Source organism: Myripristis murdjan, chromosome 6, assembly GCF_902150065.1.
Source record: "Myripristis murdjan chromosome 6, fMyrMur1.1, whole genome shotgun sequence".
Classification (NCBI taxonomy): Eukaryota; Metazoa; Chordata; class Actinopteri; order Holocentriformes; family Holocentridae; genus Myripristis; species Myripristis murdjan.
The window spans coordinates 23,985,111-24,046,058 of NC_043985.1; the positions used below are offsets into that span (position 1 = coordinate 23,985,111).

General features: G+C 40.9%; 1 protein-coding gene across 2 annotated transcripts; it reads right to left on the reverse strand.

The window, feature by feature from the left end:
• Positions 1-15,971: 15,971 nt before the first annotated feature.
• banp (BTG3 associated nuclear protein) lies at positions 15,972-60,488 on the reverse strand. 2 transcript variants are annotated; one of them, XR_003928342.1, is made up of 14 exons: positions 60,355-60,488; positions 58,386-58,464; positions 57,849-57,964; positions 56,914-57,113; positions 56,526-56,615; positions 54,521-54,687; positions 52,453-52,692; positions 48,319-48,477; positions 44,726-44,847; positions 41,770-41,841; positions 39,077-39,121; positions 21,097-21,237; positions 16,249-17,041; positions 15,972-16,125 (listed from the first exon to the last, which is right to left on the reverse strand). XR_003928342.1 is itself a non-coding variant. In XM_030053321.1 (13 exons), the coding sequence occupies exons 2-13, from the start codon at positions 58,456-58,458 to the stop codon at positions 16,925-16,927; spliced, it is 1,542 nt and encodes a 513-aa protein (XP_029909181.1). In that variant the 5' UTR covers positions 58,459-58,464; positions 60,355-60,488; the 3' UTR covers positions 15,972-16,924. The 2 variants fall into 2 exon arrangements, 1 of the variants encoding a protein (XP_029909181.1); XM_030053321.1 differs by having other exon boundaries at positions 15,972-17,041.
• Between the last annotated feature and the right edge of the window lie 460 nt (positions 60,489-60,948).

Below are 60,948 nucleotides of genomic sequence, written 5' to 3' on the forward strand. Positions count from 1 at the left end.
GGTATATACAGTAATCTGTTTGCACTTTCTCCACAGCGTCTGAGTGATTAGCTTTCTGGGGGAGGGACTGCATCTGTGCACATTACCAATTCTGAAATAACAAAAAAACAAAAACAAAGACATTGCCCAGTCAACAGGGGGGCTGCAAGAGCATCTCTGTTTTTGGAGCACCAAGGCAATCATGAGGGGAGAGCTACAATGGCAGAACAGCTACATATGGTAGGCATTGTGGGCAATTACAGTACAGTAGTTGACTTACTTATACAAGCTATGCAATATGTACACAGGAAAAGCCACACATTGCCTCTAGCTTGAAAACAAAGAGAGAGAGAGAGAGAGAGAGAGAGAGAGAGAGAGAGAGAGAGAGAGAGAGAGAGAGAGAGAGGACAGTGGATGTGGGTGAGGGATTGTTATAGGGTGAAAAAAGCATCTGTGCGCCAATAGTCAGCTCTGATTAGCTCTGAGCACACATGATTTGGATCACTACCAGGTGGCAAGACAGCACAAAGAGAGAGGGAGATTAAGGTGATGTTCGCAGTCTTTCTTGACTGTTTTTAAAGGCCCATTACTGAGGATCGATGATCATTAAAGAGCCGACTGACACAACAGTCTCGTGTGTGGTAGACTGAATCTGAGTGCAGCTCACACATAAATAGTTAAATGTTTATAAAATGAAGTGTGCAGGCCCACAGTCATCAATGATCCATATCCGATTTCTTGCAACATGTTTGCGAATTGAAACAGGCGCACACTGTTTGTTTATAACCATTGTGGTCTTGCCTTCTAAATATTCAGGGAGGCAAATTGGTCCCACTCCACAAAATGAGAGCTTTCCACCCAGACCCTCGAGCTTCACAATTGGTATCTAAATTCATGGTGACAGGACAACTGCACATCCCACAGTGCAAACACTATTATTCTTTATGGCCTTTATTCTGGAAAAGAAGGGAAAAAAAGCACCCACCAAAAAAATATTATCTTGTTTCATTCACATGGTTTGAATCAAGGTGGATTGGCAGTGCTTAGACGTTATAATTGGAAAGCTGTTATTTTCAAAGGCCCACTGGCCTCCTTCATCGGGGTCAACGTGCTGCACACTGTAACTTTCCCTGACCAAAGCCAGGGATATTTCTCTGGAATAGACAACTGTGATTGGGTTTACCAGAAACACTGAATGCACATGAGGATGCTCTGCTGCTCTTTAGCAGTGCACCAAGACATAGTAGTGACACATAAGCCAAAGAACCACAGCCAAACCCTTGATAACCCTCAATCCAAACACTTGGTTCTCATGAAGCGCTTATTAATATTATGTTTGGTTACCCTGTAGTTTAACACCCGCTGACTGTCCATGGAAGGACAAATACACAGCTCTCCAGAAATGTGGGGGGCTTTTTTTACACCAAAGAAACCAAATGCCTTCAATCTCCCTCATTCAGCTCGGGTGATGGTGTTCACACACTTGTCTTGGCCGGCTGGGTAATTGCAGAGCATTGTTATCTGAGAACAGAGCTCTGACAGGAAACTTTCAGCAATTTATTCAGCGTTGCAATCAAAAATATATGTGATATTCCCAAGGTTAAGTATGTAACCTAACAAAATAGCAACAGGCAAAAAACAAAAAGCAGTGCCAACAAATGTTCTGAATTACCAGAGAAAAACTGTATATACCAAAGAAAAGCAATGAGTGCAGATTTTAGTTTACAATCTGTCTTTGGATTTTTACTGTTAGCACCAACGTCACATTATGAAAAAAAGATAATACAAAGTGAAAATATGCATGCTTGATGATAAACTATTAGTCATTCATACAGTCTTCTATTTGATCAGTAACTAAATATAAAGATTGGACCTATTCAATTCTGGCTTGAGATTTTCCCCACATGTCATGATGTAGAATTTATCCAGTTGTCTCAAGGCCTCGACTCCAAACAGTCAGCAAAATATTTGGAAAAAAATATATTTTTCTATCCAAAAAAGATGCCACAAGTCAAAATATGGCGATTCAAATCAATCTCCCTCTTCTTCTCTCTCTCCTCTAAAGACTGGGGTGTCCTTCACCACTGACGCCTCTGGCTTTCCACCACCAACACAGCTAGCCAGAAAAGAAGAGTCAAATAATTGCCAAACAGTCCATCTGTCATTTGATCATAACGCAAGTCATTTTCAGTGGAAAATGGTGGTGAGACTGTTTTTGTGTTCCGTGGAAGCCCACAGCTGTTTTCTCCATTTCTGCAGTGCTTTCCCCTGCACAGATCATTTGGGTACATGTACACTCCACCTGGCGAAGAGCTGATAACCATACCTCCCCTGTGCTTATTATGGACATATCCAACATATCCTGTCTTTAAGAACTTTCACGTGGAGGGCTTTGCTGGGTTCGCCTCAGCGCTATCATACCATCAAATGCATTCTCTACACATACTAACACTTGGGCTTTTAAGCTGGCTCACACATAAACAATTACACAAGCGCTACGTCTGCAAAATGGCAAAAACATTTGCCTTTCCCAGAAGCTACACACATGTATATACACTGTTAATTGGAAACACTGTACCTACAGTATAGCGTGTCTGTGCACTATATGTTTACATATGCACGTGGTGCTTTAGCTAGAAGCATCTGACATATGCATCCGCATACAGGTCATCGTATGGATGGATCCAATATTCCTTCATCAGTACCATGCGAGCCCAGTCCCACTCTATTTTCACCAATCTGGCCTGTATGCCCGTCTACCCTCCCACTGCTCCTCTTACAGCGCTCACATTATACCCCCTCTTAATCAGCAGGCCGCTGTCTTCCCTCCACTGGTGCGTCCAGGGAGACTCCATGACTGTCTAAGCCCATTAGGGGCTCCCAGTCCCCCACACCCACACATACTGGAGCCTTGTGTGGGCCTGTGCAACCTGCACCCCTCACATGTGGAAACAATCACTGCAGAGAGGAATGAAATTATACATACATATCTAATATAGAGATGGATCAGTAATGACCAAGATCTGATGTCTAATCAAAATACATCCACACAGCACAAGCTGACTTGTACTGCTTGTATGTGTCTGAGTGGAGGCCCAGATCAGTAATGACCTGGATCAAATATCTTATCATAATACATGGACTTGAGTGTCTTCATAACAAATATTAGCCAAAACTACTGTTCACACAGAAACTCTCAACACTTCTCTAATGTAATATTACACCACTACTGTGCTACTGCCGCTACGGTTTAAGGATAAATAGATCTCATTTTGATTGCTATAAAAAAAAAAAGACTGGTGAGTCATTCCCTTTATCATGAAAAAGATCCAAATGTTTGTGTGTCGGCACAGATTTGGAATAAGCTTACAGATGATATTAGACAAACCAAGACTTTGGCTCCTTTTAAATCTAAATTTTTATGTTCCACACTGTCTATTGTCATGCAATGAAACCTGAAATAATGCCTCTTTTAATTCCATTTTTACTTCAAATCTTACAATTTTACTGTGTTTTTACTATTCTGGAAAACACTTTGAAATGCAGTTTTACTTTTGCACTTGGTAAAGTCTATATCTTTCATTTAATGTATATTTATGTTTATATTTTATTATTATTTTGTATCTATTCTATTATTATTCTGTAAAGCACTTTGAACTGCGCCTGTGTATGAAATGTGCTATATAAATAAAGCTACCTGCCTTGAAAATATATTGGTGTATCAAAACAATACAGCAATTTTTAACAAGGGGATAAAAATGAGTTTATGAAACAGCTAACTGGCCAATTTTTTGCCATTACACCATGTCTAATTCCTATGATACTCTGTTGTGTTATGTCACAGTATCTGAACCAGGTTCAGCCAATAGGCTGAGACGATGGATAATGTGGCATCATTTCTTCAACAGATCCAGTCTTATCCGGTGTCTAACGCAGCCTCAGGCCTGATTTTAACTACAAGCTCCAGTTAAGTCAAATGCTTTAAGTAAACATCATTACATTGAGGTACACAATGTAAAACTGTCTCTCAAGCTTTGAGGCCAATAGAGATTTGTTATAGTTGCTTCCACTGTGACCAATCTGACAACATATACAGTAGTTCCAGTAATCCATTCAGTCAGTTTCCAATGCCAACCCAAGCTCAGCGCACCGTGCCAAGACATATACCTCAATGAAATTTCTTCGCTCTGCCACATGCACTTTAAAACCATGCTGCAACTTGGAATAATAAACCATAAAATCTCTATGGAAATCAGAAATCCATAAGAGGCAGCCCACAGCGTTACAGCTACAGCGTGGATGTTTTTCAGAGGAGACTCAAGTTGGGCCATGCTTTAAATGATGCACTGTATTTCATTTTATTTTTCAATGTCATTGCATGTAAGCATCAAGGAACACCCCTGAATCTGAGCCATTGTTTACACATCTTCAAAAAAACCAAGCATAATCTGAAAGGAAAGCTCCACCCTCGGAGACTTTTATTTTGTTATATATCATCACTCTGTGAGGAGGCAATCCAAGAATTATGGTGAGAGGAAGTGTTGTAATTTCCTGTGTAGGTGTGCGCAGCCGCCCCTCCTCAGTCTAATTCATATATTTTGGTTAGCAGCCCCTTTCACACAACTTTTGGCACATTACTGGGTCAGCTTCTCTGGGCAGGGTGGTGTTTCTCCCCATTCACATGCACAATCAATTCCTGGAGCATCTTCATGTGCACTCATTCACACAGGACATGACAAATTTGGAGACGGGGAGAAGGCCCAAAAGAAAGCTCTTTTCAGTATCTTTTTGATTAGAAAGATGCACTGCACACATGAAAAGAGCACGTAACATCACAGTTTGTTTGCGTGTCAACTGAGACACTGTGGTTTGTCCTCATGGATGCACAAGTCGTCACATAGCTGAGTGTGTTTTACAGTGTAATCTTACAGCTCGCGTTCAATAGCTGCCATCCCTGAACATTCCTGCAAACTTTATTAGGTCCTGAGCCGGATGATCACTGTAGAATAATACCGCACAATAGCGATACTGCTCCTGTTCATACATAACCGCACGCTGCACCGCTGCACGAATATTTCCGGGACAAAGCGCTCGTGTCAAAGGGGCTAATGATTTTCTCCATGTCCAAGAATGCCTTTTGACAACCACCAAAGAATGTGCCTGAAGTTGTTACATTTCGTACACATGGCAGGAGAGAGCAATGACAATAGCTATAGTATAGTAACGGCGAGTTTTTCCCCGTCAAGAAATACCACATGTTTTCAGCTCTGGTGCATTCTGGTCTGCTGTAAGCGGAGAAATTGGTATGGTCTGCTTCCTCTGCTTATGATTGCTGCATTGTATATCCATTGTGCACATGTGCCGTATGCTTCACTGAGTGTGGTTTTATAGATCACATGCATGCCTTGTTCAGGTCTCATTCTGAGGGACTGCCACCACAATCTGTTGATGTTCTAGATAAGCTCCATTGTAGATGCACCTGAAATATCTTAATGCAGCATTGTGTCATGCCAGGAAAAAGAAAGTGACATCACCAAACAACACAATGGGTGCAGAAATGCAATGTGCATGGGGTGTAAAAGGATTAAATTTACTGCACTACATCCGTCAACCAATTACATGCCTGGTTGGGGTGAAAGGTGAATTCGGATCACATTCCATGTTGCTAATTTGGGGAAATCGTTCAAATGTTTTGCTTTTACAAAAACATTCCACTGTCAGGCAGAACATTTTCTTATCACAGCTCTCAAATGTTCACTCAACCCCTGCTGAGGCCTCATGCACACAGGCCCTCATATCTCTCTCTCTCAATTCTCTCTCTCCCCCAATATATTTTCCCTTAATGCAAAATTCTCAAAAAAACAGCTTTAAAATGACACAGATAAATGCATTTTAATACAGACTCGCAATACATGCAGCCCTGCTCAAATACACGAACACACACGCCGAGTACAGTGCACATACCACAGAGCACACATTCTCAGGAATCCACTGTCATGTTTCTGTCAATATATCTTCAGGTTGCACTCTTTGCATCGTAAACTAGGAATGTTTCTGAGCCAAAGCGATGAAGAGAAAGCCAGCTCAGTACTCCGCTCCCCTCATTCATGTCGCAGACACATTTACCATCATCTCCTCGGCAGCAAATGATCCATACACAAAAGCAGAATCGGCTCCATGACCCATTATTTATAAGTGCACTCAACAATTACTCCCTGGACAAATTATTTTACCACCCTAGGACTTTATGTGTATATATCTATCATAACTTTCATGGCAGGCTGTTAATCTTTTAAGTTTTTGTGCTCTGTTGGGAAGAAGAGAGGAAGCAGAGAGGAGGAGTGAGTGAGGACACATATACTGTGGTCTCTGGGGCACAGCAGTCTGCGATACACGGGTTAATATAGATACTGGTCTAATACCATATGAGGTTCAATTGAGGGGATCATGTTGAGAAATTCAGCATGAGAAATGCCCCTGTGTGGGTTAGCACGAATATTAATATCTTTAGGCATAGGAAAGTGACATAATTCAGAATACACATGCTGTGGCTGCTTCCCATTGTTAAAAGATTTTGTTTGTGTGCATTCCCAGCCAGTTTGCAGTCTCACAACCGCACATTATGTGAACACAAGAATGGTAATGAAAAATGTATGCAGGAGATATTTTAGAGCTGTGTCAAGAAAAGGGAAAGTACTTCCCCAAAATGTGTCTGGAAAAAAAAAAATGACAAACAACTAAATATGTCTGGCTAGGTCTCAAGTCTGACCAGAAAACAACACTCACACAAAAACAGTAAATCGTCAGTGTGACCTTTCAGAATGTGTCTTTTGTCTTTTGTATGTGTGTATGTGTGTGTGTGTGTGTGTGTGTGTGTGTGTGAGCACTGCAACAAAACTCCTCTACCCACTGATCAAGTGAGCAGAGTTGAACCAGATGTGAGTGAGGTTGTCCAAAAGCTGAGAGCTTTTCACATACACACAAACACACACACACACACACACACGTTCACACAAACAAACACCTATAATGTCACCTGTGTCATTGCTGAGGAACTTAAATAAGACTGGGATGCTCATCCCGTCACTAATATTTCATAACTCAGCCTATGACTCTCTTTTTACCTCACGAATTCCCCACAATACTGAGCTATTACGCTCACAGAAGCAGAAACAAGCCCCACTATGGCCATAATCCTCTCTTCAATTGGACTTTATGAAACTCTCTCACCAATGCTGCATCGCCCTTTGGCCACGTAACAAACCTCTCAGTCCAATGTTGTGTTAGTTTTGTGAGTTCACTAAGTCCAGTCTCTTCAAGTTTTGTTAATCCTTCAAGTTTACATCTGATTTCTCCCTGGGCCTTCTGAGCTCCACTGCCAGCCACACTCACTTCATCATATTACTCAGCGGTGACAACACAGCCCAAGGGTGTTTCCTGATCTTGTCTCTCACTCCCTAATTGCACTAAACTATTACCGAGCCAAAGCACAGCTGGGTACAACACTAGTCACCTCATTTTCCTGGTCTGAGCAGGGCTGAGCAGAGTGGGGCAGGCAGGGCTCATCCTTGAAATGAAAAGGTTTTTGTTCAGCACTGATTGCAGAGATAATTGTCAGGAGGCCAAGAAGGCCTCTTCCTTTTCTCCTCTCTCTCTCCACTCCTCTTTCCTCACTTGTATGGCACAAGCCAGACCTTTGTCTATCTCAGAGCACCAGATCCTGATTGGACAAGAGTGCAGGTTGTGACAAGTCAGCAAAAAGGCAGCATGAGCTGAAAGTCTAAAATCAGATCTTCCCAGTGTGTTTTAAAGCTAAAGCAGTACATGTGATTTATTTCACTCTGAGAGATTTAATGAGGATCTGCTTCTAGTTTTCTCTTCTCTCGGTTTTGCCGCACACTCTCTGGAGGTCATTAAAGAAGATGAAGAAAACAACAGCACGTGATGGGCTGCAGAGGCAGCATGGAGGTGCTGAGAAAGGGACAGTATGTGCTGGGCATTGCCTTTGCCTTTGAGCCACAGAAACACTCTCGTGAGTCAGTGACTGACTGGAAATAACCATCTGTGACATTTTTATGTAAAAAAAAAAAAAAAAAAAAAAGTTACATTTTTTTCTCTCAATTTCCAACTGATACATTGAATCAGCCCTTACTCAGAAGGCTTTCTCAACAATGTACAATATGTGGAAAAATATGACCAGGCATCCTGTTGGCTTCAATGCATCCCATGGGCTTGTGGTATTACTGGGTCGAATGCATTGCATAGTCTTTGTTAAATGTCAGCCCTAGTCTCTCCCTCCACTCTCAACTACCTATTGTAGTGGGATACAAATGCTATATAAATAAATAAATACATTTGAAGAAAATACTTGCAGGGGTCTTGTCCAAAGATGTGGTAATTGTATGATTTACAAAAACTGACTTTAACACCAATTAATCAAATGCTGTTGCAAAATCTCAAAACTGTTTATCAAAAACCAAGCGTAATGAAATCCTCTATTATTTTAAATGTTAAAGCTGGTTGACAGAGGTTGCTTACAATTCAATTTAGTAAGAGAACTTTTGAGAGTCCGCTGTTATTGTAAGTGCCTAAGAGCTAAATCATGTTGCAGCACCTGTCGATGGTTAAACAAACAGCTGCCGTTGCTAAAGCAGGTCTTTAAATGGTCCCTCGGCCTCAGAGTGCTCTAAAGCCCAGGTGAAACCGGAGCTCATGCTTTGGTTCCTTGAACTATCCTTTTTCTCCTCTTTATCTTATCATGCTGTTAGTATCACTCCATTAAAATCTGCCTCAATCCCCTTTTCTTCTTCCATTCCATGAACTCTCCATATTTGTCTACCGCTCCGCTACAGTGTCAGACACAGATATTTAACCCCTCATGTTTCGCTTGAGGCATACCTGCTGATTCAGTTCAGCCCTACTGACCTCCACATATTGCACAGTTTTCATGAATGAACAAACTCATTATCTCTCAATGCTGCTTTCATTCATCCAGTCTGCTCGGCCTGGGACTTGTTTGAAGAATTGTTTTAAGGCTAATGATCTCTTGTTCTTCAGTCATTCTGGACACGGGCTGGCTCATGTAGACTGGGGTTAAGTGAGCCAGTAAATGGTTTGGCCGGTGAATGTGTGCTTACTGTAAAGGGCACAACCCCAAAGTCAGTTTGGAGGTCTGCCTAGAATACCACCGAAAACCCATAGGAGGCACGTTGCTCTCAGTCATTTTAAGCTCTATAAACACTCACTTACGCTTACCAAAAAAACAAAACAAAACAAAACAAAACTAGAAATACTGCCTCACAGTTGTGTGGCTCCGCCGACCAGTAAAGTTGCAGTTGCAGTTAAGTCTGTCCAGACTCTGTATTTGTAGTGAAGACTTTGAAGGAATTGAATAAAAGGCATTATCACTATATTGACATGTATGATTCCAGTGAATAATTTACAGAGGTAAACATGCTGTCTTCACTTAGAGACTGTTTTTACAGAGGAGTACAGAGGACTGATGGAGCGTTTCATCACACGGTGCAAAGATAATCACCTGAAGCAGAATATGTTAATAAAGTGTTTTTGCACAACGTTATGATGTCAGAAATTAAGTTGACCTTTGACCTTTTGAATATAAAAGTGTGAAACTTATAATTAGCATATCTGTTTTTGAATTATGGTCAAAATGTGTTTTGTTAGGTCACAGTGACCTTGACCTTTGACCACCAAATTCTGATAATATCCATGAGTCCAAGTGGACATAAGTGCCAAATCTGAAGAAATTCCCAAGGCATTCCTGTGCTATCGTGTTCACAAGAATGGGACATACAGACGGATGGACAGACAATCTGAAACTATAATGCCTTGGTCACAGCTGCTGCTGGCACGGAGGGATAAAGGAGAGAGAGAAACCCAACATATTTCCTTATGAAGAGCTGTTCCCAGTCTCTTCACATCTCACCCATACAGAAAATTAAGCATCTAAGCTATCTACAAAAGTACTAACACCATCATTGCAAAAATGCATTAGCAATGAAATATTATTGAACTTTCAAAAGTTTTCATTTTGTATGTAATCAAAATGGTGCTGTGTCTAACTAACTATTTACTAATACTGTTGAGTTTCATGAGCTTAAATGTTTTGTATGTAGTTCGCTAGTAACTACAGCCCTCAGATAATGTAAAGACGTAAACAGTGTAAAAGAAGTAAAAAGTACAAGAGTAGTGGAGTAAAAGTTAAAGTCTTACAGAAAGGAAATACTTAAAGTGCAAGTTCTTAATTAACTGAATAGATGTACTCTGTTACCTTCCACCTCTGCTCACAGCTACATCAATCTGAGCAAGACAGTCTCACTCTCTCTCTCTCTCTCTCTCTCTCTCTCTCTCACACACACACACACACACACACACACACACACTTATACACACACAGAGTGATGCAGGGAGAATTTTGATAGGTTAATGTCTGAACATAACCAGAAATGGTGGGATGCAGTGTCAGACACTGGTCATTAACAGCTCCAGAAACCTCTGAATCCCTGTTTTCCTGGGCTGACCTCCTGGTACGGCTGAACCGTAGGAAAACATACTCCGAGTTATCAACCATTCTTGGCTCCACGCAAGCCCTTGCACTGCATGCCACATCTGGCATAATCATATTTGTAACCATAACAAAGATAGGAGGAGGTAAATCAAACACAGCTCCTCTCAGAGCACTTACACTTTTGCTCAATGAAAAGCAAATTGGAGTTTCCTTTCATCACGTGAGAGCTTTCTGGCGTTAACAAACAAGCATTCGTTCTCCCATGGAATCAGAGCCGGGCTTGTTCCAAACTGGATGACCTCTCCAAGTCCCTCTTCTCAGAAAACAAAGGACCATTCTATATTAGGCATGTTAAAACTCACAACATGTGTATAAAAATACACTGCAAGATGCGGCTATTCCGGTCCCTGACCTGCACTGCAGGAACAATACTTATCCTCTGCAGTGAAGTGATCATTACCATGAGGCAGCTTTACACATTTACTACAGTTTTCAGTCTGAATCCTTGAGTCACCATCTTTACCAAGAGCAAGGATGCAAGATATATACAATCATATCAGTGTAATATACAGTACACAGCCTACTGATCATTCAGCAAAACTCCTGTATAAGTCCTGTGAGAGGTCTTCCTACAGACAATGTAGAGACAGGCTGAGTGCCAGTGTTGAACTTATTGAGTTTCCTGTAGTTTACAGTAAACAGTAGGGTCTCAATAAAACTAGTAATTAATTTGCTCACAACGTCATAAGATCCTAATAAAACATATTATAGTTACTTGTTCAAACAGACCACAGAGCTCATTCAGTAAACGCCTCTGGTTCCAACACTTCATATCTTGGAGTACAGCAACATTGTTTACCAGTTGTTGACTACAACAATGTGGCTCATAATATAGGAACAAGCTGACAGTCTTCCAAGACATAATTTCTTGTGCAGCGCTCCCTCCCCTCTCCCCCTTCCAAGCCACAAACACTGATAACATTCCATTCCTATTGTGCTCATCTAACCTATACAGTTTGGAAGTAATTATAAATCAAGCAGCGGTGCCCGGACTGGGGCAGGAACCCCCCAGGGGTTCATGGTGAAAGTTACATGGGGTGGCAAACCAAAGCAGGAGATTTGCTGCACATGGATTTCATTCAGCAGAAGTTAACACTACAAGATACAATTATAATGGTAAGATAACAATAACAGTTATTGTTACCATAACCATAAAGTAACACTAAGATACAATGCATAAGGCTGCCTGTTAAGAGCTCACTTTTCCTGCATTACCTCCACATTAGAGACTGTGAACAACTACTTTTTTTTTTTAAAGCTTCTTAAAATAGACCAAATGCTTGGTGTAATGCAAGTCTTTTCCTTCTTGACATTATAAAGTTTGAAAATAGGTTCGGTACATTCCATCATGCCCAAACTAATAGTGACTGTATGAGTCTGGGCACATGGCTGAGTGAGCATGCAGCTGGACGCAGGCACAGGCTGTACGGAGAAAGGCAGCAGACGAGCTGGTCTTAACGCGTCCTGTCAAAAGTAGTTACAGCCTCACGTCATCACGTCTGAGGTTCACCTCCAGGACATCGGCGCAATTAACGATCCTGTGACACTGTGAGGATGAGGATGAAGATGAAGAAGCAACTTACCTCGACGCGGAAAAGCGAAAACAGTCAAACGAAGATCCGCGCCGTCATCTCACAGAACCTTTTTAATTTTTGCATTAGCGGTGACCAGGAAGCATTTTGCAGCCGTTTTCTGGAAGGGGATGTATTGTTGTATCTCTCCTCACTCCCATCTGTATCGTCCCTAAACGGCAGGAGTACCTCCCATCAACGCAACATAAGCTGTTGTATTTACGTACAGTGCCCACATTTTATGTAGTTTTTGTGCATTTATTCCGTGCTGCTCCTGATTGACACCTCCTCCCAATTTATTCTTTTGATGCTTAAGTTGCACTAAATGCCACCACTGCTCTTTCAAAAGCCCAGTTTCTGCAGAAAAGCACATGTATTGGTTTATGCAATCACCAATATTTATTTATCCTGTTCATGGCACTTAATGAAGCGCTTTGTATCGCCCTCATTAGTGAGCCTCATACTTTATCAGTGTCTGGGCTGCAATTAAAATGACAGGGTTAGCCACTGGCCAGTATGCTCACTGATCAAATTTAGAGTAAAGATCATGGAGCATTTCCAAAAAAACTAGTCTGGATAATATTAGATTAGACTAGATTAGACTTTGGTGAATCTAGAAAGGGAACTGAGGCATTGCAGCAGCAGCATTAGGAGTAAAATAAATAAATAACAATACAGGGTGTATAAGATAATACAAGAAATTACAGCAGGTGCAGAGTATATAGATGGCAGCTAAATATGGTGTTTTTGCTGACAGATTTACAAGTTTAAAGCCAGTGTGCAGTGTGGGTTCTTCATGCTGTGATGTAAAAACGCAGTGGGAAAACAGCCTCCATCCAGAAATGCACTCAAGTCATGATGATATATGTGCAGTCATCAGATGTTGGCCATCACCAGCAGTGCCACTGGCAATGCTTTGACCCCAAACTACTTTACAGTCAAGTTTAAGTGGATTTAGTATTGAAGAATAGATTAAGAGCTAAATAATACTTTGCTAACCATAGGAGCTCAACATGGTTTGTGCATGGAAAAAAAAAAAAAAAAAAACTAGCAATAACCTAATTAAGGAGCAAATCAAGAGCTAGCATTTATAAGTTCCTGAACTCTTGATTAAAATGTGCTGTGTAGCTGGATGACAAACAAATGTTGAAATAGTCAACAGATCAGCAAATACATGAAAAAGAAAAAAGCACTGCAACTAATTTGCATGTATTATTCTTGCTGTCAGCTGTGCTTGAACATGGAACGTGATTTCAGGCCTCTTGCTCACAACTCTTAGCACTGCTAGAGTCAAACAAATGTATGACTTCACAAAATTAGACACCCATGTATTGTTTATGAGGCTCCAGGAAGTGTCTTAAAGGCAGACAAGATAAGATTATAGTCTTACTTGCCTCCTTTTTGAGGGAGAAATTATCTCTGCCGTCTGTTTTATGTCTGCAGTTTTCAGATAAATAGATTGTTCTTCTTCCATCCATCAACAAATACTTGAATGTTTCGATTCCTTGAGGACTTTGTGCCTGGACCATCCTCTTTCACTGTCCATCATAAACAGATGCATCTGTCCTGCTGCACTAACAAGCTTTATATCCCTGAAGCGAAACATTTTTATTACAGCTTTGGGTATGCAGACATTAAGGGTAATATGATGAAACAAAAGCAAAGCAAAACTGCAAAAACAACTGTCTAGCAGTTTGTGATGGTGGATGAAGAGAGATGATGTGATAAGCCTCAGGAAACTCATTCTAACAGCTTGTCCTGTTTTATTGAGCAGCTGAAGGGCAGTTAAATCAATGTTTAAAACAAGGATTTTTTGGAGCTTCAACATCCCAAAAACCAAGATCCAGCAGCCCTCACCATTTAATGATGCATGTAACAACCAGCCATGCTGCTCAGCTCCCCAACTCCGGTTCAAGACTTGCTGCTATCCTTATTTGACCCAGGAAAGCAGCAACGCATACGTTCGGGTTCACCACGATGCAATATGATACAAAACACGCTTACATACAAGTGGAAACACAATCAATGGCTGAAGATGTTTCTGTTGACAGAGGTGACGTGCTTTGCTTGTGACCTCTGGTGTATTCGGCACCTGAGAAATATAAAACAAATATTGAGGAAACATGTATACACTAAACTGATCATCCAGCTCTGTGTGATCTGCCTGCTGGCTAGAGATAGATACTTCCTATCTCTTGGGAGCTTTGTTTCCCCAAGATAAACAAGTACTGATTTACAATCCTGGAGGCACAATGTGTTTGGACATTTTTGGTCCAAAAGATTTGTTCACTCATCTTTACACATCCCAAGGTAACTCTTGCAGCATTGAAAAATTCAAGGGAGAGGATCCCCTGCAAGCCATCCATCGCATGTGAACCGCAGTCGATGTAAAAGACAGGCAAGCAGAGCACAGTAGAGGTTGGTAGTGCCTCTTGTAGTGAGTGCCAGCAGACCTGCCGTCACTGCAGAACACAGGGCTGCTGAAAGACGGAAGGGAAAGATTTTCTCTCTGGGCTTTGTCCATCACTCCGCTCCTCCCCACACATGCTTTCTCCTTCCAAACAATCTCATCTCTCCATCTATCATTCATTTCTGTTTTCAGCAGGTTATCTCAAAGGTGGCCTGAGAGAGGGCCCATTGCTATGGTAACCGCTCCAGTTCCTGGACAGTACCCAGGGTTGTAAAACTGAAGAACCGGCGACCCTTGTCTAAGTCCAAGATTTAATCAAAGGGTCAGAGGAGGACAGGCAAGTTGTTCAAGCCACCAATTGTTCTCAGCTACAGAGCCAAAAGTGTTTGGGAAAAGAACACAAATACAAATAACTAATTTTTAAACAAGGGTAGCGTGAAATTGGAAAGGTGTGGCGGTTACTTGATTTTGAGATGGCTTCCAATTCAATCAATGCACCAGTTTCGTGCCTGAAATCTTTCCATTTCTAGCATGGTATAGGGAGAGGAGAGAGAAGGAGAGGAAGTGTGCGAGACAAATGAAAGGGTCAGTAGAGACGGGGAAATGAGCAGAAAAAGCAATATAAAGTCAAAGAGAGCAACAGACTGAGAAGAAACATGAACACAGCCAAGATCAGGGATGTTGTTTTATCAAGTTCAATTCGTCGACTGGTTGTTTCCTCCAAAATACACTATTGCATCACACTGTGCGTGGGAAACAACCTCAAACTAACACAGAGCTCAAAAGAGTCTCACTTATCTCTTACTCTGTGCCTCGAAAGATATTCATCACAAGTGCAGCATCATTCCTTCATCACTGAATACACACAGCAGCACATTCTCTCTGGCTTATTACTGGATGAAATGCAAACATGCAATGGGTAGTGCACCGCTGTGTGGAAGGCAGTGCAAGGGCCCTGAACAAGAATTAAAGAATTTTTCAAGAAAATATGAAAATGGGCCTACGGTCCTTTCGTCTATCATACACAATACTTAGAAAGGATAAATCCTCTTAATAAACAAACTATTTTAACCAGCTAAGCTTCCTAAATTGTTTTAATTGGACCAAAATACTGATTGCTGTCTTTTGACAGGTGACAAACTTCAAATAAAAGTATGTTGTCCTGGGATAATACATTGGCTTGATCCTAAGATTAGTGAGAAACAGGTAATTTATGTTTTTTTTCTACAAGTGGAAATCATCAGCTCAACATGAAAAAAGACCTAAAAAGCAATCTGTCTCATTTCAAGTTATTTAGAAAATAATTCCTCAAGTGTATTTTTCTAGTGAGTGAAAGCAATACTAGTCTTGAAGCCTTTGAAGACATTTTGCTAACCACTGTTTATGACAAGAAAATACAGTAACAAACCAAAATAAAAGCACATTTTATGGCAACCACAAAATATTTTATTCACATGAATGTATCTTTCACAGAGAAACAACGGGGGAGAAAAACCAACATAAAGGTTTTCTTGGTATTCTGCCTGATCCACTGTCTAATACTGGCATCGTCCTCTTGATGTCATGGTCTTCTACCTCTAAAATTAAAGCCCCCCACAAAAATGTCAGCATGTTACAATTAGGTAAATCAAACAAGCTAAGTTATCTGGCCAAACCAATATGAAAACAAGTTGAAAACTGAAGGAAGGTGGTGTTCATACCTCGGAGATACAGGACGGAGAGCAAATGAAGGAATGAGACACAAAACCAAATTAATCACAACCAAGAGTAGCTGTCATCAGCTAAATCTACTTTCCACTGCAGTTCAACATGACAAAAAATGACAAGAAACAGTACAGTACAGCACAGTACTGGTTGTCTGAGGTGGGATTCAGGGAGTGGGGAGGGGGGGCATTCAGAGTTAGCCAAGCAGCGTAACTCCAAATAGCTTAGCTATTTTCCAAAGTTGATGTAAACAAGCATGTGTGCTGATGAAGTGGCGGGGTGATGGTCTGCCTAAGTAGCATCCTCTATGGATGGAGTGTAATTCCTCTGTGTATTCTGTGGTGGGCCAGGTCCTTCTGGCGATGAAAACACCAGAAGAACCACAGTTGATTTTGGAGCATCATGGTCTTTTCAAGTTCTCTGTGAACATTTCCACATTGCGACATTTGGTTGGCAATAAGTTAAGTAGTTGCGGGAAAACACAATAGAAAGAAATGCTTCTCCACTCTATTTGATCAGTGACTTTGTGTTTATTTAAAAAAGGTTTTTTGATTTGATTGCAAGTGTAACTTCATAGACCGTATTTATTTGTTGACCTCTGATGTTCCATTCTCACTTGTTTAGCCATGCTGTAGGGCCAAGTTCTGGGTTGAGGTGTACCAGGCAGGGTTCTCAGGTAGCAACAGATGTGACAATCTGGACCACCTCTCCATTCTCGCCCTGGATGGTACCCTGGATGGCCTCTTTCACCTCAATGTCTCCCTGCAGGGCTGGGGCCAGCTCAGCAGCCTGGGATGCATATGACAGAGGCAGAGAGAGGAGAAAAACAGTGAGATGAAAGGGAAGGGAGTTAAGTAAATCAAGGCAATAGTAAACATGCTGACCACAAATGATGCAGCCTTTCCTCAGGCTGGTGGGTAACTAACACAGTTTGTCACCCTGTGTTGACCCAAACTGTGAAAGTACAGTCACCTCACTGACACTCTAAGGCCAAACAGGGTGGAAATTTACTGTTTGAGACACCAGAACACAGATTTTGTCAGAACCTGAGCTGAGCCTGAGATATTCTACATCATGGACGGATGAAAGGAGTAACCCACAGTCACTGCCCCAATTTCATCATGGGGGACAACAAACACAAATCCAACAAAAACGGGCGGAGCAGTGAAAAGATGGGTGACAATGGAGAAGAAATAATAGAGAATACATCAGAGAGAAGAAGAGAGGTGAAGATGGTAGGGAAACGGGGATGAGAAAAAGCAGACTGAGAAGTGGAGAGAGACATATCAAGAGATAAGCAACTTGTGTTGTAGCACACTCACAGTATGTCTGTGCTAGACGTCAGACAGAGGGAGGCATTGTATGGGTAAAACCCCTTAAAAGATGAGCGGTTCATGACTCAGTCCTCAGTCCTGGAGGATGACCATGAAGCGTGACTCACTCCTTCCTCAAATACAAGCCAAAGGTTCCCTCCAACACACCTGCAGCTTTTAATCCTCCCTCCAGCCCAGCATGCTGTCACTAGACAACAGCATCGACTGGAGCACAGCTGCACCACAGCAGCACACACAATGCAACAACACAAAGTTAGACTAACATACTGTAACCATTGGTTTAAAAAAACAAAAAAAAGGCCATTTAAAGGTCATATACCTGATGTTTTTAAGTGGGCATTTGAACCGTATGATCAAAGCGCGACCTCTGCATTGAGGAATATTGATGGATAATGGATTACTTGTCTTGACTGTATTGTACTGTACATGGTTCAAGATCTTCAAAGACTGTTTTGTCATTTTGTAAGGGCTGTGCCTACAACCTGGGTACCATTGCACTATCATCACAACTTTCAACCTGACCTAAGGGTGGACCATCTCAAGTCAAACCTCAGTCATAAGTTACAGCCAGCTTGAACGCAGCAACTCTCACTGTACAGAAATATCATTGTGTCAGTTGCGCACAATTTGAACTAGCTTGTGTAATGGAAACTATTAAATAAAGGAAAAATGCACAAATAAATAAATAGAAAAGCCTAAGTAATTTTTCAAGAACTTGTATAAATGCTACCATATGTTTGGAAACAGATGAGAGTAATTCTCAATACAACACTTTTCAGCGAGGGGGGAGAAAAAAACAGCCATAAACTTCATATGACCTTTGAACTAAAATTCATAGCAACATTTACACACTGAGAGCAGGTGATAAAACAAAGTGATAACAACATACTCCACCCACACAGCCCAAGTCATGTTTGAAAGCTCCCACACGGCCCACTTTGATTTACTGTTTGTTTGCTATAGTATTGATGGTATAGTATTTCAGTACCTTGCCAACCTGTTTCATGGCGTATAAAAGCCAAAAACCATTTGGTACTGAAGCCTAACAAAATTCTGCGGCTTAAAGTTTATGTATGGTTTGAGGAGTACTGCTGAAGTCATTCAAAAGCAGCTTTATTCTATCCCTGTGCATGTCCACATTGCCCTCAGCTGAACCGAAGCACAAATCAACAGCAAACTGATGACTGATCAGACCTGGTCAGCTTTGTTGATTTCTGTCAAGCTCTGTGTACAATCAAACAGAAAAAATTAACCGTTCTTCACAGATCTTAAACCCATTCAAACAAATGAGTCAAGTAAACAGAGTTTGATTGGTTGCTGCGCCAAGCAAGATGGAGCACAGACCTTGGAATGCTTTGCAAGGGGTGACAATCATTGTAAATGCTTTTGAATTCACAAATAAATATCTTATCAGGTGTCTGGGTGTGTGACCTGCACCACGTTAATTGATATAGGATGCTTTAACAATGTCCAGGCTTTCAGGTATTCTTCACCTAGACAACAAACAACAACAGAGAGACAACAAATGCTATTGAGAGGGCAATGTCTGAAATAGGAAATCTCAAAACCTGATGTGTGGCTGGTCTAGACATTTGTTCTCCGCATGTCATGCAGGGAAGCGTGTATGATCAATCACACTACAAGCTGCAAGGAGATCCAAATCAGGATAAGACTTTTTTTTACATAACCACAAATCATTTGAAGAGTGAAGCTGTTTTAGGTCATCTCTGTTTATACTGTCACAGAATGAGAATGTCTTTACTTACATCAGGAATAGAGGTACCCATAATAGCATGTGACTCGAGGGAACAGTAAGGAGAAAATGTGACATTCTACGTGGAAAACAAAAGACGAAAGAACAATGGAAAAGTGCTGTTCTTTTATATTCCTGGCAGAGCCAAGCTGACCACTTCAAAGGCCCCATGGTGGGTGCCTGTGCACCATTCTTTATTCGACGCATGGCTTTTGCTCAACAAGCTCAACCATCAAGGGATTTGAAGTTAATCTAGTAATTATAACTTTTCCTCTTGTCACACTCAATCCTTGCATTTTACCATGTTAAATTGCTGTTTACACAAAACACCCACCATAGGGACAGGGAGTTAAGTCAGTTTGATTTTAGTGATATTCTGACAATAGGGAGAACAGCGGACAGCACTGTACATGCCAAGTAGTTAGGTTAATTAGAGAAATTACCTTAATATTTCAATTTCAACATGACACTAATTATGAATGAAATATTCCAGACCACAGTCTGTCTCATAACAGAGTTGATTAATCCATTACAGTAGAAAAAGCAAAGGTGTTGCCTCCAAAAACCAAAATTCTTTGGCTGCTTGTCAGGGAAAAAAAAACAGAGAAATTCTAAATTCTCACAAAGAGTCATGCAGCTGCTGTTAATGCAAAAGCATGACCAGGAGGAGAAAGGACTACGGCGCCTTTTCTCTCAAAAACAAACAAATAAACAAACAAACATCACAAATGTGCACTGCGTTTTGCACAATCCCCTTGGAAAATAGCAAATCAGAAACCATTTGTATTAGTTGGCCATTTTTTGGTTTGTTTATTTTCTTTGTTCAGTCAGAAAATTTCAGGTGCAAAACAGATGTAGTGAGGCACCTCAAGTGGAAGTTCAAGTTCAAAGTTTATTTATAGCCCTTATTCAGTGCTTACAGTTTTGAAGACTTCACAGGCCCACAGACCCTCATCGTCAAAAAACACTGCAGAGTTGGCACAAGTGTGGAATATGCCAGGCTTACAGCATTTGATGCCTGAAAACATGTATAACCCATCCATCCCTTTTCAAACCGCATATACTTCAGGGTCGCAGTGAATGACACATACTGTATTCAGTGTCCTGAGAATTCACTATATGGGTTGTTTTTTTCCTTTGCAGAGGATGCATTTTCACTTTCTCAGCAGTTAAATTGTTTAGACATATTTTTACTGCATGACTAAGTTATACTGTAGCACTTGTCTTCCACAAAAAAAAGTACAGGCTGTTTTGAGGACCTGTCCCACAAGCAAAACAGCTTGACTACCTGTTTTGGGGATGGTCTCCATGCAGCCACTGCAAATAAATTTTTTGGGAACAGTAGCTGTCATTTTTCTCCTTTTGATCCATGTTTGGTCATAACTCCAGCACCTGCAAAAAGCCTTTTGAGATATGTGTATATCTAGTACATCAACCTGTACTGGTGTTGATTGTTAACCAGGACTTGCATCTACTTGTTCAGCCCTTTTGCATACACATATATATATAGATACATTGATTACTGATTTCCTCCCAATAGAGGACAGGACAAGAAAAGAGGAGGTGGGGACCTCAATTATTTATTATGGTTAGTTCTAAAAACAAGCACATGTGAAGTGTGATTGGTGTAGATTAGTACTAGCGTCTGTTTCACCTCACACAAATTCAGGCCCTTGGAATGCTTTCACATTTACAAACTATTTACATGTGTCTGTGTACATGTGTGTGGCAGCTTTCAAGGTTGTGTGTGTCTTTACCTGTACGGCAGCAGTGTGGTCTGCAACAGGGGCTAGTTGAACGTACTGCACTTGGATGTCAGGGGGAAGGGAGGAGCCTTCGACTGCGGCGGCCCCACCATCAGCTGATGCCACTGCTATCAACTGAGCGCCACGCAACACCTAGGACAAAGAGGGAGGTAGAGAAGGGGAGGAGGGCAATTAGAGAGCATCAGAGAGCAGGAAAAAGAATATGAATCATCACCAGCACATTTAACCCATTATCAACACCATTATCATCGCCACAAACCTATCCCTCCGGTCTCATTTCCCCTATATAAATGACAGTGCAATAGATCAGAGTGAAACCCTCCAGCCTCAACCTCAACCAGTCAGCTAGCAGAGCTTAAAAAGCAACCATATGGCCAGCTCTGTAATGAACTGCACTCAAAGAACCAATTAAAAACAAACAGCAGAAAGCCTCATTTATGCCCTATCTGATGTGTTTATGTTCTTTTATTGATTACAGCCACCAGTGTGTACAAGCGACGTGCCACACGCCCACGCAGACCGAGTATCTTTGTGGCAATGAAAGAATCACAAAGTGGTATCTGAGTGACGTAAATAAACATTTCACTCCTTCTTCACTCTCTTTTCTCCATCCCTTTCTCTGTTTATACATAAATTTGGCGAAGAACTTTATGGTCCATTCAATTCGATTATATTTTTAAGAGTTTTGTTTTTCCTGAGCTGTGTAACATGATATGCTCGTTAGGCTTGGTTTTATTTGGTTTCATTTCATTTAAGTCATATTGAGAAAAAAAACTAAAAGGCGTTGGCACAGAATGAAGAGAGAGACCGAAGGGGGATCCTAATCTCCCACAGTGTTGAATGTCAGCCAGGCAACATCAGAACTCAGTGGTTTCAATGCACTAATTACAGAGCAGTGCGGCTCAGTGTGTTGAGTGCACGTGTTGTGTGTGCTCCTATAGTTTGTGAGGGTGCTCCTATATACAGGCAAAAGTAGAGGATTGCATGGGTGTACATAGACATTTATGAGAACACACAACACACTCTGGCTTTCGAATTCGTAAAGAACTGCGGTCTAGTCTGATACCATAATTCGTATGTGACAACAGAAACAAATGTAACATACTATCAAGCTGTTGACACGGACATACAGACAAACAAATGGAGGGAAACGCTGCACTCGGTTTTGTGCCTGTGCAAGCTGATTTTAATTCACACACACAGGCCAGAGACCATGCTGATTCAGTGCAGCTCAGGGCTCCCTTGAAATATCTTCGAAGTTTCTTAGAGTGGTCAGGCACTGTTAATTTCAGATAAAGATTATTAGAGGTCTAAATGTTGCAATAAAAATAACCTCTAAGGGGGCTTTAAAACAACTCAGTGCACAGATAATTTCTCTTCTACCTTCTGAGCCTTTTTATCCAGCACCTGACTGATATTAGTTAGTTTAGATGTATGCACATTATTCTGTGTTTGGACTGGTTTCAAATGTTCTCATTTGCATTCTTCCAGTTTCATGGCCCTGTTTTTGAACATAGGCCTCTCCTCTTCCTCTTCCAATGTTTCCTGTCTGGAAGGTTTCATATGTGTCTTCATGTCATGTGAGGTCTCTGTCTTCAGGTCATTCTCCTTCCAGCTCCACTACAGGCTGGGACCAGCTGTGGACATGCTCAACAGACTCTCAAAAATTGAGGAAGAATATGCAAGCCTGCATAAAAACCCAAACCTCACAAACCTCAATTACAGACGATGTTTGTTGCCCCCTAACCCATCTAATCCCAGAGTCCCAAGCTTCTTCCCAACCCAAAGTCCGACCTTGGCTTTGAAGCTATGACTCAGTGACGAGCCCCATGAGTTGAGTTAACTCCCTAACTATCTGCTGGCTTGCTTTGTCATCTGAGAGGCTTTGCCAGTTTCACCACAGAATCGGCCGCCTGATCACCATAATATGCCAGGCACAGCCAGCCTGATGGAAGCTATTAGTGCTGACACTCACCCTGAGTCACCCCCACAGACAACCAGCAGACGTTAAGTACAGACATGGAATGAGGTTGGGTGAGGTAGAGTCTCAACATGCTGAAGGGACTCTAGGGCCTGGGACAAATAAATCCTACTGCTGATGATGCATGAACACATTTGCTGATCAATGGAAACATTAGCTAGGAAGATTAAAAGGTGTCAACAGCAAGGGCTCATACATATGTGGAATATGCGCCCCATTCCTCAAAAGCAAAACAATCTATGCCAGCAGTGCCCCGTCAGGTCAGCTCACTCAGAGCAGTGAGAACCCAGATGGATGCACAACCAATTTGTTTCCTCATGGGAAGCATCTATACAGTGCATGCTCCTCTCCCCCCTCGATTACACTGCTCTCTTTTTAAGGTCGTAAGCGCCTTGTGCCAAGTGTGTGTGTGTATGTGTGTGTGTATAAAGTTGCAGGCATGACAGCATGTCTGTGCGGTCCAATTGCTGTATCTAAATGCGCGATTAGTGGGGTTCGAGGGATGCTAGGGTTCACACTCAAGACAGTAAACACTTGTCTCATTCAGTTAAATTCTCAACCTCCATTTGAGAGCAGTTTGCATTCTCAGCTGTGTGGAGCAGCACACAGAGGCACAGGGAGGCATTTACATAGTTGGAACGGTGTGTGAGATCTCTGCAGTGATTACACAGGAACTTCCCTGGTCTACATCCTGTCCCACGCCTCACTTTTTCAGGACAGCTCATCTCCACTATCTGGCCTGATATTGTCACGCTTCAATGAAAGTCCCGTCAAAAACAATTTAAATCTAAAACCATACTCAAGAGGCGCATCCACCGAACACAATCTGCACAGATAGTTGACCTGGAGGACAGACATTTCTAATGTATTTGTTAATAAATATTTCACGAGTAACTTCTAAACCAGATCACTGACTGGATCTGTAAGTTTAACCTAAGGATCTGCAGATATCAAGCTCACATAGCAACTGATGTCAGGAGTTCATTTTCATTTGACTCATGAAACCATCTGGAAACGAAAGCATTACTGGATGCCACAAAATGGCTGGACCAATCAGGGTCTCTTGAGGAAATACAGGCAAGAAGCTATAGTGCACTGAATTGGAAAACAGATACGACAGGATGTCAGCGTATATTTTGCTTATAAAAATGTCAAGAATCAAAAGCCAACATAAGCATTTTTCTACAAGCTACAAACATACATACAAGCTACAAAGATGCTTACCATGATACCTGCTCACTTTCACCATCACAATTGCTACTGTTTGTTTAGCTTTGGTGCTTTCATACTACATCATATGGTTGGTTTGTGTGACTGGGGAAGTTAGCTGATGATGGACAGATGTCTGATCCAATCATCTTCTATATATTTTCATAAAAGCCCATTACAGTCCCCGTTTTTCAAATGGTTTGAAGCCAGCAGTGTGAAGAAGAATGGAAACGAAATAAGAGTATGGCCTCACCACGCTATACATATATGGCCCCCTAACATAACAAGGAAAACAAACAAACAAAACACTATTGACCAAAACAGGGGGAAAAAAATCAGTCACAGACTCTAATTATTAATGCCAATTATCTATCATTAAGATAGTGGAACTCGTTAACTTTGCACTGTAATCACACTGGAGGGCAACAATGCAAAAAAGACACAAAAATGGAAAGAGGAATGATTTTATGAAGTAATAAATTTAGCTTGTAGATTTATAAATGCAGTCAAAATTTAAGTGTAAACAAATCAATGCATATATTGTGTATGAAGAGGAGACATCTCAGTATACTGTCAAAAAGAAAACAATTTGTTACACAAAATGGTGAGAAACCAACAAGAGGGCCTCCCTTGAGCAGACAAATCCTCTCACACTGGGGAGACTTTGCAGTTTTGCCTTTATTGCTTAACTGCATCAGCTTTCAACTAACAGCTGGGACAACCCACTTTAAAATGTAGCCTAATATATCAAATTTGACATTGGGAGCTCAATTTGTCAGAACAGGGCCAGTCAGTGGATCTTAAGTGCCTTAGTTACTGTTGACCTCCAGGTTTAAGGGATTGGGGACCTTAAATAATCAACGCTAGCTGGCTGGCCACCCCCATGCTCGAGGGCCACAGAACAGAACAGACAAGCAGGATTAAAGGGCTATGTTACAAAAGAGCAGGACTCGCCCTTGACAAGCAAAGCTGGAGAGAGGAGTGCTGAACAATCAAGAACATCTTAAATTCTCTGCAGGCTTTGCTAGTTGCTATGGCCTTCTGAAAAAAGAAAGAATAAATAAATCTTTTGCTGATGCTGTAATGCTTTCAGCAGTAATGGATCCAGGATACTAAAGAAATACAGCAATGGGAGAGGGAAGACACCAAACCGAATAACAACAGCAGTCTAATGCAAAAAACATCCATGATTTCCAGACTGAAAGACAATAACTGACTGAATAAACAAGGATTTTTACCCAGCCCTCATCTCTGTCTGTCTAAGCATTTTAAAATGTCCTTTTTTGACTTTCACTTCATATGAGACTAGTTCAAATTGAATGATGAGGGACAGAAAATGAGGGTCATTCAAAAACAAAATAATGCCTTTGGATTCCTATCTCATGTACAATCCCTATTAACTAAAAATCATAGTTGTGTATATAATTGTATAACAATCTCCATCGATCAAAAATAACCTCCTCCCCTCTACTGCTCCCTAGTACTTGGTACCGCCTGGCATAATTTCCCTGGCTCAAAGGAGGTCTCTCTTAAATTCAATTGTGCATCGGACAATGCTATGAGTCACCCGTTCAGTGTGTGTGTGTGTGTGTGTGTGTGTGTGTGTGGCTTCAAATATACTTCTCTTCAACCTTATCTTTACTGAAATCCACTGGGATGCCCTTTAATACACCCCCCAAAAAAAAAAAAAAAAAATCAATTTAAACAAGTCATTTTTCTGTAGTCTAATAAAATAGAGGCACACCAATCTGGTTCTTATCATTCCCAATGGAATACCTCCTCTCCTTTCAGATCTTAAAAAATGCAGGGAAATGAAAAAACAAACATTTGAACTTTGGAGTGGCTGGAACTTCCTCCCTGCTTCACAGCCGTCAACAACATCTGCCACTGCAGCCCTCCTGAGCCTGGACAGATGTCCAGGCTGATGTCCAGGCTGAACCACTAACACAGAAGGGGAAGGGGTGGGGGTAATACCCAGCTGCATCTCAACTGAAAAGATGCCCACAGACACAGTGGTGCTTGGAGTCCTTCAGTAGACAAGGAAAATGAACACACAGGTCTAATCTGATACAATACTGAGTTTTTCATACAGATAACACTATGTCAGAAATTAAGTTAAAGCAGGGTCTTCGGGTGAACAGCTTAAAGGTAGGGTGCCTGGTTCTTCTGTGATATGAGGGATACAGAAAAAAATGTTATGTTACTGTGACAAAACTTTAATACTGATTTGTGCATTCTGTAGCTTAACTGCAAATGCAGGTCATAGACTATGACAACTGATATTACCACATCAGTCATACAAGCATCTCTTCCCTACCTGACATTGCTTTCACTGCAAATATCTCCTTGTTATAAATCTGTATCAGTCCTGCAGAAACGCTGACCCTCCTAACCTACTCCGCTACTTCCAATCTCCACCCACACCATGACGTTGTCTCTACACCAGAGCTCCACACCTGCATTCAATCAAACCCTCCCCTGCATCTTTGCACCGCAACTCCCACCAGCAGACTGGGAGTCAGATCCAGATGGAGCTATGAGAGGTTTTATGGCAAAACCAGCTTGACTTGAATTCTGATCCAGAACCAGCAAATCAAAAGAGGACTGATGACAAAAATAACAGCTGTAATTAAAAGTTAGGCCCCTAAAACGAAAAGGAAGAAAACTCCAGCAAACACTTTTCTGTTCTCCAGCACAAATCTAGACTTGGAATGCATGATCCACACAGGCACTTTTACAATGTCAGTAAATTTCACCATTTCAGATGATGACTTTATCATGTTTCTAATTATACTGTTTGATAGACTAGAGCCAGATGCAATGATATACATGGGTTGTGAAGTTCAACTAACAAAATATCCCAAGTCATTTAACCTAGTCCTGAGTCAGTCAAAACAAAATCTGCACACTGGGCAAAGATAATTTCACTTGCAAATGCATTCCATTTTGTTCTGTTTTGTTTCAAACTCATGCAAAAAAAAAAAAAAAAAGTTTTTGTCAGTTTTAAAAAAAGTAGGTAAGATTAAAAAGATATTCAGTCTTAAAAAGTAAGATTTTAAGACTGAGTATCTATCTAAATTATTTCAAGCATAAGTTTTGTGTCTTTCAATCAAAGTCTTGGAATTTTAGTGTTGTAAACTGGGTCAACTCAACTCATGAAGTCAACTGAAGAATCATGAATGCTATTAAGTTTGGTCTTACCCATGGAAGAAAATTCTGTTTCTTCTTCCCGTGAGCCATGAATCTGACACCGTGATCATCATGTTGACACAGTTTAGAAATTTACAAGACAGAAATTCTGAGGTCTGAGGTTCCACTGACCAAAAAAGTAGCTGAATCGCAGTAGAACGGTGTAGATGTATAATCAAGGCAATGTATTATCAGAATTGTTGAATATAACCTGTTAGAAAGCATCATTTGCAATCATTTCAGGATGTATTTGAATGTACTGTTTGTTCCCCATTTTCAAAAAGGACATTTCTGATGTTTTTTGAGGCCCAACACAAGTGCACTGTTGGACTGTGCTGAAGGCAGTGAAGCTGCAGCTAAGTGGTTAGCTTTCCATTGCTACAGCTAGAATCAAAGTTGTGCTATCTATGGATTTAAATGATGAATGTGGCTTGGATTGAAAAATACCGAACCTGTCCCGTAAGAGTGACTTTCTTTGCAGTACAACCAAGTGTCTAAACAGTCCCTCTTGATGTCAGTGAGTCCCAGACACTTCTGAACTCCATGCTTTTGATGCACAGCAGGCAAAATGCAACAAGGCAAGCTCTATTCTTTCTCTCAGGAACTGTTCTATTAGATTATGGTGATGGATGACTTCCATAGTAGATACTAGACTGTAACCTGTGGAGGAGGAGTGAAGACAGAATCAATAAACTATCACACTACAGACAGCACTCTTGCTGTCCCTGTCCTGTTGGAGGTGAGACTGATGGAGTGATGGAGTGCTGCAGGCCCCTGGACTGATGAGGTAGGGCTACTTCAGGACTGTGCTGATGATGAGTCACAGTGAAGCACATCTGTAACATCTGGTCCTTTTTACACACAGCCAATGACCCCGGCTCTACCCGCAAAGACAAAAGAACACACCACTGGGGGTATCCTCCTTTGTGCTACTCTGAAATGCTATGCTACACATACACGCATATAAGCACACACACAGACACACACACACACACACACACACACACACACACACACACACACAGAGCTAAGGATTCCCCCCATCTATGACCCTTTATCTCCAAGCCACAGGGACACAAAGTAGACCACTCTTTTGAAACAGGATCCACTGCTGCTGGATGTATTAAATCCTGCACTGCTTGCGTACATTCCACATACACTAAACACTGGCCATAAAACATCTTGTTTATATTTCTCTTTCATGCTCTTCCCAACTCCCTCACTTGTATCTTCCCTTTTCGCTCTGGATCACAGAATACTCAACAAACCCTTTCACACTAGAAACAACATTCTTGAGAAGAGAGAGAAATAGGACAATTGAATAACTCAGGCAACAGGCCAACAGTTTAGTTCCAGAGCAAATCACACCCTAAATCTGCGAAGCTGACCCTACAGACTGTTCAAGCATCTGCTTTGTGTGTAGAACATGACAAATCAAGAGACACTGACCTAAGGCGCCAGACCTTTACCGAAGCTAACTCACCACAGGCATAAGAGGAACTGATGTCTTTGGCAGAGGTCTCACACACACACTTAAAAATTGTGAGTTCACAGACTGCCAGCAAAAAGCTGCCTTTTTCTTTGCCTCTAATTTGTCTTTTCCCTCTTTGCCTCTTCTCCTCTCTCAATCACTCACTTTATTCTCTTCTTTGATATTCTTCCTTAACTTCTCTTTGGCTATGTTTCTCATCCTGTCTCCCATCAACCTCCAATTCCCCTCCTCTTCTAGTTCCCTATACCCATTGTATTTCTGCTGGTTCTGGACTGGTTCTGTGTTTACACATCTTGGCAGCATGGCCGGAGGGACCAGCGCTGAGCCGGACCCAATGTTCTGTGACCCAGTTCCCACACTGACCCTGAACAATTGAACTCAGGGGGCTCTGACAGATGCGACACAACATGTGCTGACAGGAAGAAAATGCAGATCCTCAGCCAGGAGGGATGAGCCAAAAGAAAAGTGGATCATAACTTCACTGTTTAGATGCTCGACAGTTACTTCTGAAGCCCCTAGTGGGTGTTAGGCTGGTCCAGCATCAGTCAATACTTGGATGACAGGGTCAGTAAATTTGGTAGAAGTGTTTATGGCTGTCTGTTAAGGAGAGATGCGTTGGATTTCAGATTGAGGCAGCAGGGACTTAGAGCTGTCTGACAAGAAGGCAACACTATGAACTCTGTAAGCACTAAGTGACGCTGTGAGCTCAATGAACAGCACTTTCTGTTCTTCCACAGTTTCTTAAGAATGTTGAGGTATTTTTCTTGCTTCAGTGGTTTTATGTGTCATCTGGTGCCACACATTTGTTATATATCTGTAACAAAGTGTATTGGTGTAAACATCTGTGTGCATGCAAGCGCCAAGTAGAAATTACTGTCTGATTCACCAATTGACGAATCTCAGCTTTTTGCAGAAAGCACAAAACATCTCTTCCGGACAGTCTCTCCTTTCGGGCTTTCTTCTCTACATCTTTTACTCTTTCTCCCCTCCTCCTCATCAGTCGATCCTTTCATCTCCCAATCCTCCATTTGGTCTGCATCAGCGCAGGGTAGGATCACAGCAGTAAGAGAGAAGGGCACTAGATAAGAGGCTATGTCAGACGGGAAGTGCAGTAAAAGACTAGTTATTTTATAGTTTCACGGGCCTTCCCTCTCTTCCATCAGCATAAAAGGGTTTTTACAGACATCAGCAAACTTGGATCTAGCTTTGCCCAGTCTTCTGCTGGCACAGTGGCACAAGGTTAAGGGGTAAGCTGACACAGAATAACACAGAGGTGATTATATAAATATCTGTAGCTAAACAAATCTGATCTGTACACAAGCAGACACACAAATTGAGTAGTACATCTCCAGTGGCAATGGAAAACAGGACGCGTGGATACAGGAAAAATAAAAGGGTTAGTCTGTAGTAACAATGTTTTAACACTACTGATCCCCAACTAAATAGAAACTTCCATTTCTGCTGCCAAAAAAACCTGTAGCAGGGTTTTGACCCCTTATCCTTTAACTAGCTGCCAAATCTTCTGAATGGAAGTCGCTTCTTATTCACTGAAAAACATTCTAGCTCAAGTCCCCGGTGGAGTATTATGCAACAATAAGCACAGCATGCTTAGTACTAGCTTACCAACTGGACAGCGAGATACACTCAAAAATACACACAGACTGACATGAGCACATGCAAACACCTGCCCCACCATCCTAACCCCACACCACCAGGGGGCCACCCGGCAGCTGTGAGCGGAGGAGGCAAGAGGAAGTGAGACGCGCTGAGGGAAGCACCCAGCTGCTGCCACAGCATCTATCTATAGCACAGGGAGATGAAAAGAAGACAGAGGAGGGAGTGAGGAAAGGGAGACAGCCGCAGAGAGAGCGATAGAGCTGTGGAGGGAGGAGATGTGGCAGTGTTCCAGGGTGATGCACAACATAGGCTAGGTTACACTAACACAGCCTCAGCACTACCCCGCCAGATTACAACAACAATGACATCATACATATTCCTCTTGGATGTGGACCTCTCTGTAAACAGACAAATCAGACTTGTAGGAAATCACATCAGAACTGAGGCTGATCTCTAATGTGTTCGCACGATGCATTTAACAAAATCTGACACAAAATATAAAAGACCAATCAGCACACAATAAAAGCATAATCCGTGCCATTCATATGTAACCACATCTGGTAAGGCTGATTAATCTCCTTCACTAAATTATATCACTAATATCACACTTTGTTGGGTCCTGTTTCCCTTGGGTGTCTCTGTTCTCTTTCTGGGATTCATCATTTTCAAGAGCTAGCCAAAACCTTCTCATGTGAACGATGTCACCAGCCCACTTCAGCCACTCCTAACTCTCTCGATGGGAATATAAAACTGAAGAGATGCTTCAATTGAGGTGTATGTGGGTGGGTGTGCATGTGCATGTGCGTGTGCATGTGTGTGAAAAGCTAGACCTAGAACATGAGGTTACAAGAATAAGTCATTGTGCATTTGTTTTGGCACTCGACTGATATCATTTTACAGACACAATCAAACTATGAGCTAAAAAGAAAGAGAAAATAAAGGGGCTTTTTATTGGACAAGGCTCCCAGACACTGCCAAGGGAATAGAGGCCTTTGTGCAGTTTTTAGTTCCTACATTCTGGGACACTTTGGTGCTCTGTTAGTGGTGCTCTACTCTAAAGCCTACAAAATTCCTTTAGTGCAGTTATGAAAATAGACTTGTAGTGTATACTGTTGTATTTGAATGCATGTGGGGTGTGGTATGACATCAGCATCACACAGAACGACTAACTCTGACAAAGCTTACCCAAAACTACAAAATAACTGTCTATGTACTCTATGAACCAAGTTGTACAACTGGTGAATATTTTGTGCTGTGGTGCAAAATTTGAACCAGAATCTGGCCAAATCCTGTGCCAAGGTCCTGGAGAGACAAAAAGGAATGCTGCCATCAGGCTCAGTAAGGAGGTCATTTGAGTTCTCAAGTAGGCGTGTGTGTTTTTGTGTGCGTGTGTGTGTGTGTGTGTGTGAGAAAGAGAGAGAGAGAGGGAGAAGGAGAGCAAGGATGTGGGGTGACTACCTCATCATCAATTGAAAACAAATATCCAGCCAAACAGGCAATAAAACAATACAAATAACAAAACAACTCATATAAAGCAGATGCATTCACACACCGCAGATACACGAATGCACACACACACACACACACACACACACACACACACACACACACACACACAAAAAAAAAAAAAAAAAAAAAAAACATAGAGCCAGTGGAGCAAACTGGATGACTGTGATCTTAATCATTATAAAAAGAACACTCGAGCACATGGGAGCCACTGTGGTTGCAGGGTTTGATTTGGGTTGACAATGGGAAGCCTACTAACTCTTTCTTCAACCCAAAATTTGACGCATAAAGTAGAGAGGGTGTTGATTACCTGAGTTATCAAAATAACCTGCATTGGCAGTTGAGAAGTAAACAACTCCACTAATGGCTCTTACGTAAAAACACCTGTGCTAATAGAATAATGCAAAACAGTTCAACCACCAGACAGGGGAGCGTGAGAAAGAGCTTCCTCCCCTAAAGCCCTGCTTCTAGACGAACATGATGAAATCATGAATATGAAATAATGTGCTGGTCTTCGTGCGCCCATATGTGATCTGCAACGGTCACACACAGGCCTGGTCTGCTTTGATCGAGACTCCCTTGGATCCCAGAGGCAAGAACAGAGAAACAGGAAGAGTCTTTGGTCCAAAACATTCAACAAAGACAGAGACAGAGGAGGGGGAGGAATGAAGAACGACATAGACACTGGGAAGACACAAAGAATACAAAGTCTATGTATGTCTGTGTGTCTACCTGTAGCTGTCTGATTCTGCACACCAGTGTATTTGACTGTGTGGAAGGACTACATTATGGCTGTAGTATATGTCATGTATGTTTGTGCATGTGCTGAAACAAACCTGTAAATACATTATTAAAACACTCTTCTATATCTTTAGCTTCTGTTCTGCAGTGATTTTGACTGTGCACTCTATATTTAGACTCACAGTAAGTTTTTGGACTCTGCAACTGCCAGTATCCATCACATTGGATGTAATTCATTTTGGCTCAATTTCTCATCAGTTTATTCCACTGTATGAATGGCCTTGCTGTCTTTCTCAGGCAGTTCAGCCTGCTCAGACTGACTAGCTCTATCTCTGTATGCTGTACCGAAACATGTGAAAAGACTTGGCTGAACAATAACAAACCAGAGAGGCACGTTTCCTCAATTTGGTTCCGTGACCTGGATTGCAACAGATCTTCAAGGTGACACTTCCCCTGACTGAAATACAGCAGTGACCATTACACAGATTTAAAGAGGTAAGGAAACCATTGTAAAAACCAAACTTAGGTAACTGATGTGATAAAGGTCTGTGTCTGATGTCTCTTTCAGAGCTGACATGATCCAGTGTTTTCAACTGCGTTCAAAGAGAAGCAACTAAACTAAGTTTTGTTAGAGAATAACTGGGTTGTTTTAAGTGTCCTGGGAACATTCAAAGGTATAGGATAAAGTGAAAGAGTTTACTGCATGTTTGGGAACTTAAAAGAAATTGTGTTCAAGGAACAGTTTGGAAAACTGTGTTCAAAGTGCTCAAAGAACAATCTGAAAACAGTATTAGGGGAATACTCGACAGCTCCAGTTTTGACTGATGTTATACTTTCACTGCAGGTATATTTTACTTTACCACTGACCATTTCCACAGCATATCTGACTTCATCTCGTTTAAAATTTTCAATGCTGATTGTGGCCTCAGACAACAGGCCACAAAAAATGACTGATTGGCCTAAACAATTATGACAATAATACCGATGATTTACAACCACAATAAGTAAAGTGAACTGGCCGGCTATTAATGCCAAAAAAACAAGCAGTTAAAAAATCTCTTTAACATTACAATTTCCCCCTTCTTGCGGCTATGGCACAGCACATTGGTATGACTGTGGCAGAAACAGGACATCTGCTTCCCACCTTCCTAGTACAAACATTCGTAGGTGGCCTACAGCTTAAACTCGAAGACAAAGAAATGCTGGCAAAAACAGACTACGCCTGAAGTGTTAACTGTGGCCCTTTACCACTATCAGTCTGGAACAACTCAGAGACCAATTGCAAACCGAACTAATGGCTGTGCAAATATTCAGTTCACAAATGGATGTTGGCAAATGGGGGGGTGACAGTTGGGGTAAATTCATGGTGTGGTTACAAAGGCATGAGAGGATGCAGACATGGCAAGCCTATGCCTTTTCTCTGAAAACGACAGTGGTTTCTATCACCTTTGTCACCCTGTTCTGCACTCCTTCAGCACTCCTACAAACTACTCCTGAATATTCCAGAAAATAACTGCAATCACATGCTACAACAAACAACGTTATCATCAAATCCTGATCCAATCGAAAGAAATTCATAGGTAGAACAGAGAATTCTGGATATTCCACACAGAGTATGAGATTGATCAATCATCCAACTTCAGATAATTCCACAGTTTTGCTTAACGCCTCAAAAGACCAAAGTCAGTTAGTCAATAATTGGTTCTCTGACAGCTCACCATTAGTATCACTGTCCCATGCAGAAGTTGCTGTTATTCTTTGAGTAACAAGGAATGGTAAAGCATGTTGCAATTCAATGCCATTACAAATATACCACCACTTTTACAGGTCCCAATGCAATTCCTTATATGCTGTTCTGTACTCAATTCAACTTCTCATTTCCAAAGAGGGAGGCATGCCAAATGACTGTTCGAAGATGACCCTTCTCTCTGCCAAGCCGTGCCCTCCTCCTGTCTCTAATACTGACCTTATTTTCAATACTGAAGATTCTGCTTACAGAGAAAATGGAGCTCCCCATACAGTGCGTGCCATACGTGATTTTTCTGTTTTTGAACGTGTCTCTATCCCTGCCACGTGCTATGCTCACGAGGCTGAACTCTATGCCCTCATTCTTGCCTAATGCTTGGCTGAAGGTAAGAGTGTGACCATTTACACTGATTCAAGGTATAATAAATTTGCGTGCTTTGGCAAACTATGGGGCCAAATGTGATTTCCTCACTTGAACTGGTATCCTTATTATAAACATTCATTTGGTTAATGACTTCCTCCAGGCCTGCCTTCTGTCTACAGTCACAAAAGTCATAAAATGTGATGCCCACACCAGTAAACATGATCCTGTGTCCAAGGGTAATGCCACTGCAGACCTCGCTGCCTGTATTTGCTTCCAGGTAAATGCATTATTACACATTTCACAGTTAATTGCACGCATTCAGAAAGTGTTCACTGGAAACGAGGCAAAACTAGATAAAAATGTTAGGCAAAAATGTAAACATTAAACAACAAAGTAGGTAAACCACCATAGCAGCATAACGATCATCAAAACAATGTTGGATTCTGTTCTAACCATGAGAATACAACGGTGCTATTTAATTGTATAAATAATCAGGGTTTAAAATCTGCTGTCCAGTATAGCCACTGCTGACGGTTAAATGTAGTTGCGGCCCAGCCACACACTAGGTTTTGATCTAGTCTTGTTTTCATATCACGTGGACACAGAGATGCGCAAGACTGTAAAAAAGACAGGTATGCCCCTACTTTTACCTCTTTTGTAGGGGTGTAACGGATGACCTAACCCATGGTTCGGTTCAAACTTCCGTTTCTGAATCACGGTTCGGTTCATACCTTGGTTTTCCGAGGTTCAGAGGTTCAGGAAGACGGAATGAGTTTCTACACCGAAATCCTTTGAACCGAGGTTTTCCGGTTCGGTCCAAAATCGTTACACCCCTACTCTTTTGCCTAAACCTTTTTTCAAAATTGTCACATTTTCCAACTCCATAAGTCGAGCAAACTGGCCACACTGGTTTACACACTTTCTGTCATGTTCTAGACAAGCCTGCTTCTTATCAGAAAGCAGATACACCAGCTGTAATAAAATACAAGCCGTAGAAGGTGTTATTTGCAGATTTGTTATTTCCCAGTCTCTGAACTCTGATAAGGTCCCCCACTTTCCTGAACAGATAATGATTGAAATATGAAGCTCAAGGCTCCAGTCCACTACCCACAATCTACAGGATTAGTGGAAAGAGGAAAGACAATCACTGACAATCCTGAGAATCAAATGGGACAAACTGTGTGAAGAAACTCAACTAAAATGGACTGCTCTTCTTCTTTTGGCCCTTTTGTCTATGAAATCTACCCCTGCCAGGAAAACTAGAGTCATTCCTCATGAGATCATCACTGGCAAGCCTACGACTATCCCCATCAACTCTCCTTTGTGCATGAGAAATATGGATATCAATGCTATGCATGAGACTCTGATCTCATTCTGTCATGCCCTAACTCCTGTTGTCCAGTCTGTTCATTCTCAGGTTGACACGGCTCTAACATCTCCCTCTGAGGAGCCATGTTGCAGTATCCAGCCTGGGGTATGCATCAAAAAACACCATGAGAAAAACACCCTTCAACTCCTCACTTCTCACTACTCACACTGCAGTGACGCACACCTGATGGCCTGCATTGGTACATGCCTCCCACTACTAGAAGTTGCCTCCACCTCAGGATGATGACCTTCTGCAAACACTGAAGGAAAAGCTCCTGCTGTTCCTCCTGACAGGACAGGATGTTCTGGTCCTACTCATTCAATTGGAACCCCTACATCTGGAAGACAGCAGTCCCTAGCCAAAAGGACCACCATAGACCTGGAGTAGTGGACAAAAAGGTAACATTCCCAACTGATACACACAACTGACTTACACTACATCCACTTATGCCGTTTTTAGCTGTTGTCTTTGTTCTTTAATCCCTCACTCTGTGGACCTCAGTTTCTTGCCCCTTTTACTGATCCATACTTAGGGGCTACTCACATTAGCCCATTCGTGCCGTGCCCAAGCACGTTTGACCCCAAAATCTGGATTATTTGAGTAGTGTGAGCGCTCTGTTCCATGCTTCAGCACAGTACACTTCCTCCGCTCTGGCAAGGTTGGAGGGGGTGTGCTTCAGCATGGTACGGGCATTCATGCACGAGCACACGCACGGTCACGCACGCAGCACACGAACGTGGATATGATGTAAATCATGCGACCATCCCTCCCCGTTTCCTCCTGCCTCCGCAAAATCATTTTATGCACACAGCGTGATTAACTGCGCATCACCGCCTCACGCAATCAATAATCAACCATGTTGTCTGTGAAGTTGTCCACTGTACTGCTGCAAAGGTGTATAAACAAAAGTCCATTTATAATGACGTCGGGCCATGCGTGTGATGACGTACGTACCGGAAGCAATCGCGCTTAAGCGTGGTTGGGTTTTGGGTAATGTGAGTGCAGGCCAGCAGGGGACTGGGGAGGGGGGGCATTTGTGCTTCAGCACAATACGGAGCAACTGGGCCTAATGTGAGCAGGCCCTTAGCTAACTTATACTGTACCCATGACAATACTTTAAAACATAGTAAAGCAGCAGTATTAAACACCAGATTAAAGTTTCTTGGTGTTACGCAAGACACTTTCAGCGGTTCCTACTATCTTCCATTTATTTTTTTCGGTCCATCCCAATTCTAGCATGTTGTTTCAGGGCATGACTTTCTTTGTCTCTTAAACACTGATACCAAATACTTGTGAAAAAGCCAGTGTGATTATATCATCACCGGTCAAGAAAGGGCTGGCCGCAGAGCTCCAGACTTAGGCCCACCTCTACTGTTAGACCCTTTTTGGTCCCGAGCTTGGAATAGGAAGTGATGTCTGAAATTGTGTATGCCAAAGGGACGACAGCATCTGTCTCAAGTTCATTAGATTGAATAGGCTACACACACCCTTCTCGTGTTTTCATTGATTATTGATGAGGAAGCGCAACATAATGATAAGGAAGCACGGTATTGATACTGATAAGGAAGCATGATAAACACACGATTTTCATCATGGGTCCTTGCGATGGAGATGGTCTGGAGCTCTGCAGCAGGACGCTATCATACCTGTCCATTATCTTATAGCTGAGGTTGTGTCTTGTGCTTCAACAAAAGGTTCACTGCCTTGCAATCCAAAACCACTTCCACACAAACACACTTACTTCACCACCCAAAGTCGGAGTTAGGAGCTAATGAAGTGTACATTAGGGAGAGCAAAACTTTCCCAACATATCTCTGTAGGGTAACCAGAACTATGTGAGTGGAGAAAGTCTAGAACATAATAAGGTAAATACTGAACTTTCACACACACAGTGCAATCATGTGGGTTCATAATACTAGTAATTTCATGGTCATTCCTTTTTGGAAATCTAAAGAAACATTCTCCATTCACTCCAGCTGTTTGTTTATCCCACGGAATAAATGACCTGGCTGAGCCTTCTTCAGTCAGTTCAGCCTCACTTTATTTCTAAAATATACCCATACGTTTTAACAGAATCGTTTCTGGATAACACCAAACCAGAGAGCTATTCTTTTCTTCAACACATGTACCTGAGAGTGAGTGATGCAGAGATACCTCTACATGGAGATTTTTCTTCCCTTCAAGTAAGGAGGCAGGAATAGATGAGAGGGCAGGGTTGATGGACTGCAGCCTGTCTATATCCCTGCATGTCTGTCGGCTCAGCAGAACAAACAGCCACCTCAGACAGCCCAGAGGCCATGGGGCTCTGATGGACCTCCATCAGACACATGAGTCAGCTATGGAAGATCTGATGATGACTACAGTATAAAGCTGACAAAGGCCTGATCACCGGCTGTTATATATCTCAAAACCACACATACTGACCTCTAATGTTACCCAGGCATTAATTGTTAGGTGACTAGTTTCAATTTATGCACAAAACTGTGAAAACTGCTGAAAAGACAGGTTTGTCATCTTGGAAGAGTTTGATTAGTGTATTATTTATAACTGGGGCTGACCATGACTAAGATTTTTTTTTTCTTAGTCAAGGCTCTAGCTAAATCCTAACAAAATCCTCTACTTCCCCCACTGATTAACAGCTTAATCATCAACCACAAGTAAAATAACATAATAAAACATCCTCATCAACTCATACTTAGTTTTCTGTGCGTGAGTGCAGATGTATGTACAGCCGAGTGCATGTGTGCATGCTCTTACCTGTCCATCCTGACCAACGTGCACCTGGTGGATCTGGAGGTTTCCCTGAGAGAGAGAGAGAGAGAGAGAGAGAGAGAGAGAGAGAGAGAGAGAGAGGGGGAAAGTAAGAGAGAGAGAAAAGTCATTATAGTCTCACAGCACATCATACACAAGCAGACATTTGAATCACTTGTACTATATATCTAAACATCACACCAGGAAACAGAGGCATATAGCAGGAAAATCTTACCCACTGCCTGACCCCTCCTCTTGGCACACCTGTCATGTCAGCCCCTTTTTACAACCTTGCTTTAGCAACTGAGTATGAAGACCATTTGTCTGCATATGCAACCTTGTTACAGGGTGACTTTAATCCACTAATTGCTACATCAAAAACTTCAGTCTCTAAAATGAACCCCTCTAGACCTCATCAACAGTGTGTGGCATGACAGATGGTAACATCTGAAAACATGTCCGTATTGTCGTTACAGAATTTTGAGCATGCATAGTTTGACAGAGGAGTGTTTATACATCATTACAAAGGATTGGAAAGTAGATGCAATGTCCTTGGATATACGTCAACTATTCTGTCATTTCTGGCTACATCTAGACCCCTGTAAACAAAAACAGAAACACTCTCACACAGACACACGCACATCCCAACAGTCCTATCAAAACTAAATAACCATTGTAAACACTGCACATTCACACTGACAATAACTAGACCACATGAGAGGACATCATATAGGCCCTATTTAGCCCAGCCCAATTTTCAGCTGTTTTCTCATCCTAATTGTATTTCATGTATATACCCAGTACTGTCTGAGCTGCCATATGGACAGGGAGCAGTGTAATCTCTCAAATAGCTCATTTCCTTTTCAAGCACGCTAAAACCAATGTCTTTGATGAGAGGGGCCCATTCCTAATGAAAACACACTCTGTGAGTGGCAGTTGGGAGAAGTGGGATTTTGTTGCTAAGCTTTGAACTCCAAAAAACAAACAATATCATAGAGTAGGAAGGAGAGAAGAGAAGGAAAAAAAACTTTTCTGGGCTCAACCACAAAGAGCAGGAAAGGCTTTAGAGCTTTTCTGCCTCCAATTCACTCTCTCTCTCTCACTCAATCGTGCATTGCTTCCTCTCACTGCGCTTTTACTACATTTGAATAGGAAATGAGAAAAACACTTGCTCAAGGTGTCAACTGTTTTTGCATAAATGTCATGGCTCTTGTGCATGTGTGACACATGTCATGTGCCGTGCCTGTACTACAGTATGTGATTGAATATCCATGTGTGTGGATGTATTGGAAACCTGAAATAAAACTCTCTCCCCCACATCCTTTTAAAATCATTAACAATGATGCTGATGCAGAAATTACTTTTAGGCACAAGGTGAGGTTTTGAATTATATTCTGTTTTCATCTGGCACGCTGATTTGATGTGAGTGCATGTAATAATATCTGGTGAGTGAAAAGGAACATCTGGGCATTAGGTGGAAACAAAAGTCATAACCCATACATACAAATGCATCTAAACAGTAAAGTGCTCTAATATGGAACATCTGCTTGTGCTGAAATTTCCTAATGACTTAAATGCCGTCAACAATTACTTGGGTGCAATCTGCTTAATTAAGATGGCTGTCCACACATGCTGAAAGAAATGTATAGGGTTGAAAACAGACAAAGGCAGATCAATGCTTTCCACCAAAGCTATTGGCCAGATGGAAAAAAAGTTTGCTCAATTCAATTATGCTGTCATTTTAGCTTAGTCTACAGGATGTGCGTCTTGTGCAATCATACATTTGTTCAACCATTGGGAAATGGGTGTAGTTAGAGTATAAAATGACCCTTCCTCCAAACAGCTGAATGGGGGTCCACCCCAGTTTACTGGATAAAACTCGGCAAGATTTTGAGGCAACAGAAAACCTCACGACAGCTTGGAAGAACTCTACTCTCAATGAAGATAATTTAAGTGAGATAAGCATTGAAAAGAGTCCTTTGGCAATACAAAAAAAATAACTCTTTAATTATGCAATCATGCGGGCACTTTTTATAGGCATAATGAGCTTTTAAGAACATCTGCCTGCATGAAATTATGTCTGTTTGATGTTAAATGTTTAAGTCACAATTATAAGATCTTTTTGAACCCACATAGCAAGTAGAAGAACACTGGGAGACAATATTTATTCAGGCAGCTGTGGCATTTAAGACCCTGGCACTGGCACTGATTAAATCCTTAAAACTAATGTCTGTTCAACAAAATTACATATTAAGAAGTTTTTTCCATGAAAAAAATCCCTTCATGCCTTAAAATGGCATAGATGTAACTGTACATGTCACTTTGCCTTCATTTACTATGCGTTGATCAATGAATTTGCAAAGAGTCTCCACCTCCAGTCCAGTCTCCACCCACCCCTCGCATAGCTGCTCACCTTTGACTCATCAAACACACAGTGCAGAACAGATGCTTGTTTTGCTTTGCTAGCTACATACATGGGCAAACTGGATAAAGAAGAGTGAATTGTACAGGGTTGCTAACAGTGGACCTTTCCACATTTTGCAGTGTACAATTTAATTAGCAAAACATGCATAGTGCTTTGAGGGTTCAAAATACGCTAAAAAACAGAATTTCAAATACCAAAATACATCATTTAAGTAGATTGTCTTCTCTCATCTTTTCCCTCTTCACCTCACACACCACCCAACCCACACACTTACCTCACTGTCCTGTGTGATCTGCACCTCCTCTCCTTGTGGCACCTGGGCAATGTGCAGCTGACCCTGAGGAATCTGAGAGAGAGAGAGAGAGAGAGAGAGAGAGAGAGAGAGAGAGAGAGAGAGAGAGAGACAGAGACAGACAGAGAGAGAGACATTAATAGTAAGAGACACCTGAAGAAAGAAACATCATCTTTTTAAATTTAAAATCTCACCATACTGTGTGTAAGCTTCAGTATGGGGATCTGTTTGTATGTGTGTGTGTGTGTGTGTGTGTGTGTGTGTGTGTGTCACATACTGTAGGGCCCCATAGGAAAAAATCAAAGTTCTGATTATTTTGCTATACTGTATTGTAGATTTGATTACTAGAGCTGTACCACTTTTCTGACCACTAGAGGTTGTTGAGAGCTCAAACGCTGTAAACACAGAGTCTGTCCTGCATCCGCGTTCACAGTAGATCGCTTGTACGAAACCAAAATTAAAAGTGAAAAAGTGTGTTTTTTGGATGGAACTGAGGGATACATTTCACTTTCAAGGGTCTTGGATAACTTGGATTATTTTGTCTCTGACTTCCAATTTAAAAATATGGTCAAGCTGCAGACTTTCAGCAACAAGGTAAACAACTGCTTTGAATGACGCCTCTGTCGCACTGTGGGGACAGAGGCACTCCTGTGACTGATCTGAAATTTGGATACGTTTATCTGCAGCATGTGCGGTTTCAGAGACACTTTGAATGAAAATGAATGAGGCACAGGCATGAAGTGGGAGGTGGAGAGCGCTGGCTTTATACTGTAGGGGGAGTAGCGGCTAGAGCTACATTCCTGGCCAGAATTTGACATCGAAGAGAGAAATTTGCTAGCAAATTGGTATTGGTTTATATAATTAAGGGTACAAGAGTCTAAAAAGCACAGGTTACTTTCAGAATTAACAGGTTTTGAAATCACTTAGTAAGATGAGGTAGAAAATTATTTTACCATATTTTACCATATTGTTCATTTTACCATATTTATACCATATTTTACCAAATTAAGTTATCTCCTATCATGCCTGTTTGACTAGTGGGGATGTTACAAATTAATTAATATTTGAATATTATACATTCAAAACTATTCTATAATTTGGAATCTTAAATATAACATATAATTACAAATGATCATGTGAGAGGCTCTAATGTGTTACGTGCTAGAGCTTAACTCAGGCCCAAATTCTGAAGCCCAACCCGACCTGTGGCCCAAAAAGTTCTGTCTGAATCCAACCCAAACCTGCAAATAATGGCCTTTTAACAGTCTGTGCCCTGAGTGGGGCCCAAAATAAGCAATAATTAATTTGTCCACTAGATAATTTCCACACTAATGTTCTTTGCTTCTATCTCTCCCCTCTCGGTCTGACAGACAAGAGGAGCAGTGTCTTATTACTGGACAGACAGGAATCATCAGGAATGAAAAGGACCAACTGTTATCATAAAATACGTTTCTGTCTATAACAAATAAATTAGAACAAACTGTGCTGTTATTCGGCACTGGGCTGTTTTATGGAAGAAAAAAAAAAAAATCAATACACTCCCCATTTTGCCTGAACCCTACACCCAAACCAAACAATTAAGTTACAAATTAAGCCCAAACTAAACCAAACCTGCCGGGTCCCCGTCTGGTTCAGGCATAAATATCAAGCTCTACTACATGCAATCTGGCAAGAACAAAACATGAATTTAGTTCAGTAGTTTCCAATTCAATCATCAAATGCTGATCCCAGCCCCTAGGAGCACTGCCAGTATGTGTGCTTGATTTCCTCTGCTTTACTTTTAGCACTCATAATTTCAAGCACAGCTGAACCCTTTATACTCTGCAGAATATTAGGAGGCTAATAACTGCAAAGTGAGCTTCTGACAATGATTCATTCCTATTATTCTATCTTCTCCCTAACTTTTCTCCCTGTCTGCTCACATTCCATTTTTAAGCCTGTTCCTTCCTTTCTCAGACAGGTCATCCAATAGCAGAAATAATGTTGTGGACAAGATAGCTTGATAGCATTGTAAGCGCTCATCACATGTTGTGGGGGCCTGAAGGCAACGATCAGCAGAAGCCGTCTAATCATGAAAGCTGCACACAATGTAATTTGATATGTGTAATAATCACAATTAATTTTTCTTAAGTAGATGACACTGATTGTGTGAATCAAAACATTCATTGTAGTATTATGACAAGATAATCTAATTGAAATTCCATGTGAGAAACTCATGACGCACTCTCTGCCTCATAGCCTGTATGTATCAGTCACTGACAGCAGCAAGCTCCACGGTAAACACTGAAACAAGATCTCACATTTTAAATATTGATTTGAGCAATTCCTGCAGACAGAGTGCAGTTTCAACATTCTGATACTGAGGTCCTCAGGCTATAAGGACGAATCCAGTATGACGGACTCTCTTATCAGTGTTAGAGCCAAAACAAAGTCTTTTACTTGACTTCTGGGTACAGGAAATAAAACCCCTGATAGACCCAGCCACTTCTCATTAGTCAGCCCACACGTTAAGCTGTAGTGGGCCTGACTGTGACCTCTGACCCTTGCAGCTGTACAAGGTCACCCAGTCCCTGAGCATGGGCCACTCCTTCTTTGACATAGCCTGCACTATCTTTCTGTGGCGCACTGTATCACACCACCTGTTGTCACGGGTGGCGTGATCCACCTTCTTGCACAATAAACCGTGCTTGATGGGACTCTAATAACGCCATAAAAACCAAAGGCCGATTAATTTTTTTAATCACAGTAATAAATAATTAAGAAATAAAATTTCCAAAAAATAAATAAATGATTAAAGGAATAAAAAAGAAGGCAGTGATAAGGTACAAGCCTGAAGAATATCATGAGCCCTTACAGTGAGTGTTTTCTTAGAAATTAAACCTTTTGTCATAGACAGGTCTACACAAAGAGCCTGAGGGATGAATGGGAAGCAACTCACCACCTGGACCTGTCCATCCTCACTGATGCGGTGTATCTGGACCTGCTGATTGGCCAGGGCGTAGTGCAAGGTCTGCTGGGTAGCAGTCTCGATGTGGGCTGTTTCTCCTCCAATGCCTCCTTCTGGTAAGAAGAACAAACCACACAGTAGTCAGTAGTGTGCTCACGTGTCCTGAAACAATCTGTCGATCAATCAATCAACAGAAAATTAATCAATTGTAATTGTGTACATCAATTAATCTTTTTAAAAATTTATCAAGTGAACCTACAAAACATTTTCTGATCACAGCTTCAAAATGCAAATCTTTGCTTGCTTTCCTCTATTTCATATTGTTATGAGATGAAAATACTGAGATTGACATTTGACATTATTTTTAATACTTTATAGTCAAAATTATTAGTTGATTAATCAAAAAAAAAATAACAGAGAAACGATCAAAAATGTAAATAACTGATAGCTGCAGCCCTAGCATACTGGGCAACTAGGTCAACAGATTGCAACTAGCTGTCGTATACATAGATTAGAAATAAGGATGAGGCCCGTGATACAGACAGACATCTATACACACTCAAAAATAATCAAGCAAGGAGCCTCTGCAGCCTTCTGTAAAAGCCTGGCTAATTCCCAGACCATCTGCTAGATGATGAAGTGTTTATACTTTATCAAATACGCCTAAATACACAACAAGGACTCTCCAGCTAGCCATCCAAACAGACTCATGGTCTAGTGGCCAAACACAAACTCTTGGCCTCAGTCTAAACAGCCAATATCACACTAGCAGTCTGAAATCCCTGGACCAACCACCCACCACAGCTCCACGCCACCCAGAAGATGTCAATACAGCCTGTCAGTCAAACACAACGCTAACAGATTCCTCACTGACAGAGAAGTGATAGATGTCAAAATGCAAAGAAATAAAGACCATTTGGAAGAGATGTGGCTTCAAAGTATTAAAGGCCACATCTTGTAAAAGAACTTCCCACAACTACAGTTCAATCAGAGGAGAAACACAAGGAAATGCACAAAAGACAGATGTTTATTACCATGTAAAACAAGAGCTTTGGCATTGGCTCCCATCACAGGAGATATTTCACAGGGAATAAACAGACAGAGGCTGACAGAGCAAATGGCCAGAGACAATAGCCAGGATTGTTATAACAGTAACTGATAATAACTGAGGAGTCAAGAGAGATTTGAGAGCTTCAGAGGTTTGAATATGAAGTGATAAGGACTGTCTCTTTATTTGAACTTGCATTAAGAGTTTAATTAACAAGAAACGCTGACTGGCTACCATTTACAGCCTTCAAAAGACAAATAATGTGGCAAAAACTGACATAAAACACACAGCACACATCATGACCTGTACACCTCACTGTGTTAATGCTGCTCTGAGAAAAAGACCGTTTCTCTCATTTTTCACTATTGCTTCTCCGTACTGTATTATATAAATAATCCTCAATACTTCAGTTTGCCAGACGGGGAAGCGATAGCCAGGTGGCTTGTAATGACTAAAGTTTGGGTCTGAGCTCTAACTGCAGGTTCCTTGACAAATGATTTTAAAAGCAGAAGAGCTGCTTCTTTCCGGTCCATTAACATGTAATCAGATTAGGGAGGGAGTGGTTATTTTAGTTAGAGTGTGTGTGTGTGCATGTGCATGTCTGTATGCGTGCGTACCATGTGAACTAGTGTTTGTGTTAAACACTGTGGTGTGTGTGGCCTTAGAGAGCAGGACCTGACAGTCCACCCCTGGTGTGTGCTCACAGGATATTTGGGTTTCCTCTGTTGTGTTACTCTCCCTGGTCAGAGGTGAGGGGTGATGGCTCTCAGGGAGGGAATGACAGCAGCCATTGTTGTATGCAGATTACAACCATCTGCAGCAATACGCACTGCATCTGCACTCCGATCGTAAACACACTGATTGCAATGAATCCGTAGCCTTCAACCGGAACCTCAGTGATTCCAAATGGGTGAGTCCATTTCTGCTGTGTTACTGCACTGCAGATGTACTGTGTGGTGCTCTGATTGTCGCATGCACTGGATTTATCCCACTTTTGCAATATGAATGCATAATGCAAAAGTGGCAGTGTACACACATAACATAACTTTAATTTAATATTCAATATTAATACACTTAACACAATACACACACACACACACACACACACACACACACACACTTTTTGGGGATATTTAACATGAGACCAAAGCTTTGCAAAACTGTTGAATCACAGTCCAATGCATATAAACCTCTGCACAGTCTCTGCAAACATACATATTATGAAACTTGGTGATTTACCCAAGGCCAAGCATCACCAGGACTGGCCAAGTAAAAACAATTTGGACATTGTGGTGAGATTCTAAATCACATGATGATTTGTGCCCGTATAACGCTACAAGGCGATTTTAAAGCGGCTGGGGCTACTAGAGGTATGTAGCATTGTAATTATTGCTAGGCAATTTTGAACCTGAGTCTAAAAACCATATAAGACATGAAAAAGTTAACAAGTCTCAAAACCAAATCGCATGTAGGCAGATCTGGGAGTATCCTCTCTTGAAGAAAATTTTAGATTTTATGTATTTATTTACTTACTTACCAACTTATATTTTAACATTTAGGCCTATTGAAGTATTCTGCAAACTTGTGACCTTTACGTACAGTGATGTTTTTAACTTTTTCTCTTTATATATTTTGTTGTGTCATTTTACAAAGATACTATTATGTTTTGTTTTGTTACTGTCATACCTTATTTCTTTTGTGCAGACACTGTAAATTGCATACCCTGCTTTTTTTTGGGCGGGTGGGAGAACAAGAAAGTATCTGCTGTGACAGTGAACATAACTTGATGTGCACATATTAATCGCTGCTACAGAGATCAGTTTAGGTAAGTTCTATGAATTTACACAGATGCTGAGAAAAATTGTATTTTGTTGTGGTGCACCTTTTTATGGGAAACACTGGACGGCAACATTTTTCACAGCAATGTGAAACTGGGTTGCTATTATATGCAGTGCTCGACAAATTAAATATATTGACAGGACACCCATCAAATGACACAGATTATTACGACAGGTTAATATCAATAAAGATTTTATGTCTCCCAACCTCCCACCATCGCTGATGACTGCAGACTTGACTGACTGCACAGGCTCTGATTAACTCTTCATCCGGTGAATTCATATCAAGATTTTGCTGACAAGAAGAGATATATGAGGTAAAGAAAAGACTGAGCTTGCTGTTAAACCTAAGTTACATTGCCAATTTGGCCCATTTTAGATTTAAGCCCAGTGAAGTCAGGGAACCAGCCTATAAATGAACTGACAATACGACTTTGTAATAAAACAGTAACTGTAAACAGTGCTGCCTTTCTGGAAATGAAAGGAACCTGATAATCAACACTAAAAATACCATGATCACCACAACCCTAGAGTTAACATAAAAAGTTAATAAGATCCGGAGAAGATGATCAAACTTGCAGACAACCTTAATTTGATACAGCTGATGCTACAGCATGGTTTCACCTTCACAACAGGAGCACACAAAAAGAGACATTTTAAGGCAGAAAAAAACCTGATGTACAGCATCTGTACTATACCTGTGGCTGTAGCACGAGGTGTGCGTTTGGAGAAGCTCTTGACGGCCAGACTCTGGCCGCGCTGCTTGCGTCTCCAGGCGGTGCGACATTTTGAGTCTATGCTCTGCTTGATGCGGTACCAGTCTGACTCACTGATGCCAAATTTGTAGAATAAGTGGCCTATGGGGGACACAAAGAGGTCAAAATTCATCACAAAGATAAAGTTTCAGTGGCTTGGTCATGAATCATTCTCCCATGTATTCAAAATGACTTTTAGAGCTATACACTGCAAAAACTCAAAATCGTACCAAGATTATTTGTCTTATTTCAAGTCAAAAATGTCTTATTACTAGTCAAAATATCTCATTACACTTAAAATAAGATATGATCACCTCAGAAGTAACTTGTTTTTAGACAACTGTCTCTTGTTTCAAGTGATAATTTGCTTGAAACAAGTGAAAATTTGCTTGTTTCATTGGCAAAATTTGTTTCTTGTTTCTAGCTAATTTTCACTTATTTCAAGTGAATTTTCACTTTTTCCACTGGCAAATTTTGCCAATGAAACAAGCAAATTTTCACTTATTTCAAGTGAATTTTCACTTGAAACAAGAGACAATTGTCTAAAAACAAGTTACTTCTGAGGTGATCATGTCTTATTTTAAGTGTAATGAGATATTTTGACTAGTAATAAGACATTTTTGACTTGAAATAAGACAAATAATCTTGGTAAGATTTTGCGTTTTTGCAGTGTAGCGGGCCTCTGAACTATATTCTTCTGGGTCTTAAACATGCAGTATTAATCCATATAAGTCTCTGATTACTCCCTTAATGGCAATGTGTGCATAAAACACTGGACCCAGCTGTATAAGTGGCTGTCTAGTGGCTATGTAAGTGTTATTAGCTGTTTAGAGGGTGTGACCAGCTTGACAGCTCATTTCTACATCAATTAATGAGGCAGCTAGAGCCTGAGGGTAGGAACTGAGACAGAGGGGGAGCTGAGGGGTGTGTATGGACGGCCGGGTGGCGGCGTACCACAGCCCACTCACACCTGATGGGTCCTGTACAGACAGGCAAGACAGGTGCTCCTGCACTCCTTCTCCACCTCCCTTTGGAAAGGCAGAATGAGTCACATAAAAGTAATCTGGCCGCGCTCCAGCCTTTACATACCTCCATGTCAGGCCAAATCTGCCCATGTAACCGCACACACCCACATTGATGACAGGAAATACAGGTAACTAAGCATACACATTGTTATATACTTCAACGGTATATGTTAAACTTCAATAACCATGCATACAACTGATCAAGTCATAACAACATACCAAAACACAACTTCTTAATTTGTGCCAAACTCCCGCAAAAGGCCCTAAATGAACTCCCCAAGAGAGCAGCACAACTAGGGTAACAGAACTCCTCCTTTTACACTGCAATGTGCACCTAACAGATATATAGCCTCAGGACTTTCATAAATAATATCCATCTGCCCATGACCATATCCCTGTCTCCGCTTAATCGGGAATCAAAGAGTTCACTGAATTAAGGGTGGCTCCATCAGGATCACTGAACCCAACATGTGCTTGTCATTTGGGGTCTGGTATGTTAAAATAAAATGTGTTACGCATTAATGCATATGTGCGATGATGAATGTGTGTAGTTGTAGCTTCCCTTGGGAATATACATTGCATTTCTATGCTGTTTTGCTACGGGGACAGCCATGAAATGTGGAAATGGCCTCAGAGGTTTCATCAAGTGTGTTAAGTGCTACGTTCTAAACCATGGTTCATCCATCCATCTTCCGTAACTGCTTAATCCTATTCGGCGTCATGGGGGTGGGGGCACGGAGCGGGGTGCTTGGAGCATACCCAGCATGCATTGAGCAGAAAGTAGCATAACATCCTTTACGGATCCACAGTCCATGACAAGAACAGAAACAAACTACTAACTGAAACTACTCACATTTACACATCATGCATATTTATTTAAAGTCTTCAATTTCCCCGACTTGCGGTACCTTTTTAATGAAAAACCAACAAGGGAAGAACATACAAACATGGAGCACGGCTGACACTCAAACCCAAGACCTCTGCACTGGGAGGTGACAGTGCTTCCGACTGAGCCACCTTACCTGGCTCAATGACATACTAAAATATTGTAATAATCTAAATCCTGGAGTTATTACAGAGAGTCAAATCATGTGATTAACAATTGTTATTAAACAATGCTTCAAGATTTTTAGCAAATTTTGCAAATCAACTAACGAGAAGTTGGCAAGCTCAGAGACATGTTTTGGAAAAATGTTTAGAAAGGCCAGACAATAAAATGTTTGCTGCCATGGTTAGTATAAGAATATCAGAGTTTCCCACAGAATGATGAACTGTGGCAGGGACAGGGCTGGGGGGCTGTCTATTGAAATTATTTGAAAGAACACATTAGTCTACTTCTAGTATCATTTCATCATTTTAATTCTAGTTAATGCTCCACCTTGTTTTAGTGTTTTTGCTAAAAGTATTTCTACCTGCACACAGGGGCGCCGCCAGGGATTTTGGGCCGCATGAAAAGAAATCTTATTGGGCCCTTGTATAGCCAGCCAATAGGCAAACCTTTTTATTTCAGGCCTTTCGAGGGCCCCCTCCCCCATTGTGGCCCTGGGTAATCAGTCCCGCTTTTCCCCCCACTACGACGCCCCTGCCTGCACACCTTGCTTTTCCCTTCAGTTCTCTTTCCCACACACACACACACACACACACACACACACACAAACACTTCTTGGGTCTCAGACTCACAGTGCACACACACCAGCTTGCCCCGCCCCTCCTCTTTCTGTCTCTCACTCTATATATGTATTTGCTCTGTTGACTTGAATCACCACAGTGTGCTTTATAAACTCGCCCAAAAAACACAACTCGCATGTTGTATTTCTTCTCCCTTAATTCTGTTCTCACAACCACAGGTGAGCCACAAGTGGAGACGGCTTGCTGTTAATGACTTATCGAACCGATCGAAACCAACGTGGTATGGGATGACACTTTCTTTGTCCAATGCCCTGTAGTAGCGAGGCATTTAATGTACCATACAGGTACTGAATTTTGATACCCAGCGTAATAACAGTACTAATAACATGTTTAAAACTGTATGTGTCTGTGTCTTGATTAAAAAAAGTGCAGGTTACACACTGATGATGACCACGAAGGGGGGCATGAGTGAAACTGTGGCACTAATAGGAAAACCTGAATGGGATGAATTATACTTGGGCGGCCGTGAAATCTATGTTTTTTTCATTCTTATTATTATTTTTAATTCAACATTTATTTAACCAGGCAAGTCATTTAGAACCAATTCATATTTACAACGGCAGCCTGGCACAGCCTCTGAAGGGAAGGGGTAGAAGCTAAAAAGAAGAATTAAAGGTTAAGAAGACAGCAGTACACATCCAAACATTCCTAACACACCCATGCATACATCTTACATACAATCACAACAAACATGCATTTGACAACAAGCATTACATAGGTCATGCACTCTAGCACACAAACCTTAGCAGGTACGTTACATGTGACTACAAGCGTTACAAAAAAAAACAAAAAAAACATGTATTACAGAAAAGACATGCAGTCTAGCACACAAGCACTGGGTAGGTAGTAAGCAGAAAACTGCATCAGACGATACAACAACAACAGTGGCAAAAACAAGCAATAAGAAAAAAAACAGGCGAGGCAAAGAAAATAAAAGGGACAAACGGTAAGCAGCAGACAGACACAGGTTAGGGAATATTAGTGGGTTGGGAAACACCTGAATGTGTCAGTGAGCATGTCCAGGATAGAGTCCTTGAGTATTTGTATTCAGTGACGCAGTCTAGAGTAGCCCTGTTAAGGGTGGCAATATGTCAGGCTGGACAGGCTGCCCAAGTAGAACATGTGTGTGGGAAACACTCAACATGTATGCTGTACTTAAGTGGCATCACAAACAATAGTATTTGCCCCAGGTATGCAAAAAAGATTACCGCAGGTTTACTACTAGGTGATCCAGCGGCCATGATTCAAACTCCACATTGTACTATATGTTTCAATCCAGAGGAATAATCAGTTGTCAAGTGGCAGAAAGTAAAACTGACACACATCAATTGGTAAATAATAATATAAGTTTCAAGAAACTCACAACGAATGCCATAGATCATGAGTGGGTCCAGCTGCTTCTTGCCATGTTTGCCCTGTCCAGAGAGGTTGGACATGGCCTGAACCTCCCGATGGAACAGGTAGTCCAGAAGCGTGAGCGCCATCTTTTCTGCTGTGCGGCAGTTTGTGGCGATGTGGAGCATATCAGCTGGCGACACGGGGCACCGGACACGCATCTCTGGGTTGTTTTCATCCCCCAACCAGGTGCCTGCTGGGTAGTCATCTAGAGAAAGGAGATGCAACAGTGATTTAAACACAGGTAACCCTTCATAAAAGCACATGTGTCAGGTGGCTGATGTATGGAAAGAGTATGAAAATGCTACCTAGACATCCTGCAATAAGAAAAACTAAAAATCCAGTCTATAAATAGAGCAACTATTGTTTCACAAATGAGTTAACACTACACTGGCATAGGCCTGATCTGTGCTAACTCATATGATACAACAGCACACCCATGTGGCAGCCAAAGAGAATTAATGTATAAAAAGAACATTATTTACCAAAAGGTTTGGCAGTCTGTCACAGGGTATATGTTTGACATTTGCTCTGTGTATGTTAGTTTCAGGTCCAACACATGCATAGATACACACAGGCACACAAACACACACACACACAGAAGATGAGATACACAGAAAAACATTTTTCTGGGCACCACATGGTACAAGCAAATGCTGACAAAGACACAATTTTGTCATGGTAAGTCACAGATGCAAGTGAATAATGGCTCGTCTTTGAAGCTAACCAATAACTCAAAACAATACAAACAACAATCACAGCAACAACTGCAAAAGCAAGGGCTTACTCAAAGTTTGCTCAATTACACATGAACTATTTCCCTCAGGCTTGATCGCAGCCACTGAGCAAAGCTACTGAATCCATTAGTGAACCATCAAAGCACACATCAACACAGTCTGAGACACAACCACAGGGACATCAACACGCCAAGCATGCCATCACTGTTAGTCAGTGGAGTTCCCTTTCCATTCAATATGCAGACCATCTGAAAAAGTCACGTTAGCCCTAAATAAAAAAGGCTGCATTTACATGTAAGGAGAATTGTGCTATTAACATATAACTGAGTTAAACTGATTGTGGGGTCATCACATTTAAATATCATATCTCGACTGGAATAACCCAGTTATAACAAAACCAGGCCGCTTCTTCCTCTGTGTTTATAAGGAGATAAAGACTTGATGTGTATCTATAAACAAGCTAACCCAAAAATAACCTTGATCATTACATTTAATCGCAGCTGCTGAAGGGAAGGGACAGCAGCTTCGCCTACCAGTCTCCTGTCTTCATCTTGATGTGTCTGCACTGCCTGTATGTGCTAAATCTGGGGTTTTTTTTGTTTTGTTTTGTTTTGTTTTTGTTTTTTGTTTTTTTTTTGCAAAACTGGTTGTTGATTTAAAGTTTAAAGCAGCTATGGAGCAAGACTCAAACACATTGTTTTCATGATGTCTGATAAACAAAAAACAATGCATCATGCACTGTGGTGATCTGGCTATTCCCTACATGTTGCAATCAAATTTTAGAAATAATTATGCCTTAAAGTTTAACTAAATTTCTGCTAGAGAAACCCCATCACTGGGCTCACCAATAAACACCCAACAGGTCTATGCAACACCAAAAAAACTTTGCTATCTGTTCTAAATGCTCTAATAAAATGAACTATACTTGCTACCCACAGTCTGCATAGAGAGTGGTAGAAAAACTACCAACAGCTCACTCAGCTGCAGGATGGTGGGTGACAGTGGGTACAGTCAGAGGTACAGGGGAAAGCTGATAACTACTCGAGATTTTGACTGTAGTTTGATTGTAGTTTCCTCTCTATCTATGTCTCCATCTCTACTCCAAAATAAAAGCTGGAATAAGAGAAATGAAAAGAGCTAGTGAGAGAGAGAGAGAGAGAGAGAGAGAGAGAGAGAGAGAGAGAGAGTGTGAGTGTGAGTGTGAGTGTGTGTGTGTGTGTGTGTGTGTGTGTGTGTGTGTGTGTGTGTGTGTGTGTGTGTGTGTGTGTGTGCGCAAATATAAACAGAGTCAGGCCATACCCTCAGAGTTGAGGGTGATGAGCGTGACATTTTGGCCATTTTGGCTAACGTGGCCGCCATTGGAAACGGAATCACTGGCCTCTGAGCCACTCTCCTGTTCATCCTGCGTCTCTTCAGGGCCCGGCACCTTCACCAGGATGGTGTTTTGCCTCCGCCCGCTCACTGTGCTGAAAAGAAACATACAACATACACAAATTTTAAATCTGGTTCTGTACAGTTCCATACTGCCTGGATATAAACAGAGGGGAAGGACACAACCACTGAGTTCAGGGATGACATTATGTAACAAAAAAACCCTTTACTGCCAGTGAAAAAAAAGTCTCTTCCTACTGTCATTTTCTTCTATTCTGAAGACTAATGTAATATGTTTGTCTTGACTTTTGTTGTTCTTTTTGGGTGACAAATGCATGGCCATTGAAATCTATGTTAAGCAGCTAAAATGCTCTTTGGCTTCCGATTGTTGCAGGTTGGAAGTACACTGCACTTCTATTTGATAATATCATATAGCTTGTTCTCAATATGTTAAGATGATTGATCAAAACTAAATGATTAATGAAATCAGTGTCTGAGTGATTTAAATTTGATTCTTTATGACCATAGCAGAAATTAATTTTGTTGTAAAAAGGTATCAACCTCTGCACACAACATGCTACAGTGTGCACATAATATATAAAACATGTCAGAAAAGCATATGTGTGCATATGTACATCATGACATATGAATTAGAGCTCAAGCAACCGCACATGCCCTGCATTAAGATGTCATACTGGAGAATTGCATCTGTGGCCTCATTTACACCTTGCATTAAAATGTGATCTCTGTATCTGGATATGTTATCTATATTAATAGTAATAGATATTAATAGATATAGATATTAATATAGATATTAATAGTACCTAATAGGCCTGAAGTGTATTAAATAAGTAACTTAACTTTTTGAGTGTAGATATATCCCATTACCTTCTCCAGATATTTCCTTATTCCTAGATATTTCCTTGTCCAGCAGTAAAGCATGGCTGAATATAAAAATAAAGCTATATTGTAACTAACAGTCATTGACATGAAGCAATAAATATCTAGGGCCATGTAACCTTTGGTAGCTCACAAAAACTTTTGTTAGTAACATAAATGATACAAACAAATGAGTGGTAAATCAGTTTTACATAATTTCCAGCTCAAATCAACTGACTGGTTTGAAGAATTTGTCAGTTTTGTTTGTTTGTTTGTTTGTTTGTTTTTTTGCTGTCTCTTGGCCATTTTGTGCATTATTCCAGGATACCAAAAAGTTCATCCAAAATTATTCATAAATTCTTATAAAGCAAAGCTATTTTGTGACTGCACTAACTGTAACAAGTTGTAGGTAGAATAAAGTGCCAGGGAGAGAGGGAACAGCTGTCAGAAGTGAGGGGGACATGTCGTCAGCATACCGTGTGTCTGCTATGCCCACGGGAAGACACGGTGCAATAATGTTTTCAACTTATGGCTGATTTTATCTCCCAAAATGTGTCCCAGCTATACAGACTGGACTTATACCTGGCTGACTGGATCAGTATGCAAACAGGACCGAACCAATCAAACTGCATTCCAGTCGCAATGTGTTCTGCACGCATTTACACTATGTATTAAAATGTGTTTTTTTTTTTTTTTTTTTTTCTAAATCTGGTTAACATAACCAGATACAGATTGCATGATAATGCAACAATAAATGGGGCCTGTGTATCTCAAAAACTCATTCAAATATCGAAGATAATTGTAATTAAAGAATTTTTACCCCTTCCATCTGATGGAAACTCCGATTCCACAAAATAGCATGGACCTTAAAATATTATTATAACTCATTTGCAGATATTATGGCATTGTGAGTTACAAAAATAATGAAAACAGGGGTATGGAGTAACAAAAATGGGAGAAGGATACTGTGCTGTTTCCTATTCCTTGAGGTTTTAATCTAGTCTTATCTGACCGCAGACCACACAAACACACACATACTGACTGTGTGACTCACTTGCTGAGTAGGTTCTCCAGTGGAGTGTCCTCCTGGCATGCCCCCTTTGGGCGGTCACTGCTCACTATCACATTTGTTTGTGGAACAACACTGTAGTCCAAAATATAGTGGTAAACCGATAAACAAAACAACGCACTCCTGTGTATGCAGAACTTCTACTACAAGGCAATGACATTATGTTTTGCAAGTAAGACCTTCCTGCTGTTGGCATGTTATAACAATATAACAAAATGGGAATAAAATGACTTCAGTTACTGTGGCCGAAGAATAAGGCTTACACTAATCTTTGACATTGACTGATAAAATAATTATCTACTTGGTTCCTGGGATAGAAGAAAAAAATTAATATGTGCAAAATGTCATGGCATGTTAACACCTTCCAGCTCACCAGCGCACTTTGTTCCAGGTCTGAGTGGCTCCCTGAGGCGATCCTGCAACCATAGGTACCTGGATGGGACTTTTGGGACTGGGTACCATGCTGTCCAATTTGCGTCCAAGAGACTTGCAAGTGGCTTCCACTGCCTGTAACTTTAACTCAATACTGTCCAGTCGCTGGGAGATTGACGAGTTGAGTGAGAGCAAAAGGTTCTTGAGAGACAGAGAATAAGACGATAAGAACAGGAAAATAACAGCATGTGTAAATAATGAACAAATTAATTAATTGTGTAATAATATATATATATATATAAATATATAAAGATAGATATATATAGATAGATGATAGATAGATATAGATATATAGAGATAGATAAATAGATAGATAGATAGATAGATAGATACATATAGATATATATAGTGAGAAAGTGTCAGACTCTCAGTGCATGCAGCCAAAATAAAATAAAAATAATAATGTAATAATAATTTCCAACTGACTTTATATCAAAAACCAGCCAGTAAGAGCGAGCAGATGGTTTTAAAAAAAAAAAAAAAAAACGACCACTGTAGAGACAGTGAGAGACGTGATGCGAGTCGCGTCTGTTACCAATCAAGTTTAGCAGAAACTCTACTGACTATCAGGTGATTACAAACTGGGGTAAGAGCGAGCTGAAAAAAACCTAACCGGTACTGAAGAGAGGCGCGGCGTGAACTGTCAGACCTGAATGAGTGAGAGAGAGGTTGTCACTGTGTGTGTGAGCAGCGCAGCTGGAGTCAACTGTGTGTGTGTAGGGGAGGGGCACTGTGTCCAAGTATCCGGCTCAACCCTATGTATAGTGTATCACCATGGTCACAAAAGCTGTCTTTTTTTTAATAAACTATAAAACTATGTAAATATATGTGCAAGTTTATACAGAAGACAAAATCTATTGTGCGGAGCCAAAGTACCTTAATAAAAGAGAGATCTTGGTTGTTGTTGTTGTTGTTGTTCTCCTGGTTATTGCTCAATTTCCTCCGTTTCTTCTGAGGCTTGTCCTCATCATCTTCATGATTGTCCAGCATGTCTGACACAAATCAAATAGGGAGACAACCTTTTGTTATGCAAAACAGACTTCTTATTATGAAACACTATTAATATTAAGTCAGTGTATCACAGGTATTAGAAAAACACATGATATACACATTTTTTTTTAATTCTAAGAAGTGTATTTCAAATGCACAATACCTTGTGTGAATAAGACAGCTTCGGAGTTGCTGTAAGGCTTACTTTTTCACTTTATCAGAGCTAGGCTAACGACTCCCACAGACTTCAAATCTTTAAGTTAAGCTAACAGGGAACTACGAATCTCTGGACATACTTGTTTTCAGTCTGGGTATGTCAGAAAAGGGTATCCTGCCCAAAATGTTGGATTACTCCCTTAAGGTAATCAGCTGATGACTGACTTGTCTGTTTAAAACTGACTGATACAATATTATAAATCTTACCTGTCTGGTCACCCTGGCCAAATTCCTCCACTGTTATTTGTACAATTTCATCCAGGTCTTGCTCAGACATCATTCACAGCTGAAATTAAAAAAAGACACAATATTTTGAAACAATATTTTATCTCTAGAGGCTGTCCCTCTAACATCCACAATATTATTCAACTTGAGGATCACAGAACATCTTCTTGTTGACATGTTACCACCAGCCAAAAAATAAAATAGCCAATAACAATATTCTTCTGCTTTTACTATCTGCACGGTCCCTACACCACTAGAGATGATGCATTAAAAATTATAGTAATTTAATCAAGCATACAGTAGAATTCATCTGAAGCCTCAATGTATTGGATTTCAGCTTTTTGTAAGGTTCAGTATGGTTTTAGAAAGTCAAACAGTAGTTGTTTCCATGAAAACTGTCTTATGAACCACAAATGTTGAAAATGAAGTCTGAATTTTTCATTACTTTAGATAAGGTTTAGAAATGAGCTAGGTGTGCCAAACACATTAACAAACTTTCATCTCAATGGCTACCTTCTGAAAAGTAAGTTGCAATTCCAGAAATACATCATTATTTTTTATGAGGTGAGAAATCATATTATATGCAGTGTAGTCCTAAAAAAAATGTAATGTAAATGTTTTTTATAAGTGCTTGTAGTCATGACTTGTCATTTTTTCTAACATAAACTGAACTGACAACATGTAAATCGGGCAAAAATCAAATACCAAGGTGTGGCATTGTTACTTTAGCATGCTTCAAACATATGGTGCTTGGGTTTGCTTTTATATGCAATACTGTAATATTCATCAGCAGTTTGAGAAATTACAGGTCAGTCATTTCATGAAATAATCCAATTACAAATAAAAGCCTAGTTCTTTCCACAGATTACAGAACAAAATTTGTTAGAAGGCATTTAGTTACCCCTATTAAATATGTTAAAAGGGTATGCTAAGGGGAACACAACTCAATTTAAAAAGTGATTTAGTTTTAGAATATGATATTTCTATGGCATAGGAACTGAAAAGGACAACTGTCTCTCATGGAGAAGAGAGACTGAGACATTACAGCAGCACCTCATGTATTTCCTTGGTGGGAAACAGAGCTACTCTCGACCACAAGGGGGCGCCCCCTCGCCTGGGTCAGTTCCTCTTGTTAAGGTTGCTTGAGAATCTTCATCACAACACATTATTATCATTGTTATTATTTATCTTTTAATCCTTATTATAACAGGAAATTTTCATCAGAGCGACCTGCAATTGCTTGAAAATGAAGTAGAGCCACTGATAGTGTGGCTAATTATGACAGTGTTTGCATCAAATGGCATTTTCAACTGTGGAATAAGCTGTGATACAACGATAATGTGTAAAATTGGGGGTTGGTAACTTTGTGCTGTGGCCAAACCCTGTTTATTTTGCTATATTTGCTCTAAACCAAGTGGCATTGGTAAAAGCTTACGCCTTGTTGTGGTAACACCATCCTAGCCTTGCTAGCTAGCTAACGTCACACTGCTAATAACAGAATAACTACGGCTAGCTAACAGGGCGGGTGTCGGGGCAATTTGTCGAGTGGCCAAAATAATACGAAATGTAACGCTGCTGTTAACCCTAGCCTTTGCTAACTGTGTGTGTTCATTCACTGACATTTTCCCAAGCATCATATTAATATTTGGACGATGCTGCAGCGCTAGTGTTAGCCGGCTAGCTTGCACAGAAAACCAGCTTTGCACTTAAAAAGGTCGGATTTGCGAGCTCGGCTGCTAATGTTGAAGCCGAGGATCAGCAAAGACCTCATGGGGAACGCTAGCTCGGCAGTTAGCCTGCTAGTTAGGCCTAGTGGTCGTGGATATGTTGTCCTGCTAATAAGGTGGGCTGTCGGGGAAAAAAATAACACTACAAATATGATTTCGACACTGCTCTCTTTCCCCACTGCTGGCACACGACACATGTACCGTGTAAGATTGGGTTATATTACCGTGTGAATGATGAATTCTCGTGTTGTTTGTAGAGATTCCGATAACGGCGTCGTTCCTCGCGAGAGATGAGCCCGTGCTTCTTGTGTTCCTCCCACGAGCCCCACGCGAGGTCAAACCTGTTACTGCAGGTAACCTGAACACAGAGAAAGAAATAAAGGCACTTTGTTAACCCCAAACTGGGAAAGTCTTTGAGTTACAGCAGGAAACAACAGTAGACTGCACAAGATATACCTCACAACACCAGGGGAATATGATATATATCTATAGAAAAAAAAAAAATACTCAATATAAGTATGACTACGTGTATTAATCACAACAGTAACAAAATAAATAAAATGATCAATACAAAGAATATAAGAAAAAATAAAAAGCTTTGCATACAAAACCCTACCATACATTTAAGAGTAATACGTACATATATACATTGTGCAAGGCCTATACATTTTTAGATAGATAGATAGATAGATAGATAGATAGATAGATAGATAGATAGATAGATAGATAGATAGATACTTTTTTCATCCCGAAGGAAATTCACAGGGGAATTGTATACGTCTTGCACCTTTGAACCTTTGACCATAGACTATATGTAC

Coding starts and splice junctions, on each gene's coding strand:
- banp (XM_030053321.1), bottom strand. CDS start 58,458: ATGATGTCTGAGCAAGACCTGGATGAAATTGTACAAATAACAGTGGAG. Junction 54,688..56,525: donor CTGGAGAACCTACTCAGCAA/GTGAGTCACACA, acceptor GTTTCTTTTCAG/CACAGTGAGCGGGCGGAGGC. Junction 48,478..52,452: donor CATGATCTATGGCATTCGTT/GTGAGTTTCTTG, acceptor TGTCCCCCATAG/GCCACTTATTCTACAAATTT.